Source organism: Serinus canaria, chromosome Z, assembly GCF_022539315.1.
Source record: "Serinus canaria isolate serCan28SL12 chromosome Z, serCan2020, whole genome shotgun sequence".
Taxonomy (NCBI): Eukaryota; Metazoa; Chordata; class Aves; order Passeriformes; family Fringillidae; genus Serinus; species Serinus canaria.
Genome location: NC_066343.1, coordinates 60702058 through 60774146, shown reverse-complemented (window position 1 = coordinate 60774146; position 72089 = coordinate 60702058). Strand labels below are relative to the sequence as shown.

The 72089-nt window shown below is 39.8% G+C and overlaps 1 protein-coding gene across 1 annotated transcript; it reads right to left on the bottom strand.

Moving 5' to 3' along the window:
- Positions 1–48971: 48971 nt before the first annotated feature.
- Positions 48972–64636, bottom strand: EMB (embigin). Its single transcript, XM_050987372.1, has 9 exons — positions 64564–64636; positions 61550–61624; positions 59259–59418; positions 57891–57979; positions 54386–54510; positions 53196–53472; positions 52487–52520; positions 50780–50808; positions 48972–49018 (listed from the first exon to the last, which is right to left on the bottom strand). The coding sequence occupies exons 1-9, from the start codon at positions 64634–64636 to the stop codon at positions 48972–48974; spliced, it is 909 nt and encodes a 302-aa protein (XP_050843329.1).
- Positions 64637–72089: the final 7453 nt, after the last annotated feature.

Below are 72089 nucleotides of genomic sequence, written 5' to 3'. Positions count from 1 at the left end.
TGCCTGAGAATGCAGAGGACAAAGAGGAGCTGTTCTCTTTAGAAACCTGCAGAGCCTACACCCTCTGATGGCCTTAAATAACATGGAAAATTAAATGGAGCCTTTTGCCACAGGGTTTTTTGAGCCCAGACAGATATATTAAGTACTAGGTTACCAGAGGTCTTTAGATTGCTGGAAAAGCAAAGAGTAATGAATGCAGAGTACTCAGTACCCAGAGAGTTGGTGGATGTCCCCCTTGGTAACATTCAAGGTCAGCCTAGTTGAAGATGTATGTAGCCTGATCTAGTTGAAGATGTCCCTGTTGGTTGCAGGAATATTGGACTAGAAGACCTTTACAGGTCCCTTCCAACACAAACCATTCTAAGACTTCTCAGAAAAGTGAGTTGGAGATGTGGTAGATACCCAGAATGTTACCTTGCAAGGTATTGCCTTGCAGTCTGCAGGTTGTTTAGCACCCCCACGCCCCAGCCAGGGCTCATACCTCTTCAAGATGTGAAGCCTCATTAAACATGTGAAGTTCTTGCCAGGACTGAGATCCCACCAACCTTGCCTGGAGCTTCCAGTTGTACCAGTTTCAGACTGGCTTAATATGTGAATTACATATTAATGCAATTATTTACAGCTTAAAGTAATTAATTAGAGCTTAGTGCTGTAATTCACTTGAGTTAAATGACTAATTTGCAAGGCTTAGAATGTGTCAGAGCAGCCTGATTATGAAGTCTTAAGCTGTTCTTTCATACAAAAAATGCAAACAGGTACAAACAAGTATTAAATATATTTTACTGTTATATTCTGTAAATACTTCTGAAAACATTAAGTTGAGAACTGTATGAGTATGTAGGCTTCTTGTACAACTTGCAGACTGCTGAGTGATGATTAGTCTCTATGTCATTAAAAAAGCTTGTCTTTTCAAGGATCTGAAAATACTCTGCAGAGCACACATAGAGAACATAAAAAAAAAAGAATTATTTCATCATCCTCTCATGGGATAGCATGTAAGGAATTTTGTATGAATTTAAAGTGTGGTTGTCTTTAGGAGTATGCTGTATTCCTAGAGAGTACCAAAATTCTGAGAGAAATTGTCAAACTTCCTTTGCTCTGGTTCTCAGCGTAGCTGAATGAGTTTCAGTTGCTAGTCTTGCTGCAAAGCCCCTGTGTCTAAGGTAAAGACCACATGAAAGGCAAGATCATTCCCTCGCCTTCATTTCAGTGTACCCATTCTCACCTGAAACATAATAGTCTTGCCTTGTCTGTGTTATGTGATAATGTGTTCTGGTGTTCAGTGGTTTTGTGCTACAGCAATTGCTGCATCAGCTCTTCTAGCCAATTAATTCCAAATAAATTCAAATGTTTGTTTTCCTCCTATCTCACTTCTGTAGCTGGGGAGACAGCTCTGACAGCCTTCTTGAAATCAGAGAATTGTTTCTTAAATCATAAGAACAAAGCTGTCAGGGAAGAAGATACACCAGAGCCTCAGCAGGGATTCTCTAACCTGAAGCGTTGGTAGAATTACCACAATGGAGCTGTTTCTGAAGCTCACGTGTCCCAGCAGAGATCTGGCAGGCGCAGCTGCCTGTGGGTGTCTTGCAGCTCTGCTGCTGAGGGAATACATGCCAGCATGTGGTCTTGCCCCACTGGACCAAAACCAATTCTTTACCTTAACTGAAGGGCTGATGTAATTCTTGCTCTCTGATTTTGAGGAGGCATGTTTGGGTCATTTTCTCAGGTTCTTTCTGAAGTAAACCAGACTAGTCCACCATAAAAACCCTGATAATATTGTCAGCTTGCAGCATTTATGGATAGTTACCAAGAATGCACAATGATACTTTGTAATACTATGTCCTGCCAAGTATTCAAGAAAAGTGAGTCTTTGAGGTCATCTTATGCAATTATCACATACAGTTATGTGGATCACAGGTGAAACATCAGTACCCCTCTGAAAAGAGTCTCTGGAAGAGAACCATTGGGAATCAGGTACAGCTGATGACCATGAACATGAACTTCTTCCATCAGCTCTCTGCAGTGGCAATTATGATGACCCTTTAAGTTCACAGAACATACTGGCAAGAGGAATTTGGTAAAACCATGTAAGCATCCAGAAGTGGAATACTTGGAATAAGAAGAATCAACATTTGTTACACTTCTTCACAATGCCTGCTTTTTTCCTTTCTAACAGCAGCTAAAAGGAAGAGAGACATAAGGAAAGTGAAGAGAGACTTCAATCTGAGACACTAGGAAAAAATTCAAAGGCAACCATGTGTATAATTTCTTAATACTGCAGTTATACATTCATATTGGACACAGTTGTACATGAAGTAACTATAATTACGTACTTGTGTGTCCCAGAAGCAGCTAGCCACTCTCTTTATGCAATCACTGTAAATCAACACGCAAATTAAATCCTGCTGAAGATTACCTGCTGAAGATAACCAACAACTTTGACCAGGCATTGGAAGGATATCAGCCATGAACATTTCAGTTTTGATATTTGTAAGGATTGTGTTCATAGTAATGACTATCACATCAGCATTGTTGTACTCGTTGTCAGCTTTATTCATTGACTACTTAATCACCTATATTTCTGGGATACATAAGAAAAAGCCTAAAGCTGGATGTAACCTTTTCAAATTCTGCCTTTAAATAAAATCCATCATTAACTCACTGTCCTTCTAAAAAATAATTTTAAAAAAAGAAAATCAAAGGGGAGTTTTTGGAGCTGAGATGATTTTCCTACTACACAAATATACTGAGTTCAAAACAAAATGAGCTTGTAGGGTCCAACTGAGCTTGTTGAATCAAGCTACATGTATATAATTGTCTTCAGGGGAGTCTTCAGGATAGCACTAAGTTTCAGATCACAAAATACCATTGATTTTTATTACAAAATGGATGTAGGAAAACTTGCAATTTTCTATTTTTTCCAGACAAATTCTTTCTGAGATGGAGAGAGCAGTTAGCCAAACTGTGTGGACTCTGAAGATCCTAAAGACTCCCTGAGCATCTACATAGACAGTGGGGAAACCCCTACCCCTGCGTCCTGACACATTTACACATGTGATGTGGACTTTGACCTTCTTTCTGTAAAGAAATATGTGGCCCAAACAACAGGCAGTATTGTTTTTGGGGGAGAAAGGACTGATCCTCAGAAAGAAAGAAGTTCTACTCTGCTCAATGTAAATTATTTGTCATTGATCTTTAACTAATAACCTTACCTAATTTTAACAATAAAAGCTTTCAATGCTTTCATTTTTACATAGGCAAAGACACATTTTTGTCCTAAAATGCCTCCCTCTTAAAGCCATTCAAGTAGCAAAAAGTATGAAATAAAATCTTATTTCCAAGCCCTTACAGCTACAATGCTTGATACAAACAGGAAAAAATGCAAACAGAAAAAAAAAATTCTGCTGATCTTTGTGAGACAGTAGGAAGCCCTAGAAAGATCACTTGGTCTGAAATTTTTAACTGGAACTACTGGTGGAAAAGGACTTTAAAACTTTTAAATTCTATTCCCTCTGAGTAGCCCCTTTGTCTGACATGCCTGCAAGATTTCAACTGCTCAAGTGAGTTTCAACTGTCTTCTTAATGTTTAATATTTAATTGATCTTTTTAAAGGTAGAAAGCTCAAGGGTTTTTAACTGTGAATAACTGTATGTAAACAAACATATTTGTTTGCGATAGTGTTGTAGGATCACAGAATAGCTGAGGCTGGAAGACGTGTCTGGAGGTCAGCAAGCTGAATTCCCCTGGTTAGGGCACAGTCTACTAGTGAGTCACTCAGATTGCATCTCCATTTGTTTTGTTCATTCTGGTTTGGTTTTTTTAAGAAAAAAAAAATTAAAGGTTTTAAATAGTAGTACATCTAAAGAAACCAGACCCTTGTAAAAAGAATACGTGATTTAGAGGAGAATGAGACCCTTAATAATGAGCTCTGTATGTCTTGCTCTTCAATATACTGGATTCTGCTCATGATATTATTCGGGTAACTTCATTTTGCATTCATGCTATAATGAATAGTGACAATACCGTACTAATGGTGTGAATAACAGTATCAATATTTATTGTGGTGAGTAGTTTCAGCTTTGCAATTGCTGAATTTACAGCCCAGCAGCTCAAGGACCTGTCTGAGGTTAATTTGAAACCAAGCTGAGGTTGTTGGGGGCTCATATTTAAAGTAAACAGAAGTGATCCTGGACATCTAATATTACCTGTTGTTTGCCTTGTTTGCCTGGCATAGAGAAGTGGACTTTGCCAGAGGATACTCTTCCACTTCTCTGTTCCTGAGGCTTCTCAGGTCACTGATACTGTTGTCATTAACAATGCAATGACATATTTGGTAGAATGAGGATTTTAAATGCCCTTTATTGTCTTCTTCCCATCATAAATGTAAAGATATCTTATGGATCAATTCCACCTCTTCACAACTGTATAGGTTGTCTTTGCTTGTACATCATATTCCTGGGAAAAACAACAACAACCAAAAACCACCACCACCAACAAAACAAAAATCCAATAACAACAACAAAAAACCACACAATAAACCAAACCAAAACAAAAAACAACCAACAATAACACCCACAAAAATCCCAAACAAACTAACAAAACAAACAAAAGCACCCAAAACCAAACAAAAACAACAACAAAACAGAAACCAACCAAACGAAAAACCACAACAACAACAACAACAATAAAAAACATCCAAAAAAATCCCAAAAAGTCCAGCAAGAAACCAACAGAGCTGATTCATCCTGGTCTCTGGTTTGGCATAGGTCTTGTGATAGATATGAAGGACTGGTTTTAATATTTTCCTCCATTATATTCTGAACTTCAAGCTTAGATAAAGTACAAAACAATAAAAGTTTTCAAATACCTAATGAGGATTGAAGTTTTGAATTTTTATTTCACCTTTGAAAGGTGAACAGTATTTCAAATAATTAATGGGGAGTGTGAAGATGTTTAATATTTATATATTTACTCTTTTATAAATAATGGAAAAACAAAAAAGAAATGGAAAAAAGTATTGAGAATTAAGGGGCAGGAAAGAGGGTCACAGCATGGACCGAGATGGTCTCTAAGGTCTCTTCCAGCCCAAACTGTTCTATGAATTTATGAACTTGCCCTCCATGGAGGATTTGTCAGGTAGAACCAGTCAAGTTTTGAATTTTTACATTTTTTTAAGCCTATCATGTACTGGTGTTCAGGAAAAACTATCCTCTCAGCTGAAATGCAATAATCCCTCCCAATGGAGAGCAAGGATTACAGAAACTGTTTGAAAGTAATGCAGTTTTAGATTTCTTGTTGTACATTATCAGCAGTGTGACATTAGAGATTTCCCAAGAAGATTGTAAAATATTAATGGTCTGTTAACTGAAGAGCAACCTTGTTCACCTTCTTCAGAATGTGAGTCTGTTTTGCCAGAGAGGATAAGGTTTAGGTACCAGTATTTGATGTCTCAACTTTTTTACCATTACAAAACAAATGAGGCAATCTGAGGGGGAAAAAAAAACAAACCAAACAACCACAAATTACTGTAAGATGTAGATGTGACAAATTCCTTTAGACTTGAACACTGCACATGCATGGATGTCTTGTACAACACTACTGAGGTGGTTTCTTACTTCACAACAGAAAAGTGCTTCATATTTGAGAAAAATCTCTGGTATCAAGGCACTGGGAAAATGTCTTGGGAAATCTTTAAAAGAAGTTCCAGGCTGTGAATGAAAGAATACTGGAGATAATGCTGAGCCTCTAAATTGAAATTTCTAACATCTTGACAGATACAGCAAGGTGGGTAAATTTTTACTTTGAGTAAATCTACATAAATACACAACTATGATATGCTTCAAGTAGATGTCACTATTTTTCTTTCACCCTGTCTTCCAAATCAGTAAAAACATTCTTATGATCTCCACAGAATAGAAAATAAATAAAAGGGTGAATACTGGTCTCAAGAAAGCCCTGTTCCTTAGGGATTAACGGTGTAAGAACTGAACAAAGCTTGTTTTTCTCTCTGGGTCCTAAACTCTTCCAGTCAGGTTATCTGGCATTTGATGAGTAACTTATCAGTTTTCCCTCTGTAGGAGTACTGAAAGACTGTTTTTCACACAATTTTTGCGAGTTCAATACTTTTTCTGTCAGCTGTGGCTGAACTTGGCCAGCATGTTCAAAGGGTATCACAGGCTCTTGGATACACATTTCCACAAAAATAATTCTCATAGGATAACAAAACAGTAACTTTAATGAGTAAAGAGCCCATTGCACTGGCTATGATACTCCTGGTGATGGAAAACACCGAAAAAAACCCACCCAAAACCCAAGTCACAATAGAATATCTATCTGCACACCAGAATTACTCCAGAAGAATTTACATTGGTACTGATAGTATTGGTTATTAAACATTCTTCTTTGGATTACTAAACTGAACTAATACTTTTGGTTATAACAGATTGCAACTGACCAGGACTAAATCTACACAAAATCAAAATACTTCATTAAAAGACAATCTATTGGATAATTCATATAATATTCACAGTATGGGATTTTTGGTCAAGAATTTCCATCATGTTGGCAGTAAATTTTTAATTCATCTCATTCACGTCACCCCTGGAAAAAAAAAAAAGTAACAACTAACCACAGAAAATTTTAATATTAGGCAAATTTAGGTTAAAATGAAAGTCCTCTGGATCTAAACTCAGAAGTGGTGAATGAATTAACTGTAGATTTCAAAAAATTGTATATACATATATCTCATCTAGAATGTGATGTCAAAGAATGAAGATAAACAGTGCTTAGGAAAGATGAGGATGTGGGACTCGTTGCTGTCAAAAGGAAAAGTGAAGCCCTGGGAATTATGCCAGACATAAAGTAAGTGTAAGAGGAAACTGAGTTCTGGGTGTCTGTACATACTGGGTTGAAAGAGTTCACATTAACAGATCATGGTTATACCCCTGTAGGACAGCTTTTCCACAATACAAGCATTAGCACCTAATCCTGCAGTGAGGGAGATGATGATTCAATACCTTATTTCTTGCTGGTATTTTCATTCTTTCTTTCTTCCTGCTTCCTTTTAAAGAGTCTCCCTATTTGTTAAAGTAGGCTGTTTCAAGATTTTTGGATGGTACCTGAGGAAACGTGGGTGTTTCTGAACCTGCAAGGGCTGTGGAATCAAAGACCCAGTTCATCACCTGCCTGACTCTGGCAGAGTTGAATTTTGAATGCTCCCTTTCAGCAAGAGCCACATGCTGGAGGCAGAATCTGGAACTGACTCAGTGGACATAATTTGCCACAGGTCTCTCTGATGGCAGTAGAAAATAGCCTTTTTTTCTTGCTACAGCTCTCAATGCACAGTTAAGAATTGACTTCTTGCCCCAGTTTGACATGCCTGTGGATCAGCTCTGTAGCTTGATGGTTACTGCTATCCCTGCTTACAGTTTTGCTTAAAGACAGAGGAGCAAAGGGAGGAAAACGGCCCCTAATTAGTATCAGAAAAGTCTGACCATGAAAACATTTATTTTTCCTTAAATGGTTATATAAAGGAGAATATGTGGATAACAAATTTTGCAAGACTGAAACCTACCCATTTCAGTCAATTTTGAAGTTGCTATCAATTTTGATGTCTGCCACTTTTAAGGAGGTGGTAGAGGTACAATGTTATGAGGGAAATCAGTCTATTGGTGCATTTTGGTCTTAGTCACCTTGTTTTCTTCAGGCAGCTTTGATCAGTATGTCCTGTCACTATCACCAGGCCCTGATCTTCTTGCCAGAATTATTTTGTTGCTCATCTAATTCAGACTTCCTGGCATCTTGAAATATGTAATTAAATTCTGTAGGTATGAAAACTGGATGTGTTAAAAGAAACCCCAAATAAACATAAATGCACCAAAATAAATGTAATTCAACAAAAGCTTATTTTTTGACCACAATAAATTGCTAAAATGGGCTAAAATGGGCATGTATTTGAAATGGTATGATATAATTAGCAGGGCACTTCAATGTAATTGGTGTCCTTAAGATTTTTGCTGATTTCATCTAAATACTTTAAATTTTTAGAACCTCCAAGAGTAAATAAAAAATTAATCCTAAAAATTATGATGAAATGCCACTTTCTCTATTCCTGACCCTCAAAATGTTAAAGAGAGAAAAAATTATTAATGATATTAAGGAAGCTTTAGAGGACCATGTATCTGAACACTGCATTATTTTTGCAGAAACCTTTTTATAACAAGTTCTTTCTCTCTCTCTCTCTGTGTACTTTCCTATGTGTTTCTTATATTCAGGGATTATTCAGAATTAATCCTATGGGGAAATTAGTGCTCTGGAAACTGAGTTTGTGCACATCAACTTTCAGTTTTAAAGAAATTGAGACAGCAACTAATTGTGACAGTACAGCAGCATGTGCTTGGGGCTTTGGGGCTTTACAAAGCCCTCTTGATGACCTTTTTAAAAGTACCATGTGATTTCTCCTGAATGCATGATGAGCTTTTCCTAATTATGTGAGAAATTACTGAACTACTCAAAAAATATTTAAAATATTGTCCCAAAACTGGCTGCAGAGAATGCTGATGGGCCCAATACTCTGATCCAATGTAAAAAAACACAGAAATAAAGCTTTTGAAGTTGTTGCTTTAAGAGTAGAGAAATTTGACAGGAAATAAACCCCCTTGTAGGTTGCTTGACCTAATTCTCTTAGAATGCATTTTTCTAGAGATTCTTAAGCAATAAAATAACAAGAGTTCCAAATTAAGATAATTTGTTCATTACAAGGAGGTAACATGCCCACTGGAAAACTGAAGGCTAAGAAAACCAAACATTTTTTGATGAGATGTGGAAATAAAAGGCACCTCTAACTGAAAGTACTAAATACTCAGATAGGGGATATTTTTTTGATAAGACATCATACTGTGTTCTAATTTCACAGAAAATCTGTTATTTCTTAAGATTTCTTATAAAACTGAATTTTAAGAAATCATATTAAAACATCTGAGATATTTAAATGTAATTTTTTTACATGATAACTTTTGGTATTACATAGAATTCATTTTTTTTAAAGGAGGCCTAAAATTCAAACGGAGATGGGAATTTTCATATCAAAATTAGAAACTTCAGATTCATTGAAGAGATCTTGACTTACTTTAACACTTTCAAGCTTTGAAGGAGATACTAATGTGTTTGCAAACAAAGTATTTCAGCATGAAAACTTTAAGCCAGTCCTTCTGCAGTTTTTGTTTCTATTTCCCCTTGGACCTGCTCTTAATAATGTTTTGAGATTTACATAACTTTTCACAGCAGCACTAGCTGATAACTGATTTTATTTTTTTTCTCCGTGATAAGAAAGGAATTAGCAAAACTTCTGTGCTGCTTTGAAATAATATTCTATATTCCATTATATTTTGTTTTGCTACTAATTACATCTAATTGTGTTGAAAAACAGATGCAAACCACTTCTTTTCCAATTCTCAGTTTTATGTAATTACCCTTATTTGAAGCAAAGAAATGTAAATTAATTAAACTGTATTTTGTTCTTCACAGACTACAAAGAGTAGTAGATAATACATGCTTTGTGCATATATAGATGTGCAAATGAGAAGAATTCCGTAGACCTTTGGAAAGATTACCTGTCCTTCCAATGAAATTTGCATTTACTCTGAAATCTTGCCTGTGTGGTATGCAGCTTAGCCTTTCTTATGGTTTTATGGTTCAGATATTCAAGAAATAGTATGAAATATTTTGTTCTGCCTTTTTTTTTCCCCTAAATCCTACAGCTCTGGGTCTATAATCGTGCTGTAGTAGAAATAGTCTCACAAAGGACATGTGAAGAGGTCATGTTTTTCCAAGTGAAATCATAGACACACTCAGGTTGGAAAAGAACTTTAAGGTCATTCAAGTCCATAACTTGGAAACCACAGATTTCTTTATAAAAAATTAAAAAAAAAATCTGTAGGTTTTCATTTGAATCTAATTTTCTTCACTAGAAAACTGCATTGGTATCTAACGTATTTCTTATGTATGTCTGAGTGAAAACTGTATCAGGAAACCATGGATCTGAATAAAATTTAATTACTGATTTTGTTATACTACAATTTATCTATTTTCAGGTTAACACCTATCTTGCTCATTTTGGGAAGAACAGAAGCCTTAACAAGATGCTGTGGCAAGCGGTAATAGCACTTTCTTACATTTATTCATGTGCAGATAATCTGTTCCTCAGCCCCTTAGCTCTTCCATGTTAGACCTGACATTTATGGATGAAAGGTTCCCCTTTCTTATTGTCACCTTTCTCTAAAACTTTTTTTCCTCTTAGGAATGCTTATATTCTGGTGACATCACTTCTGCTATCTTCCATGCGTTCTTTCACAGACATTTTTTAAAAGCAGAAAACATGAAAGGAATTTTTTTTCAACTTGGATGAGCAGATTATACAAATAATCATACTAGGAATTTCAACAGTTTTAAATTATTTCATTATGTCACCAGACTTAATGTAAATCTTGCAAAATTGTCTGTCACTTCAAAAACAAAGGTTTCAATGTCTATTTACAGAGTTGCAGATTAATATTGACCAAAGTGAAGCTCATTAATGTACTCCAGTGTTACCTCTTTGGTGATGTGAGCAGATAGCAACATTCATTGTGTTCTGCATTGCAAGGTAATTGCTTATTATTCACAGGAAAGTGCTGTTTCCCAACAGTCTGATGGAGATTGAAGTTCCAAAGCTGGTGGATTAGGCTGGAGAGATACTGCAAACTGCAATCTTCTAAGAGGACATGGCACAAAATCTGTGATATTTTAACATTCAGTTCAAAATTTCATGACTCGTTCTGTTCTGGGATAATAACATTTAGTTAGTCTATCAGCCAGGCTAACCAATTTTCTTTATGTCTCTGAAAATAGTTCCAGATTATTCCAGGAGGTGCCAGAGAAGCGTTGTCTGTAAGCACTGGGTAAAAATACATGTACAGATTGCTAAGACTGTTTTTCAGGAACTTAAGGAAATGTCTGACATGGGTTGTTAAAAGTGCTATGTGAAAAACACCTTGGTCTGTAAATGTGAATGTGTGAACTTGTTAAGTACAGCATGGATCTGAAAAATGAGGGATTCTGTACATTAATGGAGCTAGAAGATGAAATTATCCTGTATCAGTAAGAAAGGAAGACCAACTATGGCCCATAGAGAATGAGATAAGATTTTGTTTAAAAAGTTCTGTGAAATGACCTTCAAAAAGTATGAAATTAAAAGTAAAGACATGCCCTCCACCCAAAAAAAAAAAAAAAAAAAAAAAGAGAGAGGACAAAAGGGTCAAAGGGGTCAAATCTATCCCAACTAAACAGTGGTGCTATGTAGAGTTAGTGCATATCATCTTCTATCCCCCCAAAAATATAATTTAGGTCAGAAAAAGACTGAAGGAAACAAATCATCCTACTAATCTACAGTGCATTCAAGGAAGAAAATTCTTTTTTACTTCTTTGGAATATTCTACTGCAACATCTGCTTAGATAAAATCTGGGTTTGAGTGTAAAAACTTTTATTTTCAGGTTTAAATCATCTTCACTACTCTCAAGATGCTTTAAAAAAGGACAGAGGCACATCTGTCTGTAGGTTCTAGCTTGGACTTCTGACACTACTGTCATGCCCAAGAAATTTAGTGAAAAACAATAAATGACCCTGAAAGACAAAAGCAGGGGAGAAAACATTCTGTTCTTGCTTTCCAGGTATCTCTGTAAGTTTTCTGTCACTATGAGAAATAGTATAAGAATCACCTCAGACTTTCTAATCCCACTTCCTGAGACAGGTTATTGTCTGTTTCATAATAAACTGGCTCTGACCTGAGAAGTGGCCTTACATTTATACTATTCTTTTTTCCTTTGAACTTGACAAGTTTCAGGACAACAGTACAGACACTGAAAATCTGGTTCTATATGCTACCTTATTTGAGAAAATTGATTATTTCTGGTCACACAGTTAGAGAGAAAATAGGGAGGAGGTGGAGCCCTCCTAAAAATGAAAGCACCTGCAGAGAGCACAGATGAGACAATGTTGCTCTCTTTCCCCCTAAACAGAAAAGAAAAAACAAAAAAAAAAAAAAAAAAAAAAAAAAAAAACAAACAAAAAAAAAACCACAAAAAAAACCACAAAAAAAAAAAAAAAAAAGAAAAAGAAAAGTAAAAAAAGAAAGGAAAAGTACCATCTTTAGTATCTGGTGATGACTTGAATACATTTGAAACTTGCTTTATAGCTGGCAGAGGAAGACGTGATACCCTGAGGTTCACATTCTGTTTTGTGAAATACGCATTTGCTCCAAAGGTGATCCTTTAGAAGAGACTGCTCCCAGACTGCTGGGCTGCCAAATTAGAAACAGGTTTTATTGAATAGCATGCAATAATTAAACAGTATGAGGTTTTATATTAATATAACTGAATTGAAGGTGACATAAACAACAGCGATAGAAACACCCAGGTGCAAGAAGAGAGCAAAAAGTAAAGTATGTCCTAACAGAAGACTCATGTTCAGCTCATAAAGGTATAGATCAGCTCTCACATAGAAGCAAATAAGTAAAAGCTTCAGAAATTGCATTGTTATTAGATGACAAAAGGAGGATAATGCCAAGAAATCCAGGATTCGGTCTGCCAAAAAAAAAAAAAAAAAAAAAGTTAAAAAAAAAAAAAGTAAAGATGCTTTTATTTGGAAACATGGTGCTGATGTCAGTTTGAAGCCCTTGGTGGGCTGCCAAGAAGAATGACGAATGACTCAGGACAGAAGACAGTAAGAAAGGAATTCAAATTTCCTGGAAACATGAGAGACATACTAGTAGATCTATATGCTGTCGCTACATATCAAAATGGATGATTTTTAGATGCTTTCTCTCTCAAAATCCTCCTGGGATTAGGTTCATAAAAATTTAACAATATAAAAGGAAATAGATCAGCTCCTTGGTCTGTGTGTGTATTTGTAATGTGAAATATTGTATTTCTGGCAGTTCTTATTCATGAAGCAACACTATGCTATGGTGCCACAAAGAACAGTCCTACTCACTGAAGGAGGCAGCTGGTCTGTACTGTTGACTGACATGCAGCATTAGGATATAATAATTTTGCACCTTTCAAATTGCATTGTAGAAACAACATCTTTTCTTTGAGTGCTTTCTAAGGTGTTCTTTGAATATTATCTGATTGCCTTACAATAAACTAATAGATTTTTCTTCCTAATCTGCCAAAACAATTGGGAAGAGTCATTAATTTCCAGACAAAGGTTAAAATAAGTTAATTGCCTGTGACTATGTCACAAGGCATCTCTGGAAATCAGCAGATAATTCTCTGAACTGCTGAATTTCAGTTCAGAGCTTTAGTAATTTTCTTTTCCAGAAGAAATTTAAATCTCAGAAAATCTGAGAAATTCTTGTCGATTTTGCAGTCAAGGGAGTTTTCAATGCTATAGAAAAGTCACTTTTTTTTTTTCATGGAAGATTTAAAAAAAAAAAAAAAAAGGACAGACTGGCCCTTTATAAAAAATTCAGAAAATTCTCACTAAAGCAATTTTAAATCCTAATGTGACTGGATTTGGAGATGCTAGAAAAATCCATAGTTTATCTACAAATTACCAGGTGCTTGAGCTGAGATAGCAATAACTGAGAAAACTGGCCTAAATATATTTGCACATTGTGTCCAATCTCCCACAGTCAACAGTGCAATGAGCTAGATCTGCCTCTGTGTTCTTCTAATGACCTCCCCAAAGAAAATGAACCGGCATAGAAAAGCAGAGTCTTTATTAGATCATAAATTAAATTCATTAGCTTTTGTTACAGAGATGGCATAAAGAAAATTCAAAGGGAGTAAATGAGAAAAGAAATGAAAAGAGGTTATAAATAACTTCCCCACTGCCCATTCTGTCCTTGCAGGGCAAATGCTTGATTTCTGTCAAGGTTTTAAAAACTCAGTGGCTTTCTTTTTTTCCAAGTTCTGCTCTTTTCTCTCTGCTTGTGGAGAACTTCCTCCCATGAGGTCTGGCTATCTGCAGTCTACTCCATATCCCATAGGGTCTGCACCAGCTGCAAGCTCACAGGACTTTACAAATGTTCTTGTTTTTCTTCTTCTGTTCTGTTTCCTTCTGAAAAGCAACCATTTCCCTACATCCTTTAGGAGGCTCCTAAACTGACCAACTCTGTGATAAATGGCCAACATTAGTTCTCTGTAAGAGGAATGAAAACCATTGCTACCACTCTCTTCTTCATATGGTAGCAATGCTGGACAGACATTTGACTGAACCTTTTCAGAGTAATTTCTTACACAGATCGTAACATCCTGGTCCCTCCTGGGGCAAAACACAGACTCAGGAGGGTTGCTAATCAAACCTAACTATTCCATGCCTTAGGCCTGTGATAAAAATGTGCTTTGCTTGAACAGCTTCCGGGACAATTGAAAAAGACTGACACTGTCTTTCTTTGACAGGGTAAAGGGCTCAATCAAAAGGGACTTATGGAATGCATTTTAGGAGCCAGTGATGAGACTAGGGGTTGAGGAATGCTGTAGAGAGTGCCACAGAAAGGCTCAGAGTGGTGTGTGTGTGTGTGTGTGTGTGTGTGGAGGATGGCAGGGGCTGTTTGAGTTGAAGGAATCAGCAGGATGACCCAGCAGGGCGAGGGTTCTCAGCTGGACAGTCTTGTGGTCTCTGGATAAGCAGGATATCAGGGCCATCAGCCCAGCTGCTGTTCAAAGGGCTTGGATTATGTGGCATTTGTATATAGAAAGGGGAGGATGAAAGCAGAAATGCCTGCTCTCCTTGACCACTTTGAGGAACATGGATAAACACCCTGTGAAGAGCTACAGCATATTTATAAGGCCCTCATAAAGGAGGCCTGGATGTGCAGTGGAGGCAGTGCCAGCGTGCCAATGTGGAGATGCGCTCTGCCCCCAGGGCTGACCACAGATTCCCTTGTGCTGGGGGGTTTGTGCCAGGAAATCCTGGGCACGGATGCCTGCTGGGCAGAGGTGCTTGAGGGGCCTGCACTTCTGACACCACTCAATGCTTGGCTGCTCCTTCCAGGCCTCCTCCCTCGAGCTGGGATGCTGTTCCTCATGAAATACCTGGATAGGACCTGGTGATGCTGAGGGGATCTGGTCTGGGACCTCACCCTGGCCTCATTTCTCTGGTGGGAGGTGGAAGACCAAGCTCTGTCCTCTTCTTCCGTGGCATCTGATGGTAGCACCTGCCAGACAGGATGGAAAGACAGCCTGCAGAGAGGGAATGAAGCTCTCACACGGGCCAGCACTACACACAGCCAAGGCAGAAGTGACGAGGATGGGGCATGGGTCATCCTCTGATGCCTCTGGCTGCCCTGCGGGCTCCAGCTGGCTCCTGCTGGCCATCCTGGCAGAGCACACTCCTCCAGAGCTTCCTTAGCAACTGACAGAATGTCTTGCAAAGACAGACGTGCCAAAAACTAAGCTCACGTGATGCTGAAGAAGGAAGAATGTGATGCTGAAGTAGGAAGAACCAAAGCAAGAGGTGCACAGCGGAGTTCAGGTCTCCCAAAGACTCCTTCCTTCCTGAGAGCTGACAAGCCACAGCAGCAGCAGCAGTCCTGTGCGGCCCACAGCACCAAGTGCTGCTCCCCCATTTGCCCCTTTGGCTCCTCCAGACATGCTGAAAACCAATCCCAGCTCCCCAGCCTCATTCCCCACCTTCCAGACAACCTCCATCACTTTACCTAGCAGGATCCTTCCTGAAGGAGGAGATGCTCTGTGAAGACAGAGAAATTTGCTGTCTGCCTTCAATAGGGCTTGAAGCCCTGGGGCAGCAGCTGTGTGGGACGCACAACAGGAAGGGGTGGCCTTAACCCAGCACCCAGAGCTGCTGATCTCCCCAAAGCCTATACTCAAGCCTAAGACCAGGGTCTCGCTCAGGTGTACCCACAGAAGTCCTGAGGACAGTGATGAGGGCTGCTAGAGCTGTGAGGCCACAGGCAGTTACAGGTGTCCAGTGGTGACATTCCACAGGGGCTGCCTCTCAGCTGCTGCCCTTTGCTGGTCACAATGGCTCCAAGGGGAATAAGGCCCTGCTTCCCATGACTTCTGCTATTGTCACATGGCACTTATCTCCTTGCCTTGCGTGAGAGACTTAAAATCTGAAGGAGTTATTGTTGTCTCAGACACTTGTCAGGGGAGAACAGGAATGTCACTATGCTAGAGAGGGAAAACTGCAATTAGAAAAGATCTAAGATCTAAAGTCTTGCAGAGGCAGCATAGTACTTTTCTGGGAAAAATTCCTTATCTTGGTTTACTATCTCAAAAAACAAGTTTGAAACAGCATTGCACTTCTGAATCTGATCAGGGGAAGGGAATTGAAACCAAGAGACTCCCCAGCCTCCTTTTGAAATGTTCCAGAATAACAAAATGTGCGTGGGTAAGGACTGTTCTACAAATGGCACAGCTGAGAAGGGCTGTGTGTGCACCCACCATCCACACACCTATCATCCAGATGAACCACACCAGAGACGATGCTGGAACCCTGGGTGGTGACCTGGGTCTTATCTCTGTTTTCCTATCTTTCCTTCTTCTTCTCCTTGAAGTTTACATCACTGCTGCCATGGGCAGTTCAGCCTGATTCACATAAAGTTCAAAGATTGAATTGCTGCTGCTACAGGCCCTTCCAAAATCATTGTTGCCATGTGCTGTTCAGGAAAGTTTAAACCTCTGCTGCCACAGGCTGTTCAAAAATGTAAATCATTGCTGCCAGAGGCTGTTTAACCTATCATAAGGTTTAAAAGTTGAAATAATTGTTGCCATAAATAAAACTTTCTAAGTGATTGTTTGGCATGGTTCTGCCATAACTTCACCCAAGAGTATCCTGAAAGTCAACTGTCTCAGAGAATGCAGCCCTGGATTGTGCTCTCCAGACCCAACATTTAGGATTGGAATCAGGGACGGGGTACCATTTTTTGTGCTAAAAACAGTCGAGGGCACCAGGTTCGTTAGCACAACCCCTTCTCTGAGAAGACCCATATCCCAGGGAGCAAGAGTACTTGTAGGTTTTGCTTGGGCCTCCCCAGAAGTCCCCGACAGTGACAGGCTTTGCACTTCCCTGCTGCAGAGATCAGAGGCTCACAGACCTGGCCTTCTCCCCTTGTCACAACTCTGGCCCATAGCACCTGCCATGATTCATGGGCCGTGGCTGAATTACCATCCCCTGAGTGAAGGCTGAGACGGGGAAATGGAAAACCTTCAGTCTCTGTGGTACTGGAAACTGCCTTAGTCACCACGCAGCAGAAGAAGCTCATGAGCAGGCAGAACAGACAGAAGGTGGAACGACTGAGTCATCAGCAGACATGGCTAAGGCTTTACGGGAATTACTTGGAAATGAGACAGCCTTTCCCATTGGCTTGCTGCTGAACTGATAATGCAGGGACTGCTGGCCACCTTGATGGAATCATTGGACAGGGAAAAAATACTAAGGGAATAGTTGGAGAGGGCTCATTTCCTCCTTGAGGAGGAGAGAAGAGGGTGTCTAACTTAGCATATCCATCCAATGACACAAAATATGAAAGAATTACACTCCATGGTGGAAGAGCGGGCCATGATGGTGCCTCACTGAGACAGCGACTGTCACAAACAGCCCGGGAGATGTTCAGCAAGACACCACATGCGCCGCCCCTTATTCCCCTAGAGACCTAGCGAAAATACAGGAAAAATATTCCCAGGGCCTCTCACGAACCTGAAACTGAATACGGGTGCATGAAGCCTTTCACGGAAGGAGATAACATCCTAGCGAGGCAGGGCTGGGCAGGATGATAAACACACGCGGCAGGCCATACCCTGAGAAATCCGCAGAGAGCAGGTGTCCGAGCTGACAGTGGCCGAGTGCGTGTCCCGCCCCGAGGCAGCTTCGGGGCGGTCCTGCGGGGTCACTGCCCGCCCCTGAGGGCACTGCCCTCCCGCGGGGTCGCTGCCCGCCCCTGAGGGCACTGCCCTCCCGCCGGGTCGCTGCCCGCCCCTGAGGGCACTGCCCTCCCGCGGGGTCGCTGCCCGCCCCTGAGGGCACTGCCCTCCCGCCGGGTCGCTGCCCGCCCCTGAGGGCACTGCCCTCCCGCCGGGTCGCTGCCCGCCCCCGGAGTCGCTGCCCGCCCGCAGAGCCAGCGAAGGCGGCGGCGCTGCCCCGCCGGGGAGAGCCTGGAGGTCCTCGCTCGCCCCGCCCGAACCGCGGCTGTGCCGGTGTCGGCAGCCCCGAGCGGGGCCGGTTCCCCCTGGCAGCCCCTCCTCCGGTGCTGTCTGGCCACCCCCGAGCCGCGGGGCCGCAGTGCGGGCAGGGGGTGCGGCCGCGGGAGAGAGCGGGGACGGGAGCGCACGGCGGGCAGAGAGAATGAAAAATGCCCAGCTTCCAGTTCAAAGGTCGCCGCAGCCTCTTCGGAACCATCTGCTCGATGATAATTAATTCGTGGAATAAGCAGTTTCTGATTTGAAAGCACCCACAATACCTTTTGCTGATTCACTTCCACAAATCAGAATAAATTCCCATGAAAACCTATTGCTTGATGAGTGTTTATTTCTTAGTGGTGAAAAACATGTAGCGTATGTTTATTATTCCCCAGAGAAATTGAGGCTTTTTCATTCAAATGCATACAAATCAATTGTATCCAGTATGCACATATTCTTGCATCTCCCAAGGGATATGTGTAAAATGAAACAAAGTTAATATCTGGATGTAGTTCCTATAACATATTGTTTTAATGATTTTAAAACCAAGTATTTTGATGGAGACTTCAAACACACCTGATTCAGTGCATAAACACCAGCTAGGGATCCTAGACCTGGGAATTTTGTGTCCCTCTTACTACTCTCATCAGGAGCTTCTTCAGCTCTATGCTGCAGTTCCAACTCATCTCTGTCTCCCGATTTCTGCCTGGGCTGTGACCTTCACCTTCCCCCATCCCAGTATTCCCCATAATGCAGATTTTAGATGCACAGCTCCACAGAGTTCTCTCTTCCTTACTATTTGTCTTGCAGGTAAATGTGGAAGGAAGTCAGAAGGAAGTTAAGTAGGATACTATAATGATGAAAACCATTAATGAATGCCATCCATCAGCCATTGTCTCTATAAACCAGGTGTCAGAAACAGTTCTCATTGCCCTGATTTTTCAGTGTCCAAAACCCTCTCAGAAGTCTGAGAATCAGTTAGATGACACATTCAGCAGTCATCACACTGTTCATATATGTAAGGATTTCATTACTCCAGCGCACAAAAGGGACTCTGTGACAGACTCAGGTATGAACTGATCTTTGCTGTCTAACAGTACTTCAAGAAATCACAGCCCAAACTAAAGCTGCAAGCAAAATATTAAAGATGGAGCAACTGTGGGCAAGGAGAGAGAGAGCATGTCTGCTTCTGAGAGACATCTCTGAATAAGGTCAGAGGAGGTCTGTGTTTCCTCAAATACAGGATCAAAGAATCACAAAGAGGTTGAGATCAAATGGGCTGGACAGTTTACATTTCGTGGTGGTGGTTTGTAAGGAAGACATGTGTGGATTGATTTTTTTGAAACTGCTAAGAGTATTTAATTTATGCTTAGGGCGACTCAGTACCTCTGCAGCTGTGTGCAAGTTCTGGTGATGTCATGACTACTACAGCTGCTTCCTCTGAATTTGCCACTGAATATACCTTCAAAATTGGTTTTCAGGCTTCCCCGTGAACACAAATTGCAGGTGCTGCACCTTTGTTTCCTTCACAGCTCCAGCCCATGGCACAAAGCTGTTATGCTTCTGTGGCAGTCTTCATTCCAGCATACATCCAAATTTCTGGGCTATGAAGCTTTGCCACACAGAATGGACAAGTTGGAAGTCATTAAGTCTAGTCTCCCTGCTCAAGCAGAATTCCCTAGAGCATGTAATTCCAGATTGGATCCTGGCAGCTTTTGAATAGCTCAATGAGGGATACTCTATTACTGCTCTGGGCAACCTGTTCCAGTGTGTGCTCATCCACACAGTAAAGTTCTTTGTTGTGTTCAGGTGGGACTTCCTGTGTTCCAGCTTCTCTCTGTTGCCTCTTGTTCCATTGCTTGGCACCACCAAGCAGAGCCTGGATCCATCATTTCTGTACAATCTTTTCAGATACATATAGGCATTGGTGAGGTTCCCTCTCAGCAGTCTCTTCTGGAGGCTGAGCAGATGCAAAACTCAGCCTTTCCTTACAAGGGAAATGTTCCAGTCTCTTATCAGTCTGTGGGGAATCCACAGGGCCAGCACACCCTCAGCCTGCCAGTTACTCACTTTTGTACACTTCAAACAGTAAGATATCAACAGTGAGTAAGAGGCCCCTGCAGCCTATGGGCATGTATTTTACTGAGCTAATGACTAAAGGTTAGCACAAAAGTTCAAGCAAAGTTCCTCTTTGGCCTTCTCAGCCATTTTTTGTTATTATCTCCTTGTCTGGGGAATTCGTGGTGTCATTTGCCTCTGCTTCTCACTTGTTTGATGGATTCATGATGCCGTTTTGTTCTCACTTGCCCTCCCTGAGGCCTTGATTCTTAGTTCCTGCTGGCAGTCCTGCAGAGATAGGGTGTATTATGCATATAACAGAGGGGCTGGGCCACCTCTCTTAGCACTAATTCCAACATCTTGGAATTAGTGCTAAGAGAGGTGGAATCATGGTTTAGGAATGCTCGCAGCAGTACCTTGGCGTAACAGAAGTTCATCTCAGACTCTTCTGTGACAGCTTGTTTGGACAGCTTTTGAGGACTTTCAAGGATGAAGATACCACAGCCTTCCTGAGTCTGTTTCTCTGCTCCTTCATGCCTACAAAGAAAACAAAAGATTTCGTTCTGTTTAGGAGAAACCTCCTGTGTTTCAGTTTGTGTCCACTACATCTTAGCACACAGCAAGGGAAAGAGTCTGGATCTGTTGTCTTTGCACCCTCATGGAATTCTCCTAAAATTTATAGGTTGAGCAGTCTGATCTCTTTCAGCCTTTTCCATTATGAGAGGTTTTCCATTCCTTTTATCAACTTAGTGGCCCTCTTTCAGACTCCATCTCCAAAATGTACCTTTCTTTTTTCACTGAATTTCCCAAAACTGGACGTGGTGCCCTCACCAATGCCAAGGAAAGGGGAAACATCATCTCCTTCAGTCTGCTGGCAACAATCCTCCCAGTCCATTCCAGGACACTGCTAGCATTGTTTGAAGCGAGAGCACATTGCTGGCTTATGCTCAACTCTGTGTCCACCAGGATCTCAACATCCTTTTCTTCAGAACCAGGATGAGTCAGCCACAAAAATTCTGTGCGGGGCTGTTGCTGGCTGACAGGGGTCACTGCCTCCAGGTCTGGGATAGACTTGGCAGGATGTGAAGCAAGAGTGTTTGGAGTTGCACAAATGTAATGGAGGGATGTTGTGAAAATGAGTGACTCTCATCCACATAAATCATTTGGGAAAGAACTGAAGATGAGAGGAATGGGATGGGGCAATGTGCATAGGAGAGAAAGCAGTGTTGGGAGAGATGAGTAATCATAGATTTATACAAAATTTTAGACTGGAAATGACACCAGGAGGTTCCACCCTCTGCAACTATCTGCTCAAAGCAGCATCATTGAGGAGACCACGCCATGTGGCTCAGGGATTTTTCTGGTGCTGAAAATCTCCAAGGAGGCAGATTGCACAGCCTTTGGGCAGCCTGCACCACTCTGGGCTGTCCCAGATAGTTTTCCTTTATGTCCAGTCTGAAGCTGTGCTGTTTCAACATTTTCCACTGTCTCTTGTGCTGAGAGTTTGGCCTTGCCTTCCCAACATGCAAGGTTATAGGTAGGAGATGGCTAATCTGAAGTTCCACCAAAGCCCTTCGTCTCCAGGCAGAATGGGCTCCAGTCCTTTGGCTCTCCTTGCAGAGCAGGTGATCTAGTTCCCTCAGCCTCTGCCATGCTCCCTTAATCCTGGCACTGTCTTTCCCGAACTGGAAATCCCAGATCAGAGGACACAGAATCTACAGCTGCCTTAAGTTGTGTGGAATGGAGGGGGACCATCATGTCCCTCCTGGAAGCTGTGCTCCTATTCCTCCAGCGTTGGATACTGCTGGCCCTTCCTGCTGGCAGCTGCACCGTGGCTCCTCTGCCACTCACTGTCTCCAGGGTTCTGGCACCATTTGCAGAACTGTTATCCAGACTGACAGTGGTCAGGGCTTTGCACAGAATAAACTTGTATTGCTGAACTGTTTGAGGAGTTATTTCAAGACCTGGCAATCTTCTCAACAATGTCTTTTAATAAGGCTTTGACCAGAATAATCTTCAGTTCCTAACATTTTTTAATGTATATCTACACTATGACATCATGTTCACATTATAATGATCAGATAGCTGAGGGATCATTCACAGCCATTTAATCTAGCCCTGACTTACAGCAAGATGTACTTCTTCATGTTAGTATCTATCTTACTGAGGGCCTTGTTCAGATGTGTTTCAGCCATCTCCAATGATGAATTGTCTTTAGTCTTTTCTCATTTTTTAATTTTTTTCCCTAGGTTTCATCTGTCATTGTCTGTTCTGGGCTGCATCAGAAGCAGCATGGCCAAAAGGTTGAGGGAGGTAATTCTGCCCTTCTCCTCTGCTCTCATGAGACATCACCTAGATTAATACATCCAGCTCTTGGCCCTCCAACATAAGAAGGATGTGGAGCTTTAAAGTGGGTCCAGAGGAGGCCAGAAATCACCAGAGGGCTGGCACACCTCTCCTCTGAGGAAAGGCTGAGAAAGTTGGGGTTTTCAGCCTGGAAAAGAAAAATAGAGGTTTCCAGGGAAACCTCACTGTGGCCTTTCAATACTTAAAGGAGGCTGATAAGAAGGATGAGGAGACATATCTTATCAGGGCCTGTTTAAACAGGACAAAGAGTAGTGGTTTTATGTTAAAGAGTCACCTCCTTTCACTTTTTAGCCATGCTCCTTTTGATGTAGCCCAGGCTTTCTGGATTGCAAGTGCACCTTGCCAGCTCACAATGAGTTTTTCATCAACCATCACTGCCAAATCTTTCTCTGAAGAGTGGCTCTCAATCACCTCTCCTTCCAGCATGTAGTTGTGTCTGGGATTGCTGCAAACTCTTTATTCTGTTTGAAAAATGACTATTGGAAACTTAATTTTCTTTTTTGAGTTTTTTTTTTCTTATTTTTCTTGCTTTGAGAAAATAAGCATAAGTTAGAAAGAAAGCCAGTGAAGACTTACTGCCCCCAGGTGTCCATATGGGGATTCATTGGATTAGGAGGCAACAGCAATATCCTTTACCAAAATATCTTTCTTTTTCTGGCCAAGAAATCAGATTTTATGCTGTTATCATAGATGTCTGAAGACTTTCACTTTATTTTAGGATGTAAGGTATCACCACAAGGACTAGAAATAAATAAGATCAGGTTTTGGGCACTGACCAAATACATAAACTGATTTTTCTCAGGAAAATTTTACTTTCTGTTTTAATTTGGAACAGGCAAACTTTTAATAAATAATTGTCATACAGCTAATGATTTTGGACAAATCAAATTAGAATCTTACCTAGCTTACTTTCAGTAACTAAGACAACAAAATTGGGGGTTATTCTCAGAGGAGAGACAGGGTGAAACATAAAAACAGCAGAGAAGGAAGCATGGTTTCCATCCCTTGAAGAACCATAACACAAAAACAAACAAACAAACAAAAAAACTAAAAAAACCCCAAAAGAACTAACTAACTGACTGACTGACTGACTGAACCCCACAGAAACACAGAAAATGAGATACTCTCTAGAGGCTAGAAGGGTGATGTTCCTTAGTCTGCATGTCCATTGAGTTAAATCTCCGGGCATGACACGTCACACATTTCCTCTGAGGCACCCTGGTCACTGAGTCAGGAAGTACTACTGTGTGACGGAAGCAGATCGGCTCCTGGTGGGATCCTGTGCTCTTTGGAAGCTCATAAAAGTTCGATTCTCGTACAGGTTTGTCTCCAGTACCAATTGCTTGTTACAATATGCAACACTTTTAGCATAGATTTGTAAAATTTTTTTGTTTCCTTCAAAATGATTTAAAAATATCTGTATCCTTAGAAAATATGATTGTGAGATAAATATCTATATCCTTAGAAAACATGATTGTGAGATAGAGATGAGTATAATCTAGAAACTATGTGAATTTGTGACCAAACCTCTGTTAATATTTAAGGTGAATATTTCAGAATACTCATGAGACTATGTGCAGCCTTTTTTTTCTTTCTTTCTTTAATAAGGCCATACCTCCTTATTTCTCTTTAGTGAATCTAATCTGGATTATTCAGAGTTGATCTCTGGCTTTTCTGTGGCTTTTTTCCTGACATCTTTCCTCCTCTTTCTTAAATATTTTAGTCCCTATGTGTTCATCTTCACACTTAATATTATAACATTTATGTTACTGCATTTCTAAAGTTCACACAGTTTTTCTGTATTTCAGAACTATTTCTAGTTATGCTGTCTTTCCTGAGAAAGTCTTCAGCCTTCACAGTCTATTTCAGTATTGCTGCTTTTAGCAGAAGCTTCAGCCTGTTTGTTTGACCATTAATCTGCTCAGTGTAAATCATATTTCAGTCTATTAACGGGATAAATTGAAAATTAATTATATTGTAATTATATTTTCTCCGACAGATCATTTCAATATAAATTGCATTGTATGTTAATTATTTTTTTTTTAAATAAATAATGGCAGTGGTCACACCTAGATTATTTACCTGACCCCTGAGCAACTATGGGAGAAGAATTCTTAATTTGATATAACACAATTTATTTGTCATTTAGCCAAAATTCTTTCTGAAGTGGCCTTCTCTTTGCATTTTTTTCATGTCAAGACTATACATGTCTTTGCCAGGACATTTAATCATCAGCAATCTTCCTCTCAGATTTCTTACCTCATCATCTTATACTTCCCAATAAAAGAGAACATAATCGGAGAGTCTTTTTAAAATACTTAGTTCTGCAGAACTGCCAAACATGTTTGTAATACACTCTATCTGTTCCTCAAAAACAAGACAAAAAATATGACTCAGTTTCTATAAATCATCATCCTTTAAACAGGTCTTTCATTTGAAGTAGTTTGCTTCTGCTTTTGAGCTTGAGTCACACAGTAATTATAAAAGAAAGACAGAAAAAATGTAAATGTCTAGACAATTTGCTGTCCTAGTTGCAGAACTGTAAGGAATGATAAAATTAAGATTTACCCTTTCTTTGTTTTTTTTGCAAATAAAATCAAAATACTGTCTACCCCTCAAAGTGCGTAAGTCTAACCTTCATGCTGAAAGGAATTAAAATTGAAAAAAAGAAATTGAAAAGAAGACTTTAGGGTTATGTTTGCAATCCTTATTATATAACTTCTCCACTACCTTTCAATCTGCAAGAACTGTCTGGTCACCCAATGATTCAGTAGCGATATATAAAAAGAAAGCTCTGGCATAAATCTTTCTAGGGAGGAAAGATCTCCCTCCTATTGAGATAAACTTTTTAGGACACAATGTACACTGTCGATAGAACATAATTTTCAACTTATTTGCTTTATTATTATTTCAAATTTATTTGTGTTTTTGCCTACCATTCTCAAAAACAACCAGGAAAATTATGATGCATTAGGCCCTGACCTTTATGGCCCTTGATAAGTTAATCAGTGCTTTTTCTCCATGCCTATCTTGGTTTAGCATACTTTGGTTAAGGAAAGCAAGAGAAAATCAGTCAAAATTAATTACTATTTACTAAACTCATATGAGTTGTTCAAAATTATTTGAGGGCTCAAAGAGCCCATAGCTCTGAAACACAGGTTATCAAAAAGGTTTTTCTTTCTTGACAGAAATAACTGTTTGAGAGAATGAGACAGACAAACGACCACAGAACATACAAGTTTATCTTTCTGTCTCAGCAACTTCTTCATCTTTTGACAAAGCAATAAATTCTGGCAAATACAGAAGATAGTGAAGGAGAAAGGACTGAAGACTGTGTAGCAATTCCCCAGGGTGTACTCCCAATGTTCGTAACTGAAGGTCCGTCTGTTTCAGATATACCATCTTCATGTATTTTTCTTGGACAAATATTTGTTCATTTCTTACAGATCCTGCATAAGCTTTTAACATCTGCAGCATCCTGAATCAAGAAATTTGAAAGCTCAACTGCAATGGCCTAAAGTGACCCTGGAAGAAACTACAAACAGTTGTTCTGTATTTGCCTTCTTTGTGCCACTCATAATTCAAGTTTCACGTAAAGGTTACCAGCAAATCCTACTACCAGCCAATTGTGGGCTGCAGTGTATATACCTCTCCTGAAAATACTTTCTTACTGGTAAAAATCCAGAATGGGTGTACCAGGAAACAGCTAAGTAGCCTGAAATTCTCCAGCTTATGGAGAGCCTATGATGGGTTTGTGAAATCAGGAGAGAGGGTGAATTGTGTGAAAATGAGTACATATTTTACAGTGTATGTTCTAGAAAGCATTGGACAAAGCTACTGTGCAAAGGCTAGGAACAAAGCAAAGGTGGAGGTATCTTTCATGATGTTCAGGTAAACTGTGGGACTTTGCTGCCATGAACTGCTATGGAGAGAGAAAATTTGCATGGATTCAATAAGTTTATGATCAAACGATGGGAAGAAAATTGTCTGCAAGTTATTAGTGCAGAGGCATTGCATTTAGCCAGTAAGCTGTAGACCTGCGTGTTTTTGAAGGTTACAAGGACATTTGAAAAATCTACAGTATGCTCATTCTGTTGTAGTTTTTCTAATAACTGCAGCCAGGTATTAGAGCGTGTGTAATGTGTTAGATGGCCCACCGACCTATGCAGCCCTTGGGATCTGCACTCCTGTGTGTTCACTTCCTCAGTTCAGTTTCTCTGCCTCTACTTTCTGTAAGATACTGCAAAAATGAAGAAAACATAAAAATTGAGGTTAGCATCAATTTATCAGGGACATCGGGGATGACGATTGCCTCCAAACGCTGCCGAATTTTTTGGACTGTTGACCCCTAAAGTGAGCATATTCCTCCAGCTGATGCAGGAGCTGCCAGCACAGTTAATTTGAGTCTCTTAACTGAAAAATCCCTTTAGCAACATGTGCTCCTCTCTCTGCCAGGTCACTTGCTTGTGAAGCATAGATGCTGACAGTAATGTCTTTGAAAAAAACCTGCCCTTTGGAATTACTGCAGCAAATGTTGCTTTTTCTTATAATGAGAATTTTCCACAGTGGAATGTCTCATCTGGCAAATACAGTTTGCCATCAGTATTATTTTTACCATGATTTTGAAGTAAATGTTTTTAGCGTATCTAGCAAGAACTAGAATATGTACAAATCCAAATACTAATGCTGTTTCTCAATATACAGAAAAATCCCTTTTCTTTCTACCCACTCGATAGTACTGTTTCTCAGGTTTTGCTAGATTTTTGTGTAGGCATTTGTCCTTTTTTTAAGCTTTAGCTTTCCACATAATTATTTGCCTAGCATTTACAATTCCAGCTGAATTTTTCAGGTAGAAAATTGCATTCATAAAACACTGTGAACCCATGAAGCAGATTTTTACTTTATTATGTCTTCTGAAGTTTGTATGGTGATTCCTTCAGTCCAATTATTAAACATAACTCAAGAGAATAACATCTGTAAGCACTGTTTCATTGTCCATTCAAAATTAGATCTTTGATCCTGTAACTATGGGCACTCTAACTGTAGTAGATCCAGGCCAGAGAGGAGGGAATGATAATGTGTAGGTACACATAGGTACATGTGATCTGATGCCTGAAAGCTTAAAATGAAACAAACATCATTGTTTTAGAAATAAAGATGCATTTGAAAGCCTTGGGGTTGTTTTTTTTTTTTTGTTTTGTTGGGGGTTTTTATTTGTTTGTTTGGTTTTGTTTTCCTGTTTGTCTTTTTAAAAATTCTGCTAACCTCACTAATGAGAGGAGGAAGTGGTGGGTGACTGTCACAACTGAGGGCTGATTTTACCAGCTACTGTTAAGAAGGGTGCCAACCCCTCCACATGGTTTACACCCTCCTTACTCAGATTTTTCATCAGCTGATTCTCTAATGCAGAAGTCTTCAAAATTTTTGATCACACACTCCATCATTAGAAAGATTTTCAGCACACTTCCTCTATACTTTTTTAATAAACTATACATATTTACTGTTGTACTATTATGCACACTATAATGCCTGCGCAAAAACAGAGGTTAAAAAGGATGAGATTAACATAAATCTTGAGGTGGTTTTCTAAAATCTTTTTTATTGACAACACAAAAAATCTGAAAACCAGGTCTATATGCACCTCACCTTAGAGACCAGTGCCCTCATGAGTCAGTTCAGACACTTTAGAAAACTAACACTGCAAAAAAAAAAAAAAAAGACTGCTGTATGAACTCTCTGAATAATCTTCTTGAGCACTCACAGGACACCTGGGGGATCAGGAAGTGTCACCTTAGAAACAGGGAGGTGTGACCATCCCAGTTGTAGCAGCTAGGTCATCAGAGCCAGAGCATCATCCCCTGCCTAATTGCAGTAGCCCAGAGTCTCAGGCTCCCTTCCATTTTTTTCTCATTTGCAAACTGGTAGAGTTAACCCTTCTCAGGACAAAATTACCTGTATGGCATCCTATGTTATGATTATTTCAGCCTTAGTCCTTGAACCCTGAAGAAAGCTTGAACTGCAGATTTTCAGCCACTTCAAAAATGAATTTACCCTGAGAATAAAGGATGACTTTATGTACTGAGCTCCTTAGGGAAAAAAAAAGTGTGCATTACAGACTAGCCTTAAAAGCATATAATAAATATTTTCTATCAAGGTAAAGGTTAAGAACACCATTACTCATTGTAGAACTAGAGTATAGGCAGACTCATTTGACTGGGTTCTATCATCTTTATTTTCGTCTTCCTGCACAGAGAAGCAGACAGCTCTATACATCATCATTGAAGCCAGAGCTCCTCTTTCCCTTCTCCCTGTACTTGCATGAGCTTTCTACCCAGCCTCAGCAGTCAGGGACAGAGACATCATAAACAGATGACTAGGACATGGCTTCTCCTCACAGTGACACATCATGTCTCAGCATCCCTCCACAACAGCACTTGCTGGTGCCACAGCTCCTGCTGCCTGCACAGACGTACAGGCAGCTTAGACCTACAGGAGGGTTTAGCACTCACAGCACTGGATGCTGCAACATCTCCTGTTTTGTTATATGCCTCAAAGAAACTTGCAGAAATATTCAATGTGGTGTGTTAAGAACCACCTATACTTCCACAGGGCACATTAAGATTTCTACTAGGAAATACTGAAGACTGATACCTGGAAACTTGCTGCTATCATATTCAAAGTGCATAACTGCCAGAACTGTCAACGAGATGAACTCAGACATCCATTTAAACTAATTTAATCTGTTTAATTTGGGCAGAAGCAAATAAAGAAAAAGGAGCCTCTGCCTTTGGAAACTGACACTATCCGAAGTTTAATTCCTCCTCCTGACCTGTAATAAGACATATCTGTTCTTACTGCCCTATCTACACTGAAATAATATGATGTTTCCCATGAAGACTGTTGTGGGGTGACAGCCTTTATCCCAATATCGTGTGTTGTGTCTGGCATCTGCGCCTTTCTCCCCCCTCCGCCCCCCGGCCGTCTTGCCGCGGCGGGGCGGGGAGGGAGGGGGTGACGGAGCAGTGGAAACCCGACTGCAGAAACTAGAGGACGAAATAGAGGAGAATCATAAGAAACTCCGGGAAGACATTAAGGAGGACCTTATTCAAATCTCGGCTGTACAAATTAGAAGCCCTGGTATCCAACGTTGGCGCTCTTTTGATGGGGAGAGAAGGTACGGGCTGAGTTATGGGCCTTTCTGCGTGAGTCTGGAGAAGACATGAGGAGATGGGACAGAAAACCCACCGCTGCTTTGGCACAACGGGTGCGTGATTTGAAGGAAAGAGGAAGTATCAGCAAAAAGAGAGCAGCTCCGGTTGCTCGTAGCCAAGATGTTAAGCATGATGATGACGATGACATGTCCGATCCCCTTGAAGGAACTTCTAAGGCACACGCCCAAGGAAAGAAGGACAATCTGGCTTAGAGGGGCCCTGCCTCTAGCCAGGAAGAGGCACGGGAAAACCGGGTCTTTTGGAAGGTGTGGATCAGATGGCCTGGCACATCAGAGCCACAAGACTATGAAGCGTTGGTTGACACTGGATCACAGTGTACCTTAATGCCATCGGAACACGTGGGGACAGAACCTGTTTCCATTGCTGGAGTGACGGGGGGATCACAACAGTTGACTTTGTTAGAAGCTGAGGTGAGCTTGACTGGGAAGGAGTGGCAGGAACATCCGATTGTGACTGGTCCAGAGGCTCCATGCATTTTGGGCATAGACTTCCTCCAGAATGGCTATTACAAAGATCCTAAGGGTTTCAGGTGGGCTTTTGGGATAGCTGCAGTGGAGATAGAGGGTATTAAACAATTGAATACCTTGTCTGTACTATCAGAGAACCCATCTGCAGTAGGACTCTTGAAGGTAGAGGAGCAACAAGTGCCAATTGCCACCTCAACAGTGCACCGCAGGCAGTACTGGACGAATCGAGATGCCGTGATTCCCATCCACAAAATGATCCGAGAGCTGGAGAGCCAAGGGGTGGTCAGTAAAACCCACTCACCCTTTAACAGCCCTATCTGGCCTGTGCGAAAATCTGACGGAGAATGGAGATTGACTGTGGACTATCGTGCCTTGAATGAAGTGACTCCGCCACTGAGTGCGGCTGTACCGGACATACTGGAACTGCAGTACGAGCTGGAGTCCAAGGCAGCAAAGTGGTACGCGACCATCGATATTGCTAACGCGTTTTTCTCCATTCCTCTGGCAGCAGAATGCAGGCCTCAGTTTGCTTTTACAAGGAGGGGAGAGCAGTATACCTGGAACCGATTGCCCCAGGGGTGGAAACACAGTCCTACCATCTGTCATGGACTGATCCAGGCTGCACTAGAAGAGGGTGAGGCTCCAGAACATTTGCAATATATTGATGATATCATTGTTTGGGGGAACGGCAATAGAAGTGTTCAAGAAAGGAGAGAAGATCATTCACATTCTCCTGAAAGCCGGATTTGCCATTAAGAAGAGCAAAGTCAAGGGACCTGCCCGAGAAATCCAGTTCTTGGGGGTGAAGTGGCAAGACAGACGGCGTCAGATTCCTACGGATGTTATTAACAAAATCACTGCTATGTCCCCACCAACTGATAAGAAGGAAACACAAGCTTTCTCAGGTGCTATAGGTTTCTGGAGGATGCATATCCCTGAGTATAGTCAGATTGTGAGACCCCTTTATCTGATTACCTGCAAGAAGAACAACTTCCACTGGGGCCCTGAGCAGCAGCAAGCTTTCGTCCAGATCAAGCAGGAGATCGCTCATGCTGTAGCCCTTGGCCCAGTCAGGACGGGACCAGATGTGAAGAACGTACTCTACTCTGCAGCCGGGAGCCATGGTCTGTCCTGGAGCCTTTGGCAAAAGCTGCCTGGCGAGACCCGAGGCCGACCATTGGGATTTTGGAGTCGGAGCTACAGGGGGTCTGAAGATAACTATACTCCGACAGAAAAGGAAATCTTGGCTGCCTATGAAGGAGTCCAAGCCGCTTTGGAGGTAGTTGGTACAGAGGCACAACTCCTTCTGGCACCCCGACTACCGGTGCTGGGATGGATGTTCAGAGGAAAGGTTCCCTCTACCCACCATGCCACCAATGCTACTTGGAGTAAGTGGATTGCCCTCATTACGCAGCGCGCTCGAATTGGGAAGTTAAATCGCCCTGGGATCCTGGAAATAATTACAAATTGGCCCGAAGGTGAAAGCTTCAGTGTCGCAGATGAGGAGCAAGAGCCAGTGACTCGGGTTGAGGAAGCCCCGCCATACAATCAGTTGCCAGCAGAAGAAACACGTTACACTCTATTCACCGATAGTTCTTGTCGCGTCATAGGGATGAAACGGAGGTGGAAGGCAGCTGTATGGAGTCCCACTCTATGGGTTGCAGAGGCTACTGAAGGAGAGGGTGAATCTAGTCAATTCGCTGAAATCAAAGTTATTCAACTGGCCCTAGGTATTGCAGAGAGAGAGAGGTGGCCAAGGCTCTATTTGTATACCGATTCTTGGATGGTAGCCAACACTCTATGGGGATGGCTGAAGAGATGGAAAGAGGCGAACTGGCAGCGCCGAGGAAAACCAATTTGGGCTGCGGAAGAGTGGAAAGATACCGCTACTCGGTTAGAGAAGTTACCTGTGAAGGTTCGCCATGTAGACGCCCATGTCCCCAGAAGTAGGGCTAATGAAGAGCAGCAAAACAACCAGCAAGTACATCAGGCTGCAAAGATAGGGGAGTTGAAGATAGACCTCGACAGGGAGCATAAGGGAGAGTTGTTCTTAGCACGATGGGCCCATGATGCCTCAGGTCACCAGGGTAGAGATGCCACCTATAAGTGGGCACGAGACCGAGGGGTGGATCTAACCATGGACAGTATCTCTCAGGTTATTCGTGACTGTGAGACGTGTGCTGCCATCAAACAGGCCAAGCGGGTGAAGCCCCTCTGGTATGGGGGGCAGTGGTCTAAGTACAAGTACGGGGAGGCCTGGCAGATTGATTACATCACACTGCCCCAGACACACCAAGGCAAGCGCTATGTACTAACCATGGTAGAAGCCACCACGGGATGGTTGGAAACCTACCCTGTGTCTCATGCTACAGCCCGTAACACTATCTTGGGCCTCGAAAAGCAGGTCCTTTGGAGGCACGGTAGAGAATTGAGTCGGATAATGGAACTCATTTTAAAAACAATCTTATTAATACTTGGGCTAGGGAACATGGCATCGAGTGGGTGTACCATATCCCCTATCATGCACCAGCTGCAGGGAAAGTGGAAAGATACAATGGATTGTTAAAAATCACCTTAAAAGCATTGGGGGGGGTGGTCTTTAAGAAACTGGGAGCAGCATTTGGCAAAGGCTACCTGGTTAGTTAACACTCGAGGTCCCACCAACCGAGCGGGTCCTGCGCAGTCTGAGCTCCTTAATATAGTAGATGGAGATAAAGCCCCAGTGGCCCATGTCAGAGGTTTGTTGGGAAAGACAGTATGGATCAACCCTGCCTCGAGTACAGACAAACCCATCCGTGGGATTGTCTTTGCTCAAGGACCAGGTTATACATGGTGGATAATGCAGAAAGATGGAACAAAACGGTGTGTACCTCAGGGAGACCTGATTGTGGGATGAGACTCGTATATGAATGTCATTGTTTGTTGAATGTGAGACAGAAGGAAACTGTAAGTGTCAAAGGTGTAAGCAAGTAAGATGAGAGGAATGAGTAAGTGTCAAAGGTGTGAGTAAGTGAAATCAAAGTTTTTATTGTATGTTCACGATATGGGATAAGGGGTGGAGTGTCGTGGGGTGACAGCCTTTATCCCAATATCGTGTGTTGTGTCTGGCATCTGCGCCTTTCTCCCCCCTCCGCCCCCCGGCCGTCTTGCCGCGGCGGGGCGGGGAGGGAGGGGGTGAGGGTGACCGGGCACCTTGGCTTTGGCTTTGGGCTTGCTTGCTGCTGCTGCTTAGCTTGGTTTGCTTGCTTTTTGCGCTGTTCTTTTTTTTCCTCCTTTTCTTTCGTTCCCTCTTTCTTACCCTCCCCTGAAGATACTGTACTGGCTCCGGACCTGATCTGGGACTTCCAGGACCCCCCGGAGTCTGCGAGAGAAGCTCAGCACCCTCCACAACACTGCCTGGTTTCTTTTTTTTTCCTTTCTTGTGTTGGGGAGTGTTCCTTTGTTACTTGTCATTAAATAGGTTTTATTTTCCACTTTGCTCCTCCGAGGAATTCCTTCCCTAACCTGGTATTGGGGGAGGGGTGGTTGGAGGTTTGTTTATTTAGGGGCCTCCCTTTTGGAGATTTCCCCTAATTTGTCCTAAACCAGGACAAAGACAAAACTCCATTTTTCATGGACTAGAAAATATAATGGTGAAATTGAATTACAAACAGCAAAACCACAGACAGACAACTTGATCTGGACATTTAGAGGTATTCTAACTAAACCCTTTTTGATAAAATGTATCTCACTCAGCTGATCATACTTCTTTGATTCCGCAGTCATAAAATAATGCCCTTGTCCTGTATTTCAGCTTCCTGTCACAGCTTATCCTTTTCAAATTCATTTGGATTGAGGAAGTTATCAATCCTGTGGTGTAATCAATGTACCCTACTCCTTGCAGCTGTCAGTGTGCTACCTGAAGTCTCATGCATATTAATGCTGAAATTTTATTAAACCTTTTGTACAGAGAATATGATACCTGGTGGGACACTAAGGAAGAGAATATGAGACATCAGGGCTTACAAGTGAGAGTGGTGCAAATGACAGAATGATGATGAAACTCCTTTATTCATTGCTCTATTTCTGATTCTTGATGGAAAAACAACAGTACCAAAAAAAAAAAAAAAAACCCAAAAAATAAAAACCCCAAAACCTCAAGTCTGTGAAGAACTTCAGCTTCTCTTCAATAAATGATTACCTGTTTGATATTTCCCTCTTTAATTGCTAATGAATCATATAAAACATTAATTGCCTCTCTTTCATATTAGGCTGGACATCTGTGAGTCAGTTGCAAACATACTGGTGCAATATTTGATACTGCTGTGAGATTAGGGTCGTTTTGAAAAGCGGTCTCTGGGAATGAGGAGGAGTTTTTCTGAGCTGCTGGTAAATTGGAGAAGACAGTAGAAATGAGAGTGATTTCATTGGTTAGGTCAGCAGAGAGAGGTGGCTTGCAGGCTGCACTCTAATGTCTACGCTGCCTTCAGGTCTGTCAGCTAAAATTAATGACTCACTGCAAACTAGAAAGGACTGTTTTCTGTGAGCTGCTGGGGGATAAAACAGCTTTGCAAGGTCACATTCTGTGCACACTGTTCCTCATTAACCTCCGCCTGGCCTAATCACCAGTGAAAAACAAAATCCTCGTGTAGACATATGATAAAAGGCAGTAATATCTGATTATATTTGGGAGACCAACAGGAGGTCGGAGAGCTTATTCTATGAACAACGTATTTAGCAAGATAAGAGCTGGCAGAGCCAACCTGGGTTTTAGGGGAATTAATGGAAACAAAATATTAATATATTTCATATTTAAGAACAGAGTATTAACAGTTTATTTAAAAATACATATTTCATGTGCATTTCAGCTTGCTTTCTTAATTTTCCACCATTCATCATATTAGCTAAAAAAATATTTTCTGTATCTAAAGTGACAGACATCTAAATTATCTAAATCATTAAAACTAGCACTTTTTTTTAGTTCTACTGAGATTGCTACAAGAGAGTGTATAATAGGAGGGAGGAGAGGAAAAGAAGCTGAAGGAAACTTTCAATTCTTTGCTAGAAAAGAGAATATTTTGACCTTTATCCAGGATACTAATCCCAAACCAAATCAAAAGCTGTATTCAAAAAAATAGACACGTTATGTTATCATTTCTTCCATAAATTTAGACATGGTGTTAAAGATCTTCAGATAGCAAGGGAATTGTGTATCCCTCAAGGGACTGAGTAGAAAGCACATACAGCAAACTTTAGAAAAAAAATCCATAAATATTTTAGAACTAGAGATGTTGAATCCTAAAAAAAAGCCCAAATAAAGCTAAAATAATCAAGAATTATTTTAAATGCTTAGTGTATGCTACTACATGCTTAGTAGAAATATATTCTGTTCACATAATATAGATTGACATAATGATATTTCGAATATCACATTCTTAGCCAACAAGCTAGAAAATGTATGTAGTTCACATGATGTACATTGGTGTAATGATGTTGCCCAGTTGTCAGCAAATTAAGCCAGGCACTGAACACACAGTAACAGCCCATTTTCCAGTGAACTCAGACAGCTGCAAAGCAGCCACTTTTTTTTTTTTTTGGCAGCCCCTTGGAGTTGCTATCTTTCCCAGAAAGGAAGAACTTTCTGAGGGTTCATCAGGAATTTCTGGCTTTCTCAGTTTACAGCTCCCTAGTGGGATGCTCTGGGCTCTAAATACATTACGAGTTTGCTGATGGGATTTTTTTATTTGACCTATTGTACCTTATAAAATAGATGACCTCATTGTCTCCAGAAAAGTAATGAGAATCTGGTATTTGGTAAGATGTGTAAGAGCAATGCCTTCCTTTTATTTTTCACACACTTTTAAAGATTTCCATAAAGCATTATTTAAGACAAATAGTGACTTACAAGAGATTTCTGATATCTTTTTAATACAGGTATGAGTTAGAGAAAAAATCTGCCACTCTTTCTATCACAGTGGAAAGGATCCAACATACTAAATGAACTTTCTTCTTGTTCCTAAAATGAAACATAGGGAGCCATTTTGTTGTGATGTGTCATAAGTGAAAACAAACCAAGTAGTAATTTTCTGCACATATTATACACATTACATATTTCTGCTTTTATAGAATTACTGTGCTTGCCTAATGCTTCATTAACTCCATTCTAGAAGGTCATGTCTTTTGTACTGGCACAGCGCGTTGTGAGCGAACGTGGTTGACAACAGTGAGTTATAATGTTGGAATAACACAGCAGTGTTATTCACAGAGATTCTAATAGGATCTGACAGGGAGAGTGTGTGAAGGCTGTGCAGAAGGTGATTATCTAAAAACTGCTACTCCATAGAACATTTGCAAGGATGTTTGCATAGATCTGCTACTCACAGAGTGTTTCTTTTGAATAAAATCTGTGATGCTGAAAAACAGTTGTGGAAACAAGTAGAGCCTTGCCAGGGAAAAAGAGATCTATACCTTTTACAACTGATATAAATCAGTGTTTCAAGCATTGCATCCTTGTCCTTCCTTGTTCAAAAAAAACAGGGAAGAAGAAGTGACCAGATTCATCTTGGTGCTTTCTCCAGCATTTTACTGTGATGCTGAACTAGGGGGAGTCCTTTAGCACAGGTTTCTTTACAGACAGAGGGCAGCTCTGTGGCTGAATTAACTCAGATTTGCTACTGGACACATCTCTCTCTGTGTCTTCATGAAATCCAGATGGACTAGGATAAATAGAAGTCTAAGCTGGGAGGCTGACTGAAGTGCTCAACATTAGGAAAGAAAATATCAAGTCTGAGAATCCACTGCTGTTCTTCCCTCCCCTCCCACTCACTTCTCAGTAACATTGCTGCCTTTAGTCTCATGCTCCCCTGTCATCTGTTACTTGTCAGAAGCAGTACTGGCTCTTGTAGTTTAAAACAAAACAAAATAGTTCAGAAACTTGAGTAACTTAATTCTTTGAACAGAAGGCAGTCCAGTCTCCTGTGATGTACATGTTGCCAAATGCTGGCAGAAAGAAAACTAATAAAATGGCTGCAGAAATTCAGAGATATCACCTAATTCTGGGATAGAAAACAGTAACATTCCTTAAAAGCATCAGGAGTGAGAATGATGGGCACACTTGCAGTATGAGTGACATTTTGTCTTTGCTGTCGGGAGGCCTGGCTGAGTGCCTCAGGTTGGTGGCTGCAGCCACAGAGCTCAGGACATCCCTGTGCTCGGGGTTCAGGTATCCCTGTGCTCAGGACATCCCTGTGCTCAGAGTATCCCTGTGCTCAGGACATCCTCTGCTCAGGGTATCCCTATGTTCAGCACATCCCTGCGCTCAGGGTATCGTGCTCAGGACATCCCTGCGCTCAGGGTATCCCTGTGTTCAGGGCATCGCTATGCTCAGGACATCCCTGTACTCAGAGTATCCCTCTGCTCAGGACATCCCTGTGCTCAGGACATCCCTGTGCGGCCGCGACTCTCGAGTGGCGGGGCTCTGGGCACTGCGGGGCTCTGCGCACCGACAGCAATTCGTCCCAGACCTGCAAAGAGCGGTGACGAAGTGACACCTCCCGGCCAAAGGGAGGATTTGCAGAACAACCTAAACACTCCTGTAGCTCGGGTAGCGCAGGCGTGGAGAGAGACCAATTTTTGTCTCTCCCGCAGCCTCCGGTTTGTTTTAAAATACTGGTAGCTATTTGCTTACCGATACCATTCAACTGCCTAATGCTGCCAATCGTAATACTCTACGGTTCGTATTTGGCCAGTGATGATTTCGAACTGGGCTGAACTAAATAAATGAACGCAAATAATTTTTAAAAATACCTCATGAATATGCATTTTAAACCTAATGAATATTCATTACTTAAGGGAACGAAGAATGTGAGGATCTCTAGGGATGTGTGGTAATGTATCATCATTACTTTGTCCTAATGCTATGTGGCAGGCACAGAAGTGTTCCATGTGACACACACTGAACATCTCAAGCAATGTGGGGCTCCACAGATTGTGAAACAGGTGCCAAACACCAGCATGCAATTTCTTTCACAAACTGAAAATGGAAGGATGGGTAAGGCTGCTGAGTGTCTGAAGCATGCCAGGATTAGCTAGTTAATAAAAACCTGATATTATTCTTTCTATGTTCTGAATTTGCTAGAAGTCTTCAGAAAGTCTACCCTTGATTGATATGCTGCTTATCATCATGGCCATTGATGAATAGACTTGGTGGTGAGAGCAGGGGAATAGAAAAAGATGGGGTTTTGGTTGGTTGACTCAACTGTGTCAGTTCTGTACCTTTAGACCAACTGAGAGCTTATGAACTACCATAATATAAACATACTATTCTTTTAAGCATAGCCAAATGGCTTCAACTTGACTTGTAATAGGTCAAAGTGTGAAATGAAATAGACTAGAACCACATTTTCTCCTAATTGGTGTGGGCAGGAAGGTCAATAGTTAAAAATATTCCCCAAAATTAAGCAATCAATGCTAGTAGTATATTGATAACCAAGTAAGAGACCATGGCTGTGTTCTGATTGAATATGTTAATGCTTTGCTATTGCTCATAATTTTAACCAGGTATACCTTATAGATCTCTCCCTTTGGGGATCTTCAATTTTTCCCCAAATTACTGTATGGAAATCTTACTTCCACTTAGGATTTTTTTTTCAAATGCTGTTAATATTGTCTGCTTGGAGAAATCTTTTCTGTTGTATTCTTTTCAGCAACAATCTGTCTGTGGTCATTCAGTTAAACCACTGCACCATGTCTTATCATAGGCTGCTTTTTTGCCTTCTAATCATGTTTCTGTGATCCCTTCCATTCAGTGATCATAATCAGTAACTCTTTATAACTAAGTGATACTGGATGGTTTCAATAAGAAATTGAATGACATCATGTGCTATCAGCTATTCATTCATAGTCATTAGAGCTACAGCACTGAGAAGGAAGCAGTATTTTTACTTCAGTTATCAAGTTTTGATAAACATGATGTAGAATTTCTTTCATTGGTACTTTTTGTTTAATTGACCAGTAGTTTAAATAAATAATTTCCTGACAAATTCACATCAAGTGTCATATAATGTTTCCTGACTGGCTTCCCACTTCCCAAGTTAAAATAACTTTCCAGCTGCCTCACTTGGTCCCTTCATTTTGGGGCACAGAGTTTAGCATGTAGCTTTCAATATTTTGCTGCAAGAATTTTCTTTCCAGAGTTACCTGTTACTCAGGTTCCTGGTAAGCAGGGGAAAGGAATTTTTGTGACCTTTTTGATATTGCAGAAACAGTTTTTCCATTTCTCCATAAGAACTACATAAAGATATTTTTTCTGGGTAAAATAATTTAAATATAGGCTACACTGGTCTGTGAAATCACTGGATTGACAAATGAGTTAACAGAATTACACCACTAGATTCAAGCCTGAATCAGTTTTTTGATGTCCAGGCTCTAGTCAGCAACGACCAAACACGTTGCAACAATGCCTTTAGGTGCCTTTACTCTGATCTAACTCTAATCAGATTTGGCATAAATATATACCTAGTTACAAGGTATGCCTTCAAAGCACTGTGCAATGTGAGATAATTTGCTTTTATGAATAATTTTATTAAAGGAAATTATAATCTTGAATTTCCATTTGTGAAGTACAAAATTATGAGAAGCTTATTTTGCTTTATTTCCTCCCACATATATAGATAATTATTTAGCTATTTTTGAGCAGATTCGGCTCTTTTTTCATTAATAGAGAGCTAATTGTGAAATTTTACACTATATGATGGACCAAGCATCAATCTCCTAGCTTGACCTTAAAGTAAAAGATTAGATTTCATCTTCTGCTAAGATTTGTGGAAGAGAGATGAAAAGCAAATAACAATCTAGCATCTGACAGTCTTGAATCTGACTATATTGCTGCTTCATCTTGCATGAAAAATACTTCCAGAAATACCCCAAATCTCAAAAATTACGAGTGGCAAATAAGGATTATTTGAAAAACTATAAAATCCCAAAAGAAGTATATTTACCTTACCTATTGCCAACCATTGAAGGCAATATATGCTTCAAAGAATACTATATTTTGCATTCAATGTTTTCAGAGAAAGGGGAGGAATTTTATTGCTTAAATAGTTGTTCACATTACTTAGGCCTTTGCCTTTTTGACTCCTGCTAGAAATTTACAGTCAATTAACTCAGTGGGCAAGAAGCAGGATAAGTTTATGACCCCCATTGTATCGGGGGGAAAAAAAATTGCCCATTTTTTTTTCCAGTGTAGGAAAAGAGATTCAGCCTGTCAATGTTGGTCTACTGGGTCTGGATGGGATAAGCCAATGTCCTTCACTGCAGCCCAAACAGTGCTTGCTTCAAAATTGGGGCAGAACAGTGTGGATAACACAGCAGTGTTTTGGGCACAGCTGAACAAAACTTGCACAGTGTCAAGGGTTTATCTTTTGTGCTCTGACTCCCCAGAGAGTAAAGCCAGTGTGGGCAGGCATTAGAATGCCACCTAATCAGAACAGCTCCCTAACTGACCAAGGGAATTTTCCACCCCAGAGAGCATCCTTATCTCCGAAAAAGACTCAGAGAAAGTATATGAGATATGACAGAGGACATGATATTTTCCCTCTCAAGCAGATGTTACACATGCTGAGGCCCTGGTTCCCAGGAAGAATTTGGACATCTGCCTACCAAAGGCAGGCTTCTCCTATCCGAGTGTCCCTGTCCTGATGCTACAGTGGCTTTGCCTGCCTTCCGTTTCCTCTGTGTCTCACAGGGAAGCAGAGGGAGTGAGAAGCTGTGTGGGGGTTTGGCTGTTGGCCAGGGTCAAACCACCCCCACAGCCAGCTACCCAGGAACAGGAAATACATTGACTTGGGTCATGTACCCCTAATACAGCTCTTGCAAGCTAAAAAATATAATTGAGGAAAAGAAAATCAATAGCCTGAAATATTTATTATTCCTCCTCATGTGAAAAAGCCCAAAGTACAAAGCGGGTATGGGTGAAGAATCATACTTACACTAGTGAAAGCATTGGTGCCTTATTAAGGTACACAAATGGTCTCTAGATCAAGCAGGCTTTTTCTATCATTTCTTGATACATCAGTAAAAACTAAAATCAGCGGACACGAATATAGATTGCATATAAAGTAAATATAAAGTATATAAATGGTTTCTAGATGGTATTTTTCACTGGGAAAAGTTTAAAAATGGACAAACTGTACCTTAGTTTTTCTCGATCTAAATAGCCTTTTAGTCCTAAGTGGTGACAAACAATCTTGAAAAAATAAAACCTGTATTATGGAGGGTTTTTTAATAATTATTGCAGCATTAACCCTGAAGTAAGGGAAGAAGCAAAAATTCAGCATGTTTCTGCTGCACTTAGCATATGAAAGGGTATGAGAGTATGGGAGGCATTCAGTGATATGCTTCAGGGATATCTGCACAATTTGACCCATCCTTGGATTAGACTGTCCTTGAGACAAAGGCTCTAATCAGTACTTAATATTGGCAGAATTTTCATTTGTGAATTTACATAATTACTTTTTAATCTTGTCTAAGCTTTGATATCCATAATATGCTGCACCAGTTAGTTCTCAGTTTAATGACATCTCATGGGAAAACTACAACCTAACAGTCTGTACATAAACTAGCTATTGTTTTGTTTTTATCAACTTGTTATCTGCCGCCTAATCTTGCTTAAAATGTTTTTCTTCTATAACTCTGAGAACTCATTTTCAGATTCATAACTATCAGTGGTCTATCATCTCCTTAAGCACCCTTCTTGCTTTTATTACTATGTTGAACATCATGGATCTCGGTGTTGATCCCTGCACTTTATTCACATTATTTCTGTTTCTTGTTAAAGCAACTATTTTCCTATAATAGGTCGGTTGCTTTTCCCCCATGTATTTTCGGACACTGCTAGTATGGGACCTTGTAAAAAAATTTTTGGAAGTTGAATACACCATTTCACTCTTTCCATAAGTTTATGGTTTCCTTGGAATAGCTCCTATACATTTGTGTGGTGACCCTACTCCTATACTGACTCTTTCTCAGTGTACCATCTCTATTCATGTCCGCTGATTTTAGTTTTTACTGATGTATCAACAAATGACAGAAAAAGCCTGCTTGATCTAGAAACTATTTATATACCTTAATAAGGCACCAATGCTTTTACTAGTGTAAGTATGGTTCTTCAACCATACCTGCTTTGTACTTTGGGCTTTTTCATATGAGGAGAAGTAGTAAACATTTCAGAAGAGACAACTGAAAGGCTATTGATTTTTTTTTCCTCAATTATAGTTTTAAGGTTGCAAGAACTGTATTAGGGGTACATGCCCCAAGTCAATGTATTTCCTGTTGCGGGGTAGCTGGCTGTGGGGGTGGTTTGGCCCTGGCCAACAGCCAAACCCCACACAGCTTCTCACTCCCTCTGCTTCCCTGTGAGACACAAAGGAAATGGAAGGCAGGCAAAGCCACTGTAGCATCAGGACAGGGACACTCGGATAGGGGAAGCAAAGGCTGTGCATGCAAGCAAAACAAAACCAGGAATTCATTCATTACCTGTTTTCAAAGCCTGCTCTTCTCTACTTTGCACATTTTTCTTACTAGCACTCCAGAAAGCCAGAAGCAATGCAAAATGCTTCTAAAGGTATGGAACTCTGAAGGGTTACAGGAAATAATATTCAGAATATTCACTAGTTCATATGTCTGCACTGTTAAAATCTGAGGTATGGTAGAATGAAAATCACCTGAACAGCTCTTAAGTATCATATCTTACTTCCTCATGATGACATCTCAGAGAATACAGACATGTGCAGATCCTTCTCTCCAGCCTGATGGAACAAACTGATCCCACAGCTCATTCTCCCAAATTAGATGATCTGACAGAAATGCTTTTATTTACTTCTCCAAACTCAGGCTGTGCTTTTGCATTGCATTGTCTAAGTAGTGTCTATATATGGATGCAAAAAGCCCAGTAAGAACTTTTTCATATGCTCAATGTATGGGCTAAAAGGATTAAAACCAGAAGATTTGGTGAGGAAGGAATAGCTTTGCTCAAAGTGACCTTGCAGCTGGGAATGTTGAAATTGCCAGTGTGAGAAAACTCCCATTTCCTATGCCTACTATTGCTGATCCTTTGAGAAGCAGAAATCATGGGGAGAGATAAGACACTCAGACATGTGGAAAGCCTTCTGTTATATGGGGGAAGGCAGCAGGGCACCCCCACTGTCTGCTAGGATGAGCTGAGCCTGATGGGGCCTGTGTCCCTGTGTGTCTCTGCTGCCTGGTCTTGTTACCAGGGTAATGAAATAAGTCTGCTCTCTGCTTTTTGTCAGCAGTTTTAATGGTTGTCCTTGAGTATTTTTTTGTGTCAATTCACACACTCAGCTTTTCTCAATGTGTGGTTTTGTCTTCTGGGATTTGTATTTCTTTGTTACCGCTTCTTTCCTTCATTCCTGAGTCAAAACAGTGGTTGGAGAGATTTGTGTGAATGAACTCTGAGCAGAACCACTGCACTGGAACCCAAAAGTTCTGACAAAACAACTGCATGCAAGGCTCTAAAGATCTGAGGGTATGGAGAAATAAATTTTAAAAAAAATTTTAAAAGAGGGAGTTTGATTTTGTTTCTCTATGACACAAGGCATCAGATCACAAGCACTTCGTGGTTAAATTTATTGAAATTACTTCTAAGTACATATATCAATTCACACTATTCAAACTACCATCCTCATTATGTGATATATATCAAACAAACAGAGGGTATTTCCATTTGCTTAAGTAATAAAATGGAACAGTTATGTGAGCACAGAATAGAAAAATCAGAATGTAAAACAAGGCAAGCGTGAAAAAAGCATTAGATTTAGTAGTGTTTTACTAGACAAACAGATTTTGCTGTCAAGTTTCAGAGGAAAACTTTTAACAAACATATTGCAAAAGAGAAAAACAAAATTAATTATGGTAAACAAACATATTAATTCAAGGCACTGTTAATTTTTAGTATCTATCTGAAAATAATTCAGCAAGTTAGTTGATAGAAATATCATAAGTAATAAAAAACCCAAAATCTCTTTGGTTAAACATAAGCTGAATGCAAAAACAAAGACGAATTTTCTGTAGGGAAGTAATTTTGGGTATGACAGAACAAACATTATACAACTACATAAATGAACTCAATTGCCAACAGTAAATTTTGACAAATCAAGACCTCCTGTTAGAAGTTGTAAAGTTTGGAACTTGGTGGTTTATTTTTTTTTGCAAAGAATTACATATGCATATTCTAGCATAATGAAGTAACAAAACTACAAAACTACTACTGTTAAAACTAGCAGAGAAGTATTTTCTAAGCATGTAACTTCTAGATCTCTTACGAGATCTCATTTAGCTTTGTGCTTTCATCTAAGTGTTCAGCAATGGCAGACTGTTTTCAGCTGCTATACAAAACTTCCCACACAGTCTGAGTGGTACAACTGAAAACATGTCTCATCCTACAGATTTGCATTCAGTCTTCCCTGTACATGTCTAATTGTAAGTCCCCTCAGCTTCTGCTGTCTGTCCCTCAGGACCCCTACAGAACACCAAAATGCAGTTCCTTCCCAAGTCCCTAAAATGTTCTCATCTGGTTGCTTCCTCAGTATCATAACCTTCCTGTTTCAGGAGAACTTCCAGCTAGAACTCCATCATCATGCAGCTAACTGTGGTAGACAACACGTGCTGGGTAGCTCAACACTTAGGGTGCCACGCATCTCAAAGACCTCCCCAGCCCTTAACGTACCAATCAGTTTCTTTTCAGTTTTCATTGCTCAGCAGTCAACTGTTCAAAGGTTCTGAGGCACAATTTAAAGGCAGAATATAAACCTAACTTCTTCTGGATGAAAAAGAGAGGCACACGGATGCTGATTCTAGTAGCAACATCAGTACTGATGAGCTGTCCCTCTCTTCCCCAGGTTTACATGAGTCGAAGGAACCACAGCTAATCAATTTTGCTGAACAACTGCAAGATAATGCTTAGGTCTTCATAATAAAGAAGTATTAATGCAGTTCTATTTGAACCCCCATCTTCACTAGGAATTTGTTTTCACAGCCGCTTGTGTCTACTTTGAACCTAAGGGCAGGAAGAATTTGCAGCATAGCAGCTTGAAGTGTTAGGAAACAGGCCTTCAGGATTCTTTTGCAGATTTCAGCCTTTTGACTATGAAACTGGTAAGGCTTTTGCTGGTCTAAAATCCAGTAAAATATCCCCTCTTACAAGAAAAGGTTTTAATTTTGGAAGACAAAATTTGCCTAACAGTTGTAGTTAAGATTTGGTTACCAATGTAAGTCTGTTGTTAATGCTTTGGTATTAAAACTAATTTTGTGGATCCTTACACTTAGCTCCAACTGCTGTTTGAAAAGTTTCACAATTGTTTTGGATCTTATTTGGTATCTCCTGGCTTGAATGAAGTAAAAAAAAAATAAATCACTGCCTAGAGTTTTAAAGTTTTTTAAAGTTACGATGTTTTGTTCTATTCAATGCTAAGATCATAAAGCAACTACTGTGGGAATGTTTTGAACATACACAACACATATTTCTCAATAGATAAATTTCAAGATTTCCAGGGCTTCTTATGGTACTTGGAGCAAGAAAAGCAGAGGTTATGCCTTTGAAGCTGACCATTAATTATGCCAAAACCCTAAAATTTACCATTTAATATTATTTTTTCTTCCCCTCTATAGGGCAGCCCAAAAGGGTTTAAACCTAGGAGAACATGCATGGAGTAAAACTTCTCATAATGATAAAAAACTACTCACCAACCTAAAAATAAACATCAAACCCCTCAGAAAAAGCAAGCTAGAGGTAGGTCACGGCAAAGCTATAGTTTCAGCAGCCAGTCTGACCAAGCTTATATAGTCCTAAAAGATCTAAGATGTGCTGCTTCTAAAATCCATGCTTAATCCAGGTTTTCCCTGGTAATGATAAAAAATTATCTGTCTGTATAACTTGCCTATGTTAGCCAAGAGTTTACAGCCCAACTGCAATATCAGGTAGGAATGCTACAAGAAGGCAGAAAGATTGTTAACATTTTTGATTAAATGACAGGTTTTTTCCCAGACAATATCTTGCCTCATTTCCATTGTGAAATATATTAATACTGCTTTATTCAGAATGTAATTCTTAGCTCTCTAAGTAAGACTATTTTTTTTACTATTTAACTGCCCACAGGAAACAAATTACTAAGAACTCTGAAATGTGCCAAACAATTTACAAACGTTTACAGAAGTAAGTTTTTTAAAACTGCCCACATTTACTTGCTACCATAAAAATATCAATTATATCAATGAGCAATTAATATAAAAAAACTGTAGATGCATTCTGGTTTAATAGTGCATAGAAACTCCAAGGCAAAATACAATAAGCACAGTATCTAAGCAAGGGAATCTTTATCAGTTTTCACTCCTTACAGTCAACCACCCAATGCTTTTATACTTCTCATTGTGTCTTATTTGGACCTTAACTTGTAGTTCTTCAAACTGGAAAATGAAAAATGAAAATCACAAAAGCATATGTCAGACTGCATTTTATCTCCTATTTCCAACAAAACAGCCAATGCTAGAATTTGTGGTATTTTTCAAACCCATAAGAACAGTAAAAAATCAAGGAAGAGGATTAAATTTGTTTTATCTATTTTTTTCTACCGTTCTTTATGTTCAAAGAAAAATGTCCAGTACAAAGAAGTTCTGTGGTTTTTCTTCTTCTTTCTCTTTCTTATGGAGTCTGCAAATACTTCCTTTTTCCTTACATTTTTAGGGAGAAAAGATACTTTCCTGAACACTTTACTTCTTCCTTTCAAAACTGAAGCTTTAATTATTTCAAGCAAAGACAACTGATGCAACCAACTGTTTTCTTACTAGCTAAACATTTTCAATTGCTGAATGCATAATGTAACTGAACAGTATAATGGCAACTCACTCTTCTAAAGCAATACTGTAAGTCATTAACAGCAGTGTTAAATGTTTATTTAAGAGTAGTGGTAGTCATGGGGCTCCACCCTCTTAACCTGAAAATTTTAGCTGCTCAAGACCCACTCTGTGCTTTGCAAGGAGTTTTAGAAACAACAGCATGCTGAAAGAAGCAGAAGTACCAACTAGACAGTGTATGATTGGAAGCATGTATAGGTGTATTCCTGAAGATTCAGCACTCCACATAAATTATAATAACCAAACTGGTTTTGCAGCCCCAGAGAGTGCAGTAATTTTTTCAAGCATAAGGAATTATTGCAGTTTTAGTCTGAAAAGTTACTGTATCCCCAATACTTCTTCCATCAACTCTGAAATATCTGAGCTGTATGGCATTTAAATGCTTAGCCTTTTGAAGACTACAATACAGTAGAACTAGAAATGAAGCTAAGACAAGTTAGACTGAAAACATTTTACTATTCTGAGTAAATCACAACTCTCTCAATATTTCATTTAAGTCTTGATAAAGATTACCCTTTAGCCATTTCTTTGGTAAAAACAGCTGCATCACATTTGCTTCATCAGCTAGTAAAAGGCATTTTCTTTGGTGGAAATACTTTTTTGATTGTACATATCCAGTTGTATAACACTCAGACAATCTGCCCACTCTATATTAACCATTTTTTACACTAGTTCCAGTTTGGGAGGTAAAAATCAAACAGATAAATCATAAACGAACAGCAAGCCTAATCACATAAAAAACACCCTGCTAATAGTAAAATGCTACAAATAAACATCTAAATACAATATTTCATATTATCATTGGTATAAAATGAGTAGTTTCAAAGCTATTTTAAAAACCTTGTTTCGCAAACGTAAAGGATTTTACTTCAAAACATATTGAATGTTTAAGCAGCTGCATATATCCTCTGTAGCTTTGAGATTATTGCCACTTCTATTGGCTTAAATCTCCTGTAATAAAAAAGAATAAACACATTTCATTATAATATGAATTCTGTTATTTTGCTGCTTAGTATTTTTGCATATTATTTGAAAATTTCATTCTAATCAATAATCAATTTTTTTTCAATGGTTTAATAGAATTGCTTAGATTATAAAAGACCTTTATGACATCAAGTCTAACCATTAACTCAGCGCCACCATATTTAGCAGAAAACCATAACCCTCAGTGCCATATCCACACACCTTCTGAGCGTGCCCAGGGTTGAGGACTCCATCACTTCCCTGGGCAACCTGTTCCCATGCCTGACCACCCTGTCAGTGAATAAAGCTTTCCTAATATCCAAACTAAACCTTCCCTGATAGAACTTGATATTTCCTCCTGTACCACCACTTGTCACTAGAACAAAGAGACTCATCCCCACCTTGCTACAACCTATTTTCAGGGAGTTATAGAGAGCAACTGGAATTTATCATGGTGAGACATTAAAACTTTTGACACTCTATGAAGACAAAACAGAGGATTCTCAGAGAAGAATCCTTATTTGTTGATTCAATGCTATGTGTCAAAAGAACTTTTTAAGAATGGACCCTCAAATTCCAACATAAGAGAAATCCTTGTGTGCTGGTTTTGACTGGAGTAATTTTTTTTATACATGGTGTAGGGCTAGGTTTGGATTTGTCCTGGAAACAGCGCTGATAGCACAGTTATGTTTTAAGTATTGCTCAGAAGCGCTTGTCCTCTCCCTCGCCAGCAAGGAGGCTGGGAGAATACAAGGAGTTGGGAAGTGACACAGCCAGAGCACCCGTCCCCAGCTGATCACAGGGATTCTCCATCCCCCAGGGCATCACACTCAGCAGGTAAAGCTGGGGGAAAGAGAAGTGGGGAAGGGATACACATTCAGAGTCACAGCCCTTGCTTTCCTGATTAACCCAAGCAGCTATTACTCATGTTCGAACATGATAAAGCTCTTCTTTCCTGGAGATGGGAAAGCTCTTCTTTCCTGAACACCAGCCTGCCCATAAGAAAGAGTGAATGAAGTCTTTCCTTTGTTCCTGTGTTCAGCTTTTGTTTTCTTCTGTCAAGCTGTCTGCATCTAAGCCCCTAAGCTCAGCCATTTTTATTTATCAGATTCTCTCCCCCCATCCCACCAGAAAGTAATAAAAGCAAGTGGCTGCATGGAGCTGAGCTGCCAGCTGGGATTAAACCTAAAAGGAACAGAGACCATATAATCTTGGAAAGTATTTGTTCTGGATCATTTTCTGAGTTGTTACTCTCTTTGTGTGAACTCTACCTGACACGTTTTTTTCTGTTCTTTGGTAAGGCAACAATCTTTACTTGGGTAGATGGCTTGTGGTGAGGATGAACCAGCAGCCACATGAATGCAAAGTCATTCACACCTCTCATCTACAGATCAGAGGTTAAGGTGCCAAATGCAGAGGAGAAACAAGTGAGTATAGGACTGGTCCTCAATTGACAGATAAGCATTTCCAGATGGCGTAAGTAGAAACAGCCTATAATCAGACTGTGAAGAGGGCAGAGAATCAGGAAATTCATTATATAGCTTTCATGGCAGCACTACACATTAGAGGCCTGTGAGCCTATCAGGGCCATGCCCTGGAAGGGTACCTCAGAGGCTCTGGGAATTTCCCTCAATTTAGGGTGAGAAGAAAGGAATGATGGGAGCAATTATGCAGATTAAGTTATTTCATATAAGGTTATGTTATTAACCTTGCTTTCTGATTGGTTAGTCTTGGGTTCTATATAAGGTATTGTTTCTTTTTCTCTTATTCATTGGTTCCCTACCCTCTATATTTTTGCTTGCCTCATTTTTATGGTGTTCCAGAGTAGCTCCCTACAGCATACAGCTTATGTTTTTGTTGTGCATTTATCGTTAGCAGGCCTTTTATTTTTTGCTTTATTAAACTTTGATTTTCAAGCACCCCAATCATACTTGTCCCTGTTTTATTTACTGCCATGCTCACGGCTGATCCCATCCCAGGGTTGTGCCTGCCACCAGCAATGAGAGTTTTTCCAGCGTGCATGATGCAATGTACTCACAGGCTGGTTCCTTATTCTACAAAAACAGGTTGTAGCTGCACAACAACTCACAGGTTCCTTATTCTACAACTAGTCCTTTCAATCACTATCTATTAAGCCTAGTCTTCTTTCCCAGACTCTTCTATATCTCTCCAGAACTTTCATATTTCCCATGTGCTATTACAGAGGATCCTTTCTTCATAAACTCACTTGACACCCAAAAAACAGCTGAAAAGAGTACCTCATGCATTTCAGCACCTACCCTGGCATTCATGACCAGGTCAAGCAGGTTAACCTGCACCCACTTTAAAGACTGCATGGGTTAACAGAACTAGTAAATTGCAATGACAATGACAACACAATTTAGTTAAAATGATTTGGACTTGATTTCTTATTCAACTGTATCTTACTTTACCTAAGCAATGATTTAATTACTATGCTGCTCCCACATTTAAAAAAAGGACTGGGAAGGCAAAGCAGACTTCTTTGTCCTTAGTATTAGGCTGCTCAAGAAAAAAGTAAACTCTGGTCTCTCATCTCTTACTTACCTTTAAAGGAACCTTCCCTCTCTGCATAGAACTACGTACCTTTCTCAGCTACGTTGTCTTCTGATTTACTACAAGAAAAAAAAGGGTAAATTCCAAAACTGAACAGTAAGACAGCACAATCATTCCCAGTCTCCTTCTGGAATAACTGCAACTAGCTATTATGCTGTGCATCACAGAAGAGACTTGAATTAAAAGTTCTCTTACTTAAAAAAAGTTTGTGATTCACTAGGCTCCCACTTAAATACATTGCTGGATGTGACATTTAATTATAGTCTCATCAACCAAATACAGCTGTATTAGTCATCCCCTGACATAACAGACCAGACGTGTTCCTTTGGAGTCACTCTGGTACACAAAACTATCTTCTGAACAGCCATAGTTGAAATAACTTTCAGTTCTTGAGTCAGGGAAGTACATAGTTAAATAAATTTTCCTCATATGTGTTTATCTAAGAATTACACAATATTAAGCAGCTGTACCAAACCACATCCCACATTGACAAAAACATTATTTTAGTGAACTATTCTGTGTTACCATCCTACCATCCTAGTATTTTCAGCATATTTATGCGAAGCAGGCTGTGCAATAAAGACAATTATTCAATTTTCAACTTAAGACATATCCCCAAACATTCAGCAGTATAATATAATACTATATTCCCAAGACATATTCCCACTTTATACTGTAATTTAATTAGAGTTTTAAGTGTGTTCAGATAAGTGGATAAGCACCAAAATATATTTTCAGCACTCAAAAAAGGAATGAGAAAGTGAATACAAACAGGAAAACAAATATCATTGCAGGGAAAAAAAAAAAATCAAAGCAGGAAAGAGATGAAAGAAGGGGTCAGAAGAAAAAGGGGAGACAAACACAGTAGGAGAAAAGGGATCACAATGACAAAAACTAGAGTAGACTGAACACATCTAAAATGAAGTGTTAGGCAACTTTCCTTTCTTAAGAGGTAAACAGGTTAGATAAGGGACCCAGGCTTCAGGGAACAGGCAGAGAGACAAGTATAGCATACTTAAGCAAGCAAGCAAGCCTGAAGAAATATATGATCCTAAGGACAGGGGAGCCAGCATGGGAGCACAGACCCCGGAACTGCAGAACAACAACAGAAGTGCCTACACCTGGCTGCTTTGGTTACAGCAGTGCAGCCCAGGAAGCCCAAGCTACCACCACAGTGTGAAATATCCTGAGAGATTGGAATTAGCCCCTAAAACAGCCAACCATGCCAGCTCCCAAGACCCCAGCAACTGCAGGCTTAGATATGAGAGTTAGGGCTTTGGCCACATGCAAAGTAGAGAAATGTATACTAACATGAACAAATACACTTTGGGAAAAAAAAAAAAAAAAAGCCACAAATTGCCAAACCAAAAAAACCCAGAGCCACTTCTGATACACTTTCACCTGGAAATTATTTCCATGAACTTATCTTCTAGAATGAGCTTATAATGAGGACACATGGTGCTCTCACAAAAAGAAGCAACAAAAATCCAAAAACAACACAAAACAAACAAACAAAAAAGCAGCACCACAAAAAAAAATTCTAAATCAAGTTCCAGGTAGAAAATAAGTATTCTGATCACTCTGGAATTAGTAATTCTTAAGGAAAAGAATAAACTGTTCTTTCACATTGACCACCATCCCCTTACCAATGAGATCAACAACAAGGTATAATTTTGTACAATACAAATACACGTAAGAAGAAATACTGAACTGCAGTATAGGAACTTTTTTGCTTACAGTTGCTCAATTTGGTCAAACTCTTTTTCACCTCCTGCAGAACAAAAGAAGTACTATATAGAAGTATCCATTTAATAAATATTAGAAAACTTCTTGTTTAGTACTTTTAGTAATTGTTTAATCAGAACGAGATGTTATTTTTTTGTTAGTTTTCTTAAATATTTATTTCAAATTACCTTATTTATCTATTTAAGGGATTTACCTCCAAAGTGGTGAAAAAGCATATTTTGATAAGGTTTTATTAGTCTGATTTTATTACAAATAATCTTTTTTATATATGTAGGTTTATACATTTCTGTATTTCAAAATATAGATAACATGCATTTATGTCTGTATTATTAGACACATGCATTTCTCCTTCTTATTAAATGTCTTTAAAGAAACTTCTGCCATCAAGGCTACCAAGAATTGCTTCCATTCCTAAGCATTCTCCCAAAGTATAGCCTCAAAATTCTCTTGTATTGTAAGAGAAAAAATACCCCAGGACTATCAAAACTGTTATGGATAAGTATTGCTTAGTGAAAGCTCTTTTCATTGCAGTTTTTTAGATGAAAGAATTTTCAGAAATACAGATGTGAAAATGACTCAACTTCATATATGCTGCACTATAAGTCTTACTTTTCTACCTTTGGCTGTAATTTCAACAGAAAGCTAGAAATTAATTCAAAAAGCCCAAACTGACCAACCAAAAACCCCCACCAAAACTTACCTTTTGCTTTCCTTTTCGAATACACCTCATAGAGGGCAATAGTAGTTACAAGAATAGCAACTTCAGCCACAACTGCTATAAAGGGTTTGAGAGGTTCTGCGATGGACAGAACTTTAACGTCAAACCTCGCTTTACTGCCCGCTAAATCAAAAGCAGCTTCACACCAATATACACCAGTATCTGCCGTGGTGAGCCTGTGTACCTCCAAACGGCTTTTACTGGCAGATGGGATCGTAATGTCATACTTGTCCTTAGGCAAAATTTTATCAATGGAAACCTAAAAAAAAAAATACATTGCAGTCTGATTAAATATCTCCTCATTACATTATTAAAACAGCATCATCAACATTCAGTTCTTTATAAAGACATACAATGAGTTAGGAACAAAAGGCATTCATGAAGCACGATTACCCCACACTAAAGGGAAGGGTTTATTTTAGCTGGACACTTTAATTCCTTCTGAACTCATTGGAAGAAAATACAAAGTTTCAGTGGGCAAGCTGTCTGACCTGCTTTAGTTTATTTAAGACAAGATAAAAGGCACCTTTGGCTCTATTGACTCTCCAATGACATAGGCATCCTTGGCTGCCAGATCTAATGCATGGGTTTCACCACAGCACAAAACAAGTACTTGCAGGAAGAAGGAGCTCTCCTTCACTGGGAGATATACTCTTAAAGTCAGTGCTAGTCTCCAGACATATAAAGGAGACAGATCTCTTTACCTTCTCTCTGTGCTGGCCTCAGAAGAGGGCTAAAAGAAAGTGTTTTAGGAAGCTGTGCTTTCTAGATAGGTCATAAGGCTAAGAAATAGAATTTCTTGTACCTGGAAGAAGTAAAGGGTCCTAAAATATCTTAAATGTTAAAGCATGTCCTGCTGTAAGATTATTTTTTTACTCAAGATTTGAGTAGTATAACTAGTAAAAATACAGTAAAAACAAGTCTCTCAAGACTCGCCTTATTTGGGAGTGTGGCAAGGCCTTTTTGGAAAAGAAAAATACAAACCAGATCAAAAAACTACATCCCTGTAACAATGAATACTTGTAAATATTACAGATTTTTTTTCCCATTTCCATAATGATTTCTCCTAAAGCTAATGGAAATGGAATTTACAGAGCTTGCAGTGAAGCACAAAGTATCTGTACTTTTTTTTTGTCACACTGTTTTGCTTGCTCAACAGAGGGATATCTTACCAGCTCAGTTCCATTGGTCATATACCAGCTCCAAGCCTTGGGATTATGCTCAGTTTTACAAACCATTACAGCTATATCTCCTATATAAACGATCATGGGTTTTTCTCTTCCATCAACGGGTGGTACTAAGAACAAGAAGAAAAAAAAAATCATCATGTGAGAGATACAGGTGTTCATTAGAGTTACAAAGAATATTTAGGTATTCATTTATAGTACTCCATTCACTTTTTCTACTTAAAGCCCTCATGATTCTATCATCTATGACACAAGAAGATATTTGGGCAGCTATTTCAGATATATCATCCATGCAGAAGACAAGAGGAATCCTGTTTTCAGTTGCTGTGTGATCTTGAAAGTTGACAATTAATAAAAACGTCAAGTGAAAAAAAATCAGACTGATTTCTACTCTTGAATTCTCCTCTTTCCCTTCCTTGGCAGCTGCAAGCTACATGCAAAAAACATAATTTCCCTGCAATTTCACTCTATCTGCAGAAACTGCTAGAAATCTATTTCAGCCACAGTGCGACTACATAATAGTATCTGACAAGTTGTACATACAGAAAATGTTTCTGTAACTGAGAAAAAACTGCAGATTGATAGAGATTTGTAGTTAAACATTTTCTGAGCTGAAGCAATGACTTTTGGGTTCATGCCAAAAGGACTTTTGGTCCAACCTTGCTGAGGACAGAATATAGTCAACAAGAAACAAGACATCAGTCTAACTTTAGAGCTACTTGTCCTAGCCATTATCACTGCTTGTGCCTCACAAACTTCCAAAAGCATGTGCCCAGAAAGGCTTTTTGAATATTAAGATTATCCTACAGATACCATTAGAGCTTAGCAAATGCATTATGCTGAAATATGTATTTCTGCTTCCTTTCCCTCTTTATTAGGATGTTTACCAACACCTTCCACAGATCCACTCATTTGTAATTTTACTTCAAGTTTTTTTTGCTCTACTTTTTAAGTACAGACCCAGTATATACTTCAGAATTTATTTATCACACTATAAATGAATAAACAGGCCAAGTATTTGCTTTCAGCAGTTATAATGAACAATTTGATACAAACTTTTTCTGGTCCTCACCCCTTCTGGACTGGTGAGCACGAATTATCTTTTCCCAAAGAAGTCTGCTTCTCATGTGTATTCAAACTTATGTTTCCTATACAGAAGTGTCTATGAAACCAATTTGTTAATGAGATCACTGTTTTCAGTCTCAGAATTTGCTGAACCATACCTCATGACTCTTTACTAGTGAAGTTCTCTCAATGTGTATATTTTTATCATTAAACACTATAATTTTAAACAGTACTGGCAGTGTATCTTCTCTGCTGCCATTAAAAGGGATGACCTTAATTACTGCTGCAGTCTCCCTTGCAATTTAGAGTAGAAGACACACAAGCAGGTTAGAATAAAAAAAAACCTGTATACCTATCACAACAAGCTTATGTGCAGTCAAAGAGATTTAGCCACACTGGTGAGTGAAAAAGGTCAGCTATAAGCATGACAGCAACATATGTGACCATGTTAACCAGGATTAAGGATAAGAATATCCATTTCAAGTTCTGGGATCTGACTCTGTAACAGCTAATCCCTGAATGCATGCAAGTCTCATGACAGGTATTTTTGCAAGTGGATCACACCAAATTTGGTTACAAAACACTTCTGCTGCACACACAAAGCCAACTTTTGAAGAAACAAACATTTACACCAGTTGGATTCCACACAGTTAAAAACCAGAGCTATTTCACGGTGCCCATAACTGCTGCTTAAGGATCCCCAACAAAGGGCAAAGAAATTAACCTATTCTAGCCTTTTAGAAGCTAGCAGTACTTCACTATATTTTGTAACACCCCCTAATGTCCTCTCTGTTTATTAACTTGAACTTCCGGTAAATATCTCATTGTTTTCTGCAAACCTAAGTAAAAACATAACTCCTCAAAATCTGAGGGGTTATGCCAGGCCAGGAATCAGGAGGGAAGGAGAGGAGAGGTAACATATGCAATAATCTCGAGCTGCCCTGTGGAAAAGATATTGCAGTTAGTTACAGCAGCAATGACTTAAGCCACTGAGTTTATACTAACACATCACTCATCTTTCAGTTTCAAAATTGTTCTCCCTGCATTATTGACTGGAAGATTCAAGGACTTCTCTTTCTCATTTCCTTCACTCTTGCCCTAATCTTAAAACTCATACACAGCCAGTACTTTTTATGGCATCAGAAGTGGAAGCATTCAACCATCAGGCAGCAATTCTCTGGACTTCTTATAATAAATCAACCAGGCCTATGCACTATTCTAGAAAAGATGACTTTCCTATTGACTCATTGCTGCCCTTACTGTAATAATTATCGTGTACTTAAAAAAAAATAAAATCTGTAAAACATTCTCCTTGGACTTTTTTCCATCTACACTGACTTGGTTAGCTATTTGACTAAACCTTACCCACATGCTGACAAGAAAAATACGTAATTTTTTAGAGATTAAAAGCCCTGAATGAACCACAACTTTGTCTTTATTCAGCACTGCAATCTAGTCTCTCCCGGCTGAAGGTCTGAAAGCAGGTATCAGTGTTTGATATTTGAACCCATGTGAGTTTCCTCAAGTCCTCTAACTGGATATCCAACTGAGCAAAGGCAGCTTGCAGCTTAAGAATTAGGGAGCCCCACTGCTTAATTTAGCTAAGGTTAGGTAATAATTTGAATAGTTAGGTTTTCTCAGAGCCTGTGTTTAGGGAAAATGTCTCTATATCCACCTTTACAGATGCTTGCCTTGCTCTTAGCAAAATTTGGATGGTAAGAGTAGAGAAAGGATTAACTCCCATTAGAGATATTCATCAGCTCAGCAGCTTGTATTATCATTTCCACATATTTTCCATGCATCTGAATTTCACCTGCTACTTCCAGGGTAACATTACTGGAGAAGAAAACAAAACAGAAGAAAGGGCACTCATATTGCCCAATTAAGTACACTAACTGTTCATCTAAGTACTGTTCTTATAGTATTACACAATAAAAGAAGCACTAAAGCAATAATGTAGTGTTTCAGAAATTCAAATAAAATTTTAAAAATCCTGCCCCAGTTTACCAATCACTACTTCACTTTTGACACCTAGCCTCAGACTCAAATTTCAAATTATTGGCTCTGCTTTCTGAAGAAATTTATCTGAGACACCATCCTGTAATCTCATGCCCCAGAAAGTGAAGTGTATTCATATCTGGAGAGGAAAGGGGAAACCAGTTAGTCAAGAAGGGTAAAAAACAGACTTGTATGCTCTTTTGGTTATTAAAGTTTTTTTTAAAGGCTTTTAGGTTTTGGCTCAAAATTCTTCAATCCATGCTACAGAAATTACTTCGATAGTTATTCTCACTTAGCCTGACTGTATTAGGCATTACTTAGCAAATGATGTTGCAATTTTCCATATTCTCCAGAAAGAATATTATTACAGCTTTGAGGTAGTCAGATGAAACAAAAATTTAAAAAAATTACAAATCAATTAAATTACCGTTCAAGTGAAACGTTGCACTGATTTCTTTTTCAGCCTTCAGAAAACAAGTGTAACTTCCCAGCTCGCTGCTCCCTGAGACGGTCACTCTTAAAAATAAAAAAAAAACCCAAAACACAATGACAAATTTGGGGTTGTTTTGTATTTTCTTTTTGTTCCACTACAAGTGACTGCTAATTAGCATTCTAGAGAGAACAGTAAGAATTAGTAATGGAGTAGAGAAGATACGACCACTGAGGAGACACTAGGATTCAGGTTTAGTGCAATACAGAAACGTGTAATGTTTTTAAGAAAACAGAAGAGCACAAGCACACTTTGGATCATAAACAACATTTTCACCCTTCATGCTAACAGAAGGGCATCTTTAAGCAGCATTATCTACAGATTACTGAGTCAGACACGGGTTTACCATGTCAACTAAGAATAGGACTTCAGGAAGAAAAAAACCATTTAAGTAAGCTTTTCAACACAAAATAAATAAATAAATAAATAGATAAATAAATAAATAGTTTTAAAGAGCTTTCATCTAATGAAGTCCAGCATCTTCTCCACTGGTAACCTATACATTTTACTATCACTTTGAAAAAGATTTATGTGCCTGTGTATATGGATTATTAAGAAAGTGACGGTTATATTCCCATCATATTTTCTACAGAAAAAGAACAGAAACAGAAATAAATAGATAATAACAGATATAGAGAATATATAACAATAGATAACTAATAGAAATTTTTTCTAAGTATTACTGCTCCTAAAGCTATACAGAAATCAAATGGAGACTAATCAATTAAAATGTGTAATTGGCCTAATTCTAAAGAACAATAAATTGTATTGATTATAGAAAGGCTTTTACAACATATTTTTTAGTTTCTGCAGAGATCTAAGTTACTTAAGAAAACCTTCAAAATATCTTTACTGGAAATCTCCCTTCTACCTTTTGTTACCTTTGAAGGAGAAAAATTGACCATTGATGCCTTCCAGACTCTTGCAAAGCAGCAATGAGGTGGAAAACAGCATGCGGAAAATGAGGGAGTGGAAAGAGAAATTGCTAGAATATTTTAATCTTAGACTGATTATTATTTCACCTACTGAACAGACTTACTAGACTTTAAGGAACTGCTTCATTATTCTATGTTCTTAAAAAAAAAAAAAAAAAAACAACGGTTTTTTATGTGCATTAGAAGAAAACCAGGAGCTCATCTTCCAGGCTTGAGATACCTGCAATCTTTCTCCTTTCTGAGAGCTTCAGTATGTTGATTATTCTCTGCATTTTCCCCTTTTCTAATATACACCTTACTAGTACTGGGCACTGTTTATAAGATGGTAACTCATTAAAATCTGCAAATCACAATGTAAAGAACTACTTACTGGATGGCCCAGCTGTTCTGAGTTTTAGTGGTGTGACTGATTGTTTCACTTCCCTTTTTCCAAGTCACTTGAGGATTTTTCAAATTGGAATTCTCATCTAATTTGCATACAAGTTCAACTTTACCTGGACTGGCCAAAGAAATACTTTTTTCAGATGGACCTGTAAAGAAGTTTAAAAACATTTAATGGAAAAATGTATTTCCTCATTCTCAGCGAAGGAACTTCAGAGACTGCATTTGCATATACAGGATTACAGGTGGACAAAAGTGCTCTTTATTCTCTCCAAGGCAAAAATGCCCCTGCAAAATCAAAGTTTACAGCACTCTTCACTCAAGTAATAACTGAGTTAAAATACATTTACCTTTACAAAATAACACACTTCCAATTTGTAGGTAAACTTCCTAGAGGGCTCTAATATAGAAGCATAAATACTCATTTCACTGAGAGCAAGACAGACTTAGGAGACAGACTTAAGCTTTTACATTATTTAATCCAAACCAAAAATATTAAGTACCTAATATGAATATAGAAATTTATATTAATATTAAAGAGAGTAAGACATAAGTATCTGTAACTATTTGGATCTTAGCCAGTTGCAGATTTTATGATACTGTGAGATCACAGGTATATCCTATTGCTAGGGAACCTACTGATAAAATCTGCAACCTTAACATAGTTGGCTCAGGCATTTCATGCCTACAGTTACTCAAGCTGACACCAAATCATCTTCAAACCCATTTAGGGCCACCTTTGCCTTCCTGGCAAGTCAGCAGAATCACAGTAGGAAAATAGGAAAATATTACAGTAGAAAAACCTGTCAGTTTTTTGCTTTTTATGAGTATAGGTTCATAAGCATAAAATAAGCACATCTAAAAAGTAGATATCAACAGGATATATCTTCTCTGATAAATAAAAACAGCCGTCTAAAAAAAAAAAAACACTTTGGATGTTTTACCCATTAGTACTTTACCCATTAGTTTTACCCATTAGACATTTTATTCCATAACTGGCCTTTTCACTCATGCCTTCTGGATAGAAGTGTGGTTCATCATCTAAATACTCCAGGAAAATTTATGCATGCCTCACTTCAATTCTAGACATATCCTGTAGTATTTGGTGGTCAAAAAACTATAGTTGCATTGCACAGCTCACATTCCTTCCAAGAGAAAATGAAGCTTTAAGGTACAGTTTTAAGGTACATAATGACCTAGTAATGAAAGTCATACCTATGCAGCAGCCAAGTCTCACTGGAGTGATAGCACCAGATCCAGAGTAAGTGAACTTTACTGGATCTGGCATGTACAACCTGAAGAACTGAAAGTCCCAGCCAAAATAATTAAAATCTGTCAAACTGGAGATCAACTTAGAAATGCAACACCTTAGTCTTCCATTGCAGAGCAACATCACTCACTGAAATTCATTATTTAGGGCAATTAGGCTGAATAAATATGAGCCAAGTATAACTCAGCTTGTTGAGGCTGTTTATGATTGTAATTTTACAACTGGAACTGGTTCCGCAGCAGCAGAAGTTTCACAGTCAGACTAGTTACAAAAGCTGAAAACAGTATCTGTCCTTTACGAAATTATTTTAAAACGTGAATGAATGAAACAAAAACAAATGATGTTGAAAACTAAACAACAGCAAGACTGATGTCTGGGGCATCCCTGTACTAAGAGGGCAGATACCAGTACTTTAAGTTTCCTGCTAGAAGAAAATGCAGCATAAATGCAAAATCACATCCTTAAAACATCACACCAGTACTTGCAAATCTTCCAGAGATACTTCAGTTAGATCAGTTTCTTCATCTATCCAAGAAATTAATTCTAGACTATTGTTTGGCAACTGGGAACTTCATATGTACTTTAGGAACAGGTTTATTTTTGCTGTTCTCCACACTTCAACTCCTTCAATGTTGCTAAGCTAACAGCTGCTGTTCAGCAAGTACTCTAGTTCACCTGGTCTCTCCAAGGGGATTCACTAGGGCAAGAAAACTACTGTTTTAATTGATTTGGAGGAGGAGTGACGAATTAGTTTTACTTTCAGTTTTAATCTAGAAATCTATTTCTCCACTGCAAAATAGTTATTATCAGAACAGAGAAGTTAATAATAACATAAATGTTCTTACCTTTCACTGGGCTCATCACGTGCTTGCTGTGAACATCTTCACTTCATCAAGAACTTGCCATTCTAGATGCTTCTACAACTTGTATGAAAGTTTGTGTGCACTCACATTCAATACAAATTAATTGGAAGACAATTAATTACTTAAGACAAAAAGTAACACACTCACCAGGTAGGACTATCTCATACACTGTACCATCAGCGCTCTGCTTGCCTCCTGGCTTGAGCTCTTGTGTGGCAGCATCTGAACATAACAAGGTTTGGGTGGAAACAAAGTTATCCTATATAAATAATATATATATAATGACACAATCATACAATATGGTTTGGTAATTATTAGTTATAATAGTCTTGAAAGGAGAAAGTAGAGCTTGCCAAGTGCTGACTACTGTGGTGATTCTTTTATAAACCTGTCTTAGCAGCTATAATCTTAAAGCAGCAGGGTTGTGGGGTTGCTGTTACAGCAATTACACTTTTAGATAAATGTTTCCATCTTTATAGTAATGTTGCAGTTGTGAATGTCAGTATCTAAAACGTCATTGCTCTTTTACAGCTTTCCTCAAAAAGTCACCTATAGTGTACATACTATGTTTAAATAATTCTTGAGAAATTAATAAGCTTTAGACAAATTTTAAAAAATTCAAGCCAACCAACCAACAAAACACACCCCAAAAAAAAAAAAAGCCCAAAACAACAGAATGCTGCCGTTCCCAAAGCTACAACAATCTAACAACACAGATGGGAAGTCCGAGGTAGGCAATCTAATCTAAGTGCTGCTTTAATGAATTCAGAGGCAAGAACACCTTGTGGTCAACTACAAAATGGTCAAAGACTGTCACTGCTTCTCAAAACTTCTGATATATAGCAAACAATGCCCTTCTACAAAGAAAGGATACCAATATTAACCAACATATGGCTGATCTAAAAATATTATTCTCCTTTTTTCAGGAAAAGCTACATTTACAAGGTGTATGGTCACCAAACTTCCTTTTTGGTGAGGCTGTGGATCACACACCCTTCAGAGAGTATGAGATCTTTTATAAAGCTCTACAAAGCTTGATAAAACAACTCCAAGCACAGTCTGTTCCCATCACTTGTTCTCATGCATTTCAAGAACACAGAAAGAAAGAAAATTAATAAGCTACAGCTCTAACAGATGTAGCCCAGCTACAATAACCTTTTAAACAAGGTGATGAAAAGAAAGAAATAGATTTCACCACCACCCCAAAAGATACACTAAATGTTTTATGCCACACATGCTTTTACATGGTTGGAAGTAATTTTATTGTCAAATATTTTACAATGCATTGCAGAAATACATAAACAGTAATTAGAAACTGATTCTGCCTAGTCACACAGCATTGTAAGAAAAAATTATTCTGGTTTTTGTAGAAGGAAAGGGGCTTGATTACACCTGCTGTTCGTGGATTGTAAAGATTCCAAATGACAATTGAGAAGATAGAGGAACTGGGCTACACTTTTAGCCTGCCCACCGAGAGATGCATTTGGGTGGCCAAAGTGACCACTGTGAAGTAGAAATAGCATCTCTGAAAGCCTACTCCTTTTCTTCCCTTGAATAAAATACTCAACTCTCAGATAAAGATAATAAATGCATACTTCTGAGAGAATCTGTCAGTGCTGAAGGCGGTCCCTGCTAGTGGGTTTGCATCTAAAGGTATAAGCAGAGGTACACCTGCCTTTTCAAGTTGTTGGCCAGTTTCAGAAAACATCCTCTCAAGCTCACAGCACAAGGAATTCTGTGCCACTGGCAATCACCCTTCTTCTCCTGGCTCATTCCACCTTAATTTTCATACCTTCCCTCAAGCTTCAATCAGTTTAAGTGAAAATAAACCTGTATATTAAGGTGTTTGGTACGGAAGAACAGAACTTCAGTCTATTTCATTTGGTGTTGTTGACAGTAGGTTGTTGTCAGTCTTAACCGATAGTACAAAATAGCCTTTCAAGCAGAGAAATCAAAGCTGTCTTTAGCAGTAGACAATAGTCCTGTTGGCTCTACACAAGAACACAACAAGCCTTGATCTCTGTCCCATGAAGAAGTAAACTAGTCCAAGTGTTTACCCAGGAAATAATATCAAGGTTGAAAAGGTCTTGCAGATCTTAGCTTGTCTGTGTGCACAAGCACTAAGACAGCATGCCAGGGCTGTCACAGATCAGCTGAGTTTATGTAAGTCCAATACAGGCATCCCCTGCTTTTTCACTGAAATCCCTTGCAAGGATTGAAGGTACCAGTGCTAGTTCATATGGTAGATCCAGCCAGAAAAAAACCGGACAGCCTTTAAAGTGTCTTGCAACAAACAGGATTTTCACACTGACTCTCTTCCTCAATTCACGTATCAAATGAAAATATTCAGATGAGGTCATACTATATGAAACATTTTTTATATTTCATGTATGTTGAGAGCTTTTGAATCCATAAGCTATTGCACTCCTAGTTCTCACATTGTGCTAAAAGCTCTGAAGATGAACACCAGATGTTATCTCATAAAAAACCCCAACTTGTAGGTGAACTAACTTGACAGAAATTGATTGAGTTCACAAAGGAATATAACTTAGCTCATGTTTGACTCGCACTAATTGACATGAGCGTTGGGACAGTGTTGGAATTCTGATTCTCTGATCTTTATGGAGAAAGAAGTAGAACCAATAATCATTGGTTTCCTGTCCTGCCTGGAACTTATTCTCAGCTCCTTGTTAAAAATACAATTAAGGTATAAGGGACAACAGACAGCCATAATTAAGAAAGATGAAGCTAGCAGGCACAGTGATGCAAGGGCATTTTTTATACCTTTCACTAATATACAGGCATAAGGAGCTCCCACATTAAAAACCTAAGGCTAGAACACAACCTCCCTGCAGTGGCACTAGCTGGGCACTGCCCAAACTCCAGGGTCACTGGCTGTTTTTAAGGCATACATGCCTAAGGGCAACAGGTCACAAAACTGGTAGCTGCATAGCTTTTTCCAGTTCTGGAGATACTTGACAACACTCAAGCTCTTGCAGTGGCTTTAAAAGACCTAGGTGCTGTATCTACCTCTGTTTCTTCCAAAAAGTCACAATCTTATTTCAAGAGACTTAAGTGTGAAAATGTTGATTCTGAATAATAAACAAATATCAACAGGAAAAAGGTCTATAGTTTTATGTGTACTGAAATAAAACAATTACCAGGTAATTCATGTCCAGTTTGCATCTTAGTCACAGAAATCACCTGAGTCTGATTGGAATCTTGTGTTGTCATAGCTGGATCTAAAAGAAATGAAACAAAACACCAGAAAAAGTTTAAAGAAACTTTGAGTTAGAAAAAGCTACTTCAGGAAAATAATCCCAGCAGCATGTCCTCACCTCAGCCTTTCTCCCCCATTTCTTCCCCAAGTTCTGAACATACACATTAAAAAAATCAAAAGAATTGGGTTTTGTTAGTTGTTCAGCTCACTTTAGGCAAGAGAAGATTAAAGAATGGGGGCAATATTTATTTGATCTCTAATTTCTGTAGAGAGTTATTTTCTTGCAGTTACCTTACAGGCAGGCAAAGTCACTCCTCCGAATGTTCCAGCAACTTTTTAAGCTGTACTCACATCCTTTTTGTTCATAGGCTAAAAACACCACTTATGCCACTGACATTGGCCAATTACTTTTAATACAGATTAGCAGATTTTCCAATAGAGTATGGTCTTCATTACAACTTTACAAATCTAGTGTGATGAACATGCAATGAACATACCTCCTTTGGCTCCACAAGCACCACAGAAAAGAAGAGAAAAAACATCTATATCAAACACTAACTTCAGCATCTCATACTAACAATTATTTCCAATATTCCTCAGTACCACTGCAAATCTGATCCTCCTTCTATAATACAGTTTTTACAAGAACCATTTAAACCTCTAGTCTGCTTTGTGTTCTTGACTGGAAAAAGATCAGCAAAGAACAGGCAAAGGACTTAGTTAGTAGTTGTGTCACTCTTTTTAAGAAAATCAAGATCTCTAGATGTTTTAGAAGAATGGAAGTGCATCCTCATTCCTTTATTTTCACCTTGGGGTGACAGAGCTAGTGTTTATTTTGTACTATCTTCACTGAAAAAGGTATTCCAGGACATATTCTAGGGCCATAGCACTAGAGTATCAGGGGAAAGTGATTCAGCCACACAAGGAAAAGACATGTATTGTGCATTTGTAAGTCTTGGCAGGGGGGTGGAATTGGGATCATGACTTCTTCTGGACATCCAAGACAGCAACAAACACACATAGATCACAAAATCACAAGATATTCTGAATTGGAAGGGACCCACAAGGATCCAGTTGAACTCTTAAGTGAACAGTAAAAAGCTGCATCACAGTTTAAGTGCATTCAGACTTGAGAACCACATGCCTTCTGCAGAAGAGGCACTGCGGAAGTCAATGCAGAAGCCAGCACTGTGCCATTTCCTACAAATGAACATTACTAACACTCCTACCTCATTTCAGCACCAATGGGCACAGATAACCTATAGATTCTCCACTGGCACCTCCAGCACACAGTTACTCCATCACAGCCATGGCTGGCTTACACTATCTGCTGTCTCAATTTGCCCATACTTCATACTTAACCACTTTGGACCAGGAGTAAAACACAGTAGTCAGAAGATATTAGAAGAATTGAGAATTAGTGGTTCCTAACAGCAGCCCACTTTTTTATCAGTCCACTGGTCCCATAGCCAGCTGTTCCCTCCCAGTCCTTCTGGTAAGAAAAGAACTTAAAAGACCTGCTCTGAAGATGTGCTGGTTTATGAGCCAGAGAGTAAAAAGACTGAGCCTTATTATTTGCCTGATAGAGGTACTGAGCAGGGAGAGCTATAATTTTTCTGATATTCATAGCACAACTGAAGAAAGACCTCCACGAATTTTTGTATCTGCAGCATCTTGAGGTGTTCTAGGTCATGGATCACTTCCACATTAATTAATATCACCAAAGATGATAAATTTAGAAAGTGCCAGTGCCAAGCTGTACAGAAGCTCTGTTATCTCTCTGCAATGAAGGCAGATAACCCGCAGTGTGGTTTGCATATTAACAGGGTTTTCAACTTGTCTTTCCTCCTTAATTCATGTAGCAAATGAAAGAAGTCAAGTAGTATTATTTTTGTCACCCCTGCTTATGTATCTTTCACCTTACCTGTCCACATGTCAAACTACACAGAACAGAGATATCATTGCCCAACTCTCTTCCTCTCATATATGCTCACTGAATAGCACTGGAGATCAAGATGGGCCAACACTGCACCATTAGTGTCATCCAGCCAGGCAATGATGTAAGCAAGTTGTATGGAGTAACTTCTCAAACTGCTGAGCCATGGCTGCATGCCTTAGCCTACAGTAGTTTTGCACAAGATTTAAGCAATAGTGTTTAGCTAGAGGTCTCATTTCCTTGATTTTCATGCAGCAAGGAATAGGATATAGTATGATTTAATGAATTTAGTTTTCTACACTACTTCTGCTTCATATGGCAGTTGGTATTTTGGGGCAAAAAAATATGAATGTAGCATGCTTACTATTACCAGAATAATTTCAGGCTTAATCTACTTGCTGTCTTTCAGCCAGAAAAGCAGCTGAGTAAGAAATGGCTGAAATACAATTTGGTTTAATTTAATATCTTTTTTTTACTGTTTAATTTAATATCAATCATATACTTTTTAAGATCACATGCATTCAGTAGCACCCAAAACCAGCCACCAGAACCTCCTCATGCCCCAGAGACATCAGAGAATCAACATTAAGGCCTCTCAAATACCCTGATAAAAGCTGCTCCCTCAGGTCAAACCAGAAAAACCCAACATGGAAGCAAAGTCTCTAAGGAATGAGGTGTGTTCTATACTCATTAGCTCCTTGAATTCTCCAGGAGCAGAAAGTGAGAGATGAGATGTGGTAGGACTGTTTGTCCTAAATCAATCTGGCAGCACTTGCTGCAACTAAATTAAGACAACCACAACGGTTAACCCAAACAAAGCAGCAAGCTCTGAACAGTGTTCTGACACTTGGTTAGAAATTACCCTTAGCTCAATGTAAAATAAAAGCAATAGTTTAGATTTTTCCAAAACCTGTAACTAAACAGTTACATGACTAAGATAAGAATATAAAAATAAAGATTTTCCTCAAGATATTATCTCAAAATAAAAATCTAATAGGGCTTTTGGAGCATCGACCTGACCAGCCTGCAGACCATGCAATTCACCTTTCTGCAACTCTGCCCTTGTGTGCAAGTGCTGCCTCTGCTTACTTTTACTGCAAGCATTTCTTTTGGATGAAGCACCCTCACATCTCCAAAACAAACACAGTTTCTGGACTTCACTAGAAAACAGTTTTAAGTTTTTCTCCCTTCAGGTGACATGAACTTCCCTTTGCTGCAGCTGGGTACTGAGTTCCTGTGCTCAACTAGATTCATACACATTTAGTTAATAACCAATGACAGTAAACTACCATTTTTCACTTAAATCATCACAGAAGTCACAGTATGATGCCTCCCTATCTAGTTCATACAGCTGTAAAAACATTTAATATTAGTCTGGAAAACAACACCTTCACTCTATACAGATGAAAAGTTCTAAAGCTAGTGGCTTATTTCTGATGTCAGCTCTAAACCATATGATATCCCACACTCCAGGAAGATAGTAGATTTGCTCAGTTTTTGGAAACACAAAGGTTTTGCTGTTCGATTCACTTGTTTATTTTGTTTCTTCCCGTGAGAGGCTTTCATTTCACCAGTGGCTTTACATTAACTTAAAACTGCTTCAACCACCATCAGGCATGGGTTTTGGTATTAACAGCTATCAAAAGTAACTATCATATGGTAATTAGCCACATGCTGACTCACACATTCCTACAAATATAAGACCACTTGTACTTAAAAAACTCAATTAAGTAAACTGCTAGAAAGGATTCTAAGTTCTGTGTGTACATAAATACACATGTATTTTAAAGAACACTTAAAAACTGCAAAGTAGATTTTTGTCTGTGTGGATACTTGTATACCCATTTCAAACAAGACTTGACAAGTACAAAGTATGTTTCCTTTCACACCATGTTAAACTACTAGAAATTTTAGAGAGGCTTCAATCACCTAAGGAGCACTACTCGTCTTCTCGATACTAGGAAGTGCACCAGAGGCACTTGTATTTCACACACAGAAAGTGCAGCTAAACCACAGTGAATTCAAATCACAGCATTGATGTTCACATACAAGTAAGTATATGCTCACATACACAAGACAGAACTCTTGGCCATGCCAAGACCCAGTCCAACAATCTCACCCTGCACAGCAAACACCAGCAATCTGGTAATTCCTGCTATAATACTTTTCTACTAATCTGCAATGCCTCAGAAACAAGAAAAAATAACAAAAATCCACTAGTTTTAGAAATAAGATCATATTTCCTGAGAAAGAACTGACCTGCTCCTGAACTGCTGAAAGCCTCTAAAGGAGGAAAGGGGCCCAGAACGCTCAAGTCCCTCTTTCTTCATGGATTTTAAATGCTATATTTAAAAACGCAAGAACAAATCCCAAGGGTATTCCTTGGGATAATCCATTAGGTACAGGGAAACCTTAGCAATGTGATCTATCGATCTGTAGGGTCTGTTTTGCCGGGTTTTTTTTCTTCATTTAAACGCTTTACTCAGTAAGGACAGGACGGAAACAAGACACACCACCACACCTTCCCAATTCTGCACCCGTGAGCCAATAAACCCTTTCGTAAGTGAGGGAGAGGGTGCTGAGGCTATGGAACGGCTGATCGCCGATACGGCTCTGCCCACCTGCGGCCGTCCACCGCTTCGGTGCTGGGGGACAGCGAGAGCGGATCGCCGCTGTCCCACGAGAACCCCGATCCCCTGAGGGAGACAGGGGCACCAGGAAGGGTCGGGGCCGCTAAGAAACGTCTCAGCCGCTCCCCCAGGCAAGGCCGAAAGACAGCTACCGTGCCGGGGCAGCGCTACGTCCCCCGAGAGCCGGGGGGAGGCTGCAGAGCCAAGGAAGACCTTTGCTCCGAGGCGGTGCATCGGTCCGCCTCGCTGCGGCCCTCCCGACACGGAGGGCGGAGGGGACCCGGCCCGGCGAGAGTTGACATTTACCTGCAGGGTTCCCGCCCGAGAGGCTGGTGCAGAGCAGCAGCAGCAGGCACACCAGGCAGCGCCCGGAGAAGGTGGCAGGCATGGTGCCGCCGCCGCACTCCCTTGACTCGGCTCGGATCCGCACCCCGCGGGCTGTGCCACCTGAGGAAGCCTCAAGCGGGCCGGAGTAGCTCTGCGGGAGAGCCGGCTGCTCCAGCAACGACGGGGGTCAAATGCAAAGCAAAGCTGCTCTAAATTTACTGTGACGAAAAATACAGGAGGGGAAAAAAAAAAGCCACAAAAAAAAAAACCCCAAAAAACCCACAAACCGCCGGGAAGGCGCTGCTACACCAACCGCTGCCACCACAACGGCTGCCCTCCGCGTGAGGATGTGCTTCGTGGAGGGCCCGCCGCGCTTTAAGTGGCGGAGGAAGGGCGGGTGCTCCCACCGGTAGCTAATTGGAGCGAGGCCCTGGCGCCTGAGCCGCCCGGGAGACCCCTGGGGCGGCGGGAGGCTGGCGGGGCAGGTAGGGACACAGGGTCCGGACTTATTTCTGGCTGAGAGGGGGGGGGTGGGTGCAGGAGCAGTTGGGCAGGAGCAATGCTCGGCGGCAAACGGCTCCGGCCGGCCTTGAGCGGAGCAGATCTCCTCAGGTAGAGAGCCTGTGTGTCCCTGCCCTTTGGCTGGTCATCTTCTGGAGAGCCCAGCTTCGAGGGTCACTGGCTCCAGGACAGCTGGGTTATACTGTATGGGAACTGCGACTCTTTTGCATCCCGTTTTGTAGATCTCCCAGCTTCTGCTGTAGTGACTAGGGAACTCAATTTCTGGCAAAAGGTCCTCAGGTTTTCGATTATGGCTAAGTGAAATTGTTTATACTTTTTTCTGTATATGTATGCGCTTACCTAGTAAGCCCACTCACATATGTGTATGTATATTTATAGATGTGCATTATATGCAATTCTGATAGTGCAGAATGAGTTCCAGCAAGGTGGCATTCTCTGAAAGAATATCTTTGTGATGGGGTACTTCCTTCTTGTCAGCTTCAGCTAATGCAGAACGTTGAGTTGTGTAAGAGGTTTGTATGGATACAAAAAGGTCACTACACAAAAGCCTTTCTGTCATCTTATCTCACCATGCTGACAGAACTGTAAGAGTTTATGCAGAGTAAATGCCCTGTGTGTTGATTTTCCAGCACTAGACATGTTCATGCTTCCATCCATGAATTATACGGGTATTGCAAAATACTGGTATTTTCCAATACCAGTATAGTGACCTTCAGAATAACATTGTCTTTCATAAAGACTCCTAGTAAATACAATTGATGGCAAAAGACTGGGAACAGGACTGTTTCATTAGGCCCTTTGCTGCGTATTCAGGAGTACTCGCAATGTGCTGTGAGGAGAGATTGAACCCCCACATGCTTGTTAATCTGCCAGCCTGCTAAAATGCACAGAGTGATGGGATTCAGAGAGAGAGAATCCAATTCACATAAAGCTGTTTAGGAATGGTAGATGATCTTCAGCTTTTAATAGGAAAAAAAAAAAAAAAAACCAAACCAAGTGGCTGGCATTTGAAAGCTGTTTTATCTGAACCAGTTAGGACTGAAGAGACTTATCTCAGGTAGTGGGGGAGGGTGAGGGAAAGGAGAGGAGAGAGAAGGGGAGTAAAGAGAGGGAGAGGCAGAGGAGAGAGGAGTGTCAACTGCCTAAAGATATGAAAGGTCTGGTTTATAGTTCCAGTTAGCTCTCCCTGGAATGGGTGAAAAGAAAACTTTATATTCACTTCATTTAGTGGTTGGGTATGCAGCACATTTTGGATTCAACGTGGCTTGGTTGGTAGAAATATATGACTGAATACTGGGGGCAGGCACAAATGGATCTGCTAGGGCAGTCCCATCGAACCTAGCTCTACTTTGTCAGCTCTTGCTAGATAGAAACTGTGGAGGTTCAGATGGAGACAATTTGTTTTGAGTAACTTGGTATTTAGTCCGTTATAGGACTGGACTATTTTTTTCATCAAGTTAACTTTGGTGAGCTTCAGAAGACATGAAGAACATCTTTGCAGAGTTTCATCTTAGCTCTTGTCATCTGCTAGTGGTACATCCCACACTTACTTGATGCTGAATTGAAAGAAAACAATTATTAAAACTGCTTCTGACAGAGCTGGTTTTTCCTATACTCACAGTATGAGGTAAAGAAGCCACAAATGGAACAGTAAAGAGAAAAGCAAAGGCAAGGGGAGGCATGGCAGAAGGAAGGCAAAAAAGAAGCAGAATTTAGAGGAACTGCTCAAGCAAACCAAACAGCCCTCTAAGGGTTTCCATGCTCCAGTGTTTGCCTTAGCATTATAATATGATTAGTTTAGATTAGATTATCAGATTAGATTACTTACTAAGAACGCCAGCTGTATTTGGTTAGATCATTGAAAGAGTGAGAGGTTTCAGAAATTATAAGGTTAGTGTTAACAGTGATAAAGTAGAATATTTGGGATATTAAAAAAAAAAATCAACTGTTCACTTGCATTTGGAAACATTGTCTGGTCAGTAATTAGAAATTTCAGGAAAAGTATTTGAATTTTACCTACCAAGTCTAGTTCTACTCCATTTATTAATCTGC

Bases quoted from the DNA above. Each gene is read 5' to 3' on its own strand.
- EMB (XM_050987372.1), bottom strand. From the start codon at position 64,636: ATGACAACACAAGATTCCAATCAGACTCAGGTGATTTCTGTGACTAAG. The intron at 54,511-57,890 runs GTAATTTAATTG...TCTTGTTCTTAG, and splicing joins TGCAACGTTTCACTTGAACG to TACCACCCGTTGATGGAAGA. The intron at 50,809-52,486 runs GTAAGCAAAAAA...TTTTTCTTGTAG, and splicing joins TTTGACCAAATTGAGCAACT to TAAATCAGAAGACAACGTAG.